This window comes from Impatiens glandulifera, chromosome 2 (genome assembly GCF_907164915.1).
Source record: "Impatiens glandulifera chromosome 2, dImpGla2.1, whole genome shotgun sequence".
NCBI lineage: Eukaryota > Viridiplantae > Streptophyta > Magnoliopsida > Ericales > Balsaminaceae > Impatiens > Impatiens glandulifera.
The window spans coordinates 21,095,535-21,167,623 of NC_061863.1; the positions used below are offsets into that span (position 1 = coordinate 21,095,535).

Consider the following 72,089-nt stretch of genomic DNA (forward strand, 5'->3'; position numbering starts at 1 on the left):
AAATTTCAGTAGTGAAAATGAAAATGAGATTCTCCCGAGCTTTGGAATTGGGCTAGACTTAGGATTTATCTCAAGTGATCTAGACATGAATTCTAAATGCATTATTCAGTCATGTTTATCCCAAATTCTAGTTCAATCTATCAATGTCTCAAATCAATAATAGTCGTAATAAGATAAGACGTCAATAGCAATGATAATCTTGAACATCATTCAAGAGTATTCAAAAAATGAAACATGTGAATCAACCAATACATCAACACATCAAAGCAAACGCAACACATCATCAATTAAGCTCAATAAATACGAGTCATCATACAATTCAAGTGAACAACTCATTTCAATTCGATCATTTAAACACTCTCACACTCATTATGCAATTTCAAGAAAGCACTTCAAGCATTTAACTCATTTAAATTCATCGTGATCTTCCACCAAGGCATTTCCTCACATAACCAAATACTCATGATCATCACATCAAAGCACTTAGTCACATTCATCATCACAAGCACATCTTCGAACATTTTTCAATCAATCCCAAATCACTTCAAAATCATTTCACTGAATCTTTCATAAGGCTCAAACACAAACCATTTCAAAGGAAAACAATTTCAAAAGAGGATAAATGTGGTTTTTCAACCTTAATCAAATTTTGAGAATCAAAATGTTTAAACCTTGTTTGAAATCAAAAGAAATCAAAAGAAATCAAAACGTTTTCTGGAAATTTATCAAATCAGTTTTATTTTCAAATTTCAAAATCATTTTTCTCACAGATGGCCCAAACAAGTGACCTCAAGAAAAATACCTAATTTTGGTGTCCTAACTATCCTTTGGCAAAAACAGCTCAAGAATAATAGATTTAATTAGTTTTGGACTTTTGCAAGTTTGGACAGCAAGGCTGCCCAGAAAACAGGGAAAGCAGGGAAGCCCATTCCGTTGGCCAGTTTTGCAAGCATTTGAGATATAATTGCTAAAATGATTTCCATTATCCAAAACCTAACAAATCAAGTTAAGACCCAAGTTCAATGAGAAATCATAACAAGATGCAAACCTGGATTTTCTATTTTTTGTTTTAAAAATGTCTTTCAAGTTAGAATTCCTCTAAACATTGACCATGCTATGAATTGACAATCCAATGTCCAAATATGTTCCCTAAACAAGTTGATGAAATCACTCAAAACATTTTAAAAAACAAATCTGGGCAGAAACAATTTCAGGAAATCCAGATCTGCACCTATTTGAGCCTGAAGATGAATTCACGCAAATTTTCTTTGAACACGAAAGTTCTTGAGAAAAGGTTTCTCGAAAACTTCAAAATAGATCAGAATTTTCAACTCTCAATTGTTTGGAATCTAGAACCAATTTATTACCATAAACAGATTCAGAATATTGAATTTCGGAATCCGTCACACTTTGCATTTTCATGAAATCACAATTAAATTCATCTAGACCTTGAGCAATTCACTTCACATAACTCTTGTCAACACATCTAACTCCATTCTGACAAATTTTCAAATTATTTGACCAAGCAAATCATTAAAACACTCAATCCAACTTCACATTCAAACACACAAACTGTATTATTAATCCCTTTCAAAGTTCTAATTAAATCAAGCATCATTCCTCCTAGATTCATCCCAACCAAAGACATTCAAATAGCAACAAGTCAGCAATTCATTTAATCAAAATCTCATTTCATTAAATCAAACTCAACGCCTATTACTATCTAAGCCATTAGAACAAGAACTCGAATCATCTAATCCATTCCAATCCTCATACTCGTTCTATCTAGCTATAATGCAGTAAATAGACCTGAATTTATTTGTAGAAGGTAATGAAAAGAGCCCTAGCTGAAGTGGAGGATCAGGAAGGAAGCGGGTTCCCCTATTCTGGTTGCAACGCAGAATCAATCAATGGAGGTGTTTTAGTTTCTGAAGTGTGTATAGATTAGGGCTTTTCCACCATTTTTGGCATCCTATAACATCTGTCTCCTTTCTTTTATTAGAAAACCAGAAGCTACAGCAGATTTCTAACGAGGAAGACAAAATTACTGAATCGTCAAGAAGGAGAAGACCTAGGTTTTGCAAGAGCGAGAGAAAGTCGGGAGAAGATTATTATTGAACCGAACGTAGATGATTGATTGGTGGAACTATTTTACACTTTTATTTCACTTTAAAGACAAATATATCCTCCTTTTTCTTAATATCTTACAAATCTACTATTCAAGATTAAAACAAATATTATTTTGATATTTCAAAATTTTTAAAATATTATACTTTTGCTTTATCAATAATTTTAATATCGATACTATACAACATACCTTACCAATTTTTTCAATATATTAAAAATATTAATATTTTCGATATTTTGTAATACGATAATTTTCTCTTATTACTCTTGCACTAAGGCCTTGTTCTTATTCAGATTTTTTAAATAACCCAACAAAATCAATTATCACATCACTCCTTTTTCATTCATCAAATCAATCAATTCATTAACCAAAATACTAAAATATTCTCTATTTTAAATAATTATTATTTATTTTATTTATATATATAAATACCCTTTAGGTCTTTTTACCCAAAAAAACATTATCATTTTCTAATATCATCATCCATAATCATTATTTTCTTCCTCCAGATTATTTAAATAACCTGAAACGAACAAGGCCTAATAAAAACTCTTTAATATTTTATTATAATTTTAGTCTTATTTTTTATAATAATATACAATTATAATATATTAAACTATATATATATTTAGATACAAAAGTTTTTTTTTCGGTTATCTTTCTCACTAAACTAAATAACTTAAACCCATATTTAATATAATCTTATCATAATGTTTTTTCTAAATGTAGTATAAAGGTTGTTCCATTGTGATCTTCCAAAATTGAATATATTAATAAAAAAATCATTTGAATTAGAATAAAAAGAAGATAGTAAGTTTACATTTGCCTTATTAGTATCCATGGCTTATCTCCCAAGCTTGGATTCAATATAGTAAGAAATAGTTAGATTCACTTTATATATAATTTTTAATTTTCACAAATAATTGCTTAATTTTATTTTTAAATTTTAAATATGTTAAAGAAAAATGTTTGTTTTACAAATCATTATATTATTTTCCTAATTTAATATATATTTTATAAAAATACTAAGTTTTTTTCAAAAACAAAAACTCCAAATATGTGAATTTCTCATAAAAATATTTCTTTTAATATGTTGTAAAATCAAATTTGCTATAATATAAAAGAAAAACAAAAATGAATATTTTCGAAATTTAAAGTCAAAAATATATTCTTTCTAAAAATATATATATATATATATATAATTAAATCATATTATTTTATAATATTAATACCAACTAGTTAAAAAATAATATTAATTTACTAAATTTAACTGAATCTATTTAATTAGTTAAATTTATATTAATCAGCTTCTCTACAAGCTAACTATTATCAATTAACCGAATACACATTAAATATTTTGTATTTACAAGATAAAGTTAAGTTTGTTATTTTCTTTGTCTTATTATATAATTTTTTGAAACCAAATTTCACTTATTTATATTTGGCAAAACATTGTCTTATTTTAGTTTTAAATTAATTATATAATTATTTAGATAAGCTAGTAAAGTAGATTTATTATAATTGACCGAACTAGTTTCAAAAGTCTTTCAACTTATTTGTTAAATTATATTACCTTCATATATATAATTAAATTCTCTCCTAATTAATTTATATATATATATTATATATATATTCTTTTAACATTATTTTTTATATTTATATATAATTATTACATCTCTTTTAAATATATATATATATATATTAATCATTTTTATATTTATATAAATAATATTATATCTCTGTTTATAAAAAATTCCTCATTTATTTCTTAATAAAATTATTATATCTCGTACCCTAATTAAAAAAATCTCACGCTTCATTTATTTCTCAATATATAATATAAATTTAATAAAAAAAAATTATCTATTTTTTGAATATATAATATATATATATATATATATTAATCATTTTTATATTTATATAAATAATTTTATATCTCTGTTTATAAAAGTTTCCTCATTTATTTCTTAATATATAATATAAATATATATAATAAAATTATTATATCTCATACCCTAATTAAAAAAATCTCAACCTTCATTTATTTCTCAATATATAATATAAATTTAATAAAAAAATATCTATTTATTTAATATATAATATATATATATAAATATTCCACTGGTGAAAAATGGGTCAAAACCGAGAGTTAAAACTCTCGGTTTTGACCCTATAACTTTCGGTGAAGACACCTTACCGAAGGTTTTAGTTACACTCGTCATCCCTCGGTATTGACACTCTCGGGACTTCCATAAAGAGAAAAACCGAGAGTTATATGAAAACTTTCGGGTTTTTCTCTTTGTGGAAAAACCGAGGGTTTTACAAGACCTTTCGGTTTTTCTCTTTGTGGAAAAATCGAGGGTTTTACAAAGACCTTTCGGTTTTCCTCTTTTGTGGAAAAACCGAGGGTTTTACAAAGACCTTTCGGTTTTCCTCTTTTTACAAATAACTTTCGGTTTTTCTCTGTGTGGAAAAACCGAGGGTTTTGCAAAGAACTTTCGGTTTTTCTCTTTGTGGGAAAACCGAGAGTTATTTACAAAACTTTCGGTTTTCCTCTTCGGGTAAAAACCGAATGTTTTGTAAATAACTCTCGGTTTTCCTCTTCGGGTAAAAACCGAGAGTTTTCCAATAACTCTCGGTTTTCTCCTTTTCAAGAACACCGAAAGTTATATGAAAACTCTCGGTTTTTACCCGAAGAGGAAAACCGAGAGTTATTTACAAAACTTTCGGTTTTCCTCTTTTGGATAAAAACCGAGGGTTTGTCATATAACTCTCGGTTTTCTCTTTGGCTAAAAACCGAGAGTTTTCTAATATCTCTCGTTTTTTCCAAAAAGAGAAAAACCGAGAGATTTCAATATTACTTTCGGTTTTTTCCCCTAAATTTTGAAAAATGTGCGGATTATTTTGCTCGCAACCAATACCTGTTCAGCCAAACCAATATATTAATGATAAAAGAAATGCAGCATACATTAAACGATCACATTAATTGATCATGAACATTACAAAATTCGAAACCAAACTAATATTCCGAACAATCTGTTATAAATTCAACCTATAATGAAAACATGTTTTGAATCGAAACAACCTTAGCTTGTGGGGGGAGGAGGTGGTTGTTGCCTCATATATAATTCGATTCTCTCCATTCTTGCGTTCATCTCTGACTTCTCCCTCTCCATTTTTTCGGTAATCTCTAACTTCTCCCTCTCCATTCTTTCCACAATTTCTTGCTTTTCTGATTGCAATTCTTCCATTTTGCGCCTTCTTTTCTTCATATCTCTTCTCCAGTTCCTCCAGCTTGAGCTTCATTATTTGATTCTCTTCTAACAATCGCTCATTGTTTCGCTGTGAACTGTTTCCACTACGACGATCCTCACGAAAGTGTGTGGGCCGGACGCCTGATCCCATTCCGAACACTACCCCGTGTTTTTGTTGTCCGAACACCCTCTCCGTCAATTCAAAATCCAATATTCCCGGTTCGTTACTAACAACCTCTTCCATCTCAGCCTGCACAATTCAAATAAAATATCATTTCTATAATAAAACTAGGCATATTCAATTCACTTACAATTTTCTCTTGCACGTGTTCGTCTGGGACGGGTGTTGGGTTTTCTTGTGTCGGTTTTGGTGTACGGGTCTTCTTGAATACTTCAATTACAGACGGTGGCCGTCCCATTTCAATCGCCTGTTGAAATAAATGATTTATATAATTAATAACAATCTTTATATTAAGTTATTACAAATAATGAACTTACCAACTCGTCTTCAATTTGTGCAAACGGTCTACTTCCCGTTCGATGCGGGAATTTCAGATTCTTCCGGTTCTTCATATTTGTAGAACTGTGTCTCTGTATTTGAAATAACAAATGAAGTTAGATTAATTAATATCAACTTTTATTTGAATTATGAAACCGTACCTTAAACGTTTCTGTGAAGAAATGGTTGCGACACACAAACTCCCAATCATCTCGATCGTAGTCCGGTGGAGGATTAGCCAGTACCGCCGCCTCGTCTCCTTTGTGGACGCGGATATAATTCTTGTTCAAATCCGACCGCCATCTATCCCATATTTGATTGGCGTGTCCCAACCCCGTCTTTCGAAAATACTCAATGTCACCATTAGTTGCTTCGAACGGATCCTGAAAAAAATAACATTCAAATGTGAAAAATAATTATTTAATGACGTAATGTATAATCAAGTAATAATTACTAACCTTGATAGCAGTCCACAGTGAATCCAATTGGTCTGCACTTAAAGCCTTCCACTTAAGAAGACGGTGTGAGACGGCTGCGGGGTCCCGGATAATCGACCCCACATGTCTAGACCACCGTGTCCTTCCCACGTCTGTACCGCCTGGCCTCCCATCCTTCTCTCTAAACGTTAGAGGGATCCTCGTCCCCGCTAGCCTCTTAGACAGCGCAATATTCTTGTTCTTCCCCCGTCTCTTGCGGGCAGAAGATTCTTCAAAATTATCAAAATCTTAATTAAATATGTCAATCAATTGAAACACTAACTAATTTGTAAACGAAATACCTGTCGATGATGGGTCGGGAGTGGTCCCGTGCTCCTCCTCGTCATCCTGCTCCTCGATAGGCTCCTCAAGACCCTCGTCTTCAGCCTCATCGCTAGGCAGGTTATCAGCGAATGTGCTCTCTATAAACTCTGCGAGGTCATCATCGTCTTCAGTCTCGTATGTTCGGGGAGGCGCAGTAGCTATCGGGACCACAGGAATCAGTGGTTGGTCTGTAGAAGACGATCCTCGTCGCTTTAACGACTCGGATTGGGCAAGTAGGTTTTGGTAACTCTTATCCAATTTCTTGGGTGTCTTCCTCATACTCTTCCAAGTTGTTTTAGGACCTTCAGACATTCTTAATTCACACCATTAATAAAAATGAGTGAATAATTGAAATAAAGTAGTAATAAAAATGAATATAAAGTTAAAAACATAATTAAATCTACCTAATTAATTAATCTGAACTATATGTTTGTAAACCGCGGTTTTATTTTTGTCACAATCTTCCAACCGGGTCGGGCTGACATATCAGGGGCGTAGAATACTTGTTTTGCTTGACTCGCCAATATATACGGGTCTTGACTTTGGGTTTTCAAAATTCGGTTTACATTTACACTTACGAAGCCATATTTATCCACTTTCACTCCTAGTTCCCCCGAGTGTGTATCAAACCACTTACACTTGAATAAAACAACTCGTTTGTGAGAATAGTATTGTACTTCGATTATATCCGTCAAAACTCCGTAGTATGACATAGTTTCAGATCCGTTGTACCCCTCAACAACAACCCCACTATTTTGAGTTGTCAAACCTTCGTCGTGTTTTTCTGTACAGAATTTGAATCCGTTTACTTTACACCAAACATACATAGACGAGTACATACTTGGACCTTCTCCTAAGATCTTGAGGTCTCTTGATATGTCGTTAATTTCTGCTAAATGGGCGACCTATATGTATCCGAAATGAAGTTGTTAATATGAATAAAAAGAGTTAGGATATATGGTTTGTAATTTACTCACTCGATGCTTGAAATATGCGGCAAACGTTTCTCCACTGGACTCGTTGTTATAATCTCTGCAAATAGATCGAATATTAAATAGCACACTCTTTAATGCTAATTAGTAACAGCAACATTGAATCTTACATGTAAAAAGGTTCTGCTTCAGGACAATTTTTCAAAATGTAAGAATGAGCTGTCACTCGATCGATATAATCCAAGTTGTATACTTTTCCGTTGGATAGGTCTTCCAATGATGCAAATATTGAAATCCCCGAGATTTCATGTTGTGCATTTTCTTGATCTTGTTCCTCCATATACCTGGTACATAAACTAATACTTTCGTTAACAAGATAGCTCTCGCTTATAGAGGCTTCGGGGTGGTTATTATTCCGCAAATATCTTTTCATTGTACCCATGTAATGTTCAAAGGGATACATCCATCGATACTGAACAGGTCCTCCAAGCAAAGCCTCAAATGACAAGTGAACCGGGAGATGCATCATGATATCGAAGATTGACGGCGGAAAAATCATTTCAAATTTGCAAAGTGTCAATGTAATATCCATGTACAATTGTTCCAGGTCCTCTTGAATCAACTCTTTGAAGCACAACAACCGAAAGAAACGAGACAAATTTACTAACGCATCATACACATACTCTGGAAGCAATCCACGAGTTGCTAAAAGAATTAAATATTCCAACAAAATGTGACAATCATGACTCTTTAATCCCGAAAACTTTTTCTCTTCCAAATTTACACAACCCCCGATATTTGAGCAAAACCCATCAGGCAACTTGAGATCTTTCAAGAAGTTACAAAGACGTATTTTATTATCGGATGTCAAAGTGAAAGGCGCTTCTGGATAATGAACAACTCCTTCATCATTTATAGGATGTAACCATGATTTTATGCCTAACAGTTCTAAGTCTTTACGGGCTTTAGGACCATCCTTAGTCTTCTCTTTCACATTCATTATTGTTCCCAACACGCTATCACAGATATTTTTCTCAATATGCATCACATCCAAATTATGTCTCAATAATAGCGATTTCCAATAAGGCAGACGGAAGAAAATGCTAAGTTTGTTCCAATTGTCTCCTCGTGTTTCATGATATATCTTGGTTCTCTTGCTCATATCCGAACTAAGAATGATGTCTTCTAGGTCTCGTGCTTGCTCATAACTTTCTTACCCCGTTAACAATCTAGGGGGATCTCTATAATCAGTTCGACCATCAAACGACTCTTTATCCCTTCTGTATTTGTGCTTCGGTGGAAGGAAGCGTCTATGACCCAAGTAACATTGTTTGGAACCATGAACCAATCGAAGAGATACTGTGTCGTTGTTACAACAAGGACAAGCGAATTTACCTTTCGTACTCCAGCCTGATAAATTCGCGTATGCGGGAAAGTCGTTAATGGTCCACAACAACGCAGCTCGCATGTTAAAGTATTGCGAGGTGTGCATCAAACGTTCTCACTCCTGTTTGCCACAGTTCATGCAACTCATCGATCAATGACTGGAGAAATATGTCAATTGCATCTCCCGGACTCTTTGGACCCGGAATTAACATAGATAAAATGAAATTGCTAGAATCCATGCAAGTCGTGGGTGACACATTATAAGGGACGAGAATTACCGGCCAAACACTGTATGATTTTTTCCCATTTGCAAATGGTTGAAATCCATCGCTTGATAAACCAAGTCTTATGTTTCGGGATTCTGAAACAAAATCTGTATAATTTTCATCAAACGTCTTCCAAGTTAAGGAATCAGCGGGGTGTCTCAACGTATCACTGTCAACTCTTCCTTCTTTATGCCATCTCATCATTGGAGCCGTTTTTGAGGACATGTATTGTCTTTGCAGTCTTGGTATTAAAGGGAAATATCTCAACACCTTTTTTGGAATGAATTTCCCGTTTTGTTTCTCCCTAACTGTCCCACTTGTTTGGTCGACTTTCCATCTTGAAAGACCGCAAACTCTACAAGAATCTTCATTTATGTCGTCCTTCCAAAATAGCATACAGTTGTTCTTACATGCGTCTATCTTGTCATATTTAAGCCCGATATCAGTAATGAATTTTTTACTTTCGTAGTATGAGTTTGGCAATTGAGCGTCAATCGGTAATATGTAGTCTTTAAGCAGACGCAGCAACATATCGAACGAAGAATTCGTCCATTGACATACATTTTTTATGTGAAGTAGTTTCAGTAGTGCCGATGATTTCGTTATTCGAGCACCTTCATACAATGGCCGTTTGGAATCATCAAGCAATTTATAAAATCTTTGCGCATCTTCGACTGGTTCATCGTTGCTCGGGACGTCATTAACGTTTGGAAACATATCGTTTATAAATTCGTGCATATATCGTTCTTCGTTGACCTGTTCATTAACTGTATTATTCATCTCCGGTCTCGGATCGTTGAATTCCGGCACGGCATCCTCCGACTGATCATTGTCGTCATCATCATCGTAGTCATCGGCATCTTCATCGACATCTTCATTAACCACTTGAGTAGTGCGTCTCTTTTCTCTATGAAAATACCAATACTCATAATGAATATTTATTCCATAAACGATGAGGTGAGTCTTCACTTCGTCTATTTCCATAAACGGCGTGTTCAAGCATTTCACGCAGGGACATTTCACGGTTTGTCGGGATGTATTCCTAACAGCATACTCGAGGAATTTGTCAACACCTTCCTCGTAATCTGGATGATCTCGACGTAAGGTCATCCAGCTTTTATCGGGTACTTCCATATTTCTAATAAAATGGAAAACAACCCGCATTATTAATTACTTAAATTTGTCTAAATTAATTAGGCTTACATAATGTTAACATAATTTCTAACTAATCTATCATTATCCAACCAAAATTCAACATACATATCATCTAGAATTATATCATTCATACACCTTTCGAAGCAATCAATTATAATCCAACATAATTTTATTCATACATAATTCATTGCATTTAACAATTCTAACCTACAATCAATTCTAATTCAAACCCAATCTAATCAAACATAAATCTAATCGAACATAAATCAAACTTAAATCAGACATGATACCTAATCTAACATAAATCTAATCGAACATAAATCAAACTTAAATCTAACATGAAGAACTAACCTTGCACAAAAAGAGCAACGAAGAAGAGCAGCGGATGTAGATTGACGGGCGGGCAGGGGGCGGCTGAAATTCGTAATCCAAACCTAAAAACAATAAATGACACCCAAATCACAATCAACCCTAAACCCTAAACCAAAACCTAAATGAAACAACATATAACACAAATCAAACCAATCACAATCAAAACAAAATCAAACTAAAACCTAAATGAAACAACATATAACACAAATCAAACCAATCACAATCAAAACAAAATCAAACTAAAACCTAAATGAAACAACATCTAACACAAATCAAACCAATCACAACCTAAATCAAAATCAAACCCAAATCATACCAACCACAATCAAACCTAAATCAAAATCAAACCCAAATCATACCAACCACAATCAAACCTAAATCAAAATCAAACCCAAATCATACCAACCACAATCACAACCTAAATCAAAATCAAACCCAAATCATACCAACCACAATCAAACCTAAATCAAAATCAAACCCAAATCATACCAACCACAATCAAACCTAAATCAAAATTAAACCCAAATCATACCAACCTCAATCACAATCTAAATCAAAATTAAACCCAAATCATACCAACCACAATCAAACCTAAATCAAAATTAAACCCAAATCATACTAACAATAACCTAATCTTAAACTTATAACCTAATTTAACAATAATATATACATAATCTAACAATAATCTAACCTAATTGCAAAAATCTAACAATAATCTAACCTAATTTCAAAAATCTAACAATAATCTAACCTAATCTGAAAAATCTAACAAGAATCTAAAATTAATCTAACCTAATTGCAACAATCTAACAATAATCTAACCTAATTGCAAAATAAATAATAAACTAACCTTGCAGGGCGGCGGCGGCAGAGATTCTTCACGTTTCGGCGGCGGCAGAGGGCGATTCTTCAAAAGAATCGGTGGTCTTCGGCAGGGCGGCGGCGCAAGGTCTTCGGCACGGCGGCGGCGCAAGGTATTCGGCAGGGAGTACGCGCGGCGGCTTGTTCGTCGGGGAAAGAGTTGAGTGCGGCGGAGATGAGAGGAGAAGAGAGAAATGAAATCGGGAAAAAGAAGAGAAAGAGGCGCCCGTTTTTAATTTTATGATGTTATTTCCGAGAGTTGTATATAAAACTCTCGGTTTTACCCTTATTAAAACCCGAGAGTTGTATATATAACTCTCGGTTTTACCCTTATTAAAACCCGAGAGTTGTATATACAACTCTCGGTTTTGACCCTTATTAAAACCCTAGAGTTTTATATACAACTCTCGGTTTTGACTTAAAACCCGAGAGTTTTATATACAACTCTCGGTTTTCACCCTTATTAAAAACCAAGAGATTTATATACAACTCTCGGTTTAGAGGGGTATTTCCGAAGGTTAAATATATAACTTTCGGGATTATCACTTCCAAATTTGTTAAATTCTTTTGTTTCTCACCTACTAATGACCTTTAACAACATTGATTAAACACATTTGTTATCCTTACAATATTGCACAATCCATATGATCAAACATTACACATATTCTTTACATAATCATACATAAACATTCAAATACACTTCTCTATAATAATAAAACACAATCATAAACATTTCAACATAAAACACAATATAAATTTTTAAAATATAACTCACACTTGATTATATTAGTTAGGAGTCTATATTGGAAAGAAAAAATACTCTAATTTAAAAAATTGAAAATGTAAAAACCGAAAGTTATATAATTAACCTTCGCAAATACACATAAAAAACGAAAGTTGTATATATAACTTTCGGTCTTGAGAAGTATAAAACCCGAAAGTTTTATATAGAACTTTCGGTTTAGATGGATATTTCCGAAGGTTAAATATTTAACTTTCGGTTTTATCACTTCCAAATTTGTTAAATTCTTTTGTTTCTCACCTTCTAATGACCTTAAACAACATCGATTTAACACATTTGTTATCCTTACAATATTGCACAATCCATATGATCAAACATTACATATATTCTTTACATAATCATACATAAACATTCAAATACACTTCTCTATAATAATAAAACACAATCATAAACATTTCAACATAAAACACAATATAAATTTTTAAAATATAACTCACACTTGATTATATTAGTTAGGAGTTAAGATTAGTGGCTTAAAAACAAAATAATTTAACAAATTAGGAATTGTCAAAACCGAAAGTTATAACATTAACTTTCGTTTTTTATGTGTATTTGCGAAGGATTTACATATAACTCTCGGTCCTGACCATAAACAGAATGTTTTTGGGAAGGGTTAAAACCGAAGGTTTATTTGAAAACCTTCGGTTTTTACCCTTCCCCATACTTAGAAAAAAATCTGATTTTTTTAATGTAAGGTCAAAACCGAAGGTTTATTTGAAAACCTTCGGTTTTTACCCTTCCCCATACTTAGAAAAAAATCTGATTTTTTTAATGTTAGGTCAAAACCGAAGGTTTATTTGAAAACCTTCGGTTTTTACCCTTCCCCATACTTAGAAAAAAAATCTGATTTTTTAAATATAAGGTCAAAACCGAAGGTTTATTTGAAAACCTTCGGTTTTTACCCTTCCCCATACTTAGAAAAAAATCTGATTTTTTTAATGCTAGGTCAAAACCGAAGGTTTATTTGAAAACCTTCGGTTTTTACACTTCCCCATACTTAGAAAAAAATCTGATTTTGTTAATGTAAGGTCAAAACCGAAGGTTTATTTGAAAACCTTCGGTTTTTACCCTTCCCCATACTTAGAAAAAAATCTGATTTTTTTAATGTAAGGTCAAAACCGAAGGTTTATTTGAAAACCTTCGGTTTTTACCCTTCCCCATACTTAGAAAAAAATCTGATTTTTTTAATGCTAGGTCAAAACCGAAGATTTATTTGAAAACCTTCGGTTTTTACCCTTCCCCATACTTAGAAAAAAATCTGATTTTTTAAATGTAAGGTCAAAACCGAAGATTTATTTGAAAACCTTCGGTTTTTACCCTTCCCCATACTTAGAAAAAAATCTGATTTTTTTAATGCTAGGTTAAAACCGAAGGTTTATTTGAAAACCTTCGGTTTTTACACTTCCCCATACTTAGAAAAAAATCTGATTTTTTTAATGCTAGGTCAAAACCGAAGGTTTATTTGAAAACCTTCGGTTTTTACCCTTCCCCATACTTAGAAAAAAATCTGATTTTTTTAATGTAAGGTCAAAACCGAAGGTTTATTTGAAAACCTTCGGTTTTTACCCTTCCCCATACTTACAAAAAAATCTTATTTTTTAAATGTAAGGTCAAAACCGAAGGTTTATTTAAAAACCTTTGGTTTTTACCTCAATATTTTAAAAAAAATTGGTCAAAACCGAAGGTTTTCAAATAAACCCTCGGTTTTGGCGATGCGGTTTCTTTTTTAAAAAAACGTGAAAAGTCAACAAAACATAATTATTTAAAACATATTTAACCAAACCAAACAAACATAATAACAATAATTCATAAATATTAAAACATAACGCATAAAATTAAATATTAATTGTCATAAACCCATAATAAATCCATAATAAATTTAGAAATTAATTATTAGATGGGGTGGAAGGAGGGGGTGGTTGATTCAGTCGACTCCTCAACAAGACAAGTTCCTGTTCGAGATTCTCTAATCTCTGAGACATTTCGGCTCGGTCCGCTTTGATTTCACTGAGCAAACGACCTCTTTCGGCATCCCTTAATCGGATTTGTTCCATTTCCAGCGTCATCTTTCTGACCTCTTCCTCACGTGCCGCAATTTTTGATTGTGTTATCAGATTCTGGTAACACGGATGCAGTTTCTCCGGTGTACCCCGAAGTCTCTTCCATGTCGTCGAATCACCCATATCCTAAATGCATTTCAGATATATGTATATATATATATATTAATCAAACAAAAAAAACGTAAACTAACATAAATCTAGATCTATTATATATATATAAACTTAAGAAATCTAAATCTTACAATAAACAAAACAAAAAAAAACAAATCAAACAAATAATTACCTGAAGAGAGGAGAAGAACCCGCGGCTTGGAGGAGGCAGGCGGCGGCGGAAGAGAGAGAAAGGAGAGATGAGTGGAATAAAAAAGAAAAGGGTTAGGGTTTGTATTTATAGAGGTTGAGGCCGAAGGTTTTCATAAAACTTTCGGTTTTGATATTAGTCAAAACGAGGGTTTATTAAAAAACCTTCGGAAAAAACAATTTCAAAAATAAGAATTTTTTTTTAATGAGCAAAACCGAAGGTTCTTTGTAAAACTTTCGGAAATGAAATTTTCAAAAAAGGCAAAACCGAAGGTTCTTTGAATAACCTTCGTAATTAAAAAACCAAGGGATTTAAAAACCGAAGGTTTTGACAAAAACCTTCGCAATTAACCCACATCCAACACTTAGAATTTTTTTGGGTTTTTTGGGAAGGTAAAAACCGAAAGTTCTTTGTAGAACTTTCGGTAATGATGAATAAACCCGAAGGTTTTACACCCCACTCGGAATCTATTTTTAATCCCGAAGGATTTGTTCCTCTCGGGAGTATTTAGGAGAGGTTTACAAAACTTTCGGGAAAAACCGTCGCTAAAGGTACTTTTTTTACTAGTGTTCCCTACTCCTAATATATATAAATATAATGTTATTTAATTTTTATTTGACAAATCAAAAGCTATAGTTAATTTGAATATATATGTGAGAGAAAATGAGTTGGATATGAGGTTAACCTGCCCATAAATTTGAAACGGTTAAATTTAAAAATAATATATACATATAAGTCTTCAAAAATTTAAAACCTAGCAATATAATTAATCCTTAAACTAATAAGAGTATCTTTTAAAATCAATATAAAATTTTGTAAGCACTACATTATATTTGAACATTTTACCCAACTAAGCTTATAAAGTTTTATATTTTAAGTCAACAAAAAGTTTGATAAATAGACGACTTTGCGTTTATATAATTTTAATTTTTTTTAATAATTTCTTATATAATAATTTTAAGACTTAAACTATATTTTATAAATTAAATAACACATTATTTTATATTCATAATATATATATATTTTTTTTTAATTTTGAGTGTTAAATTACTTACTTTTGTTTTGAATATTCATTTAGTATAAATTAATATGAATATCATATTGGTCAATATACTAAATATATATATATATATAATTATAAAATAAATTTAACAATCACAAGTGGTATATCGATTAAAGTGTTCATATACTTGAAATTGTGGTACAATGATGGTAGAATATGTTATTGCAAATTTGAGGAATAAAAGCATCTCTATCAATAACCAATTTTTTGGTCATAATCATAGTCAAGATTATGAAAAGAGTTTTATGACCAATATTTTGGTCATAATGCTTATCCATGACCAAAAAAATCTTAATCATGAATTAAAATATATTATTTTTATTTTTATTTTTAAATTAAAAAAATAATAAATAATTTTTAAATAAAATAATAATATTTATTTTTTATACATAATAATGTTTTTTAATTGTTAAAAATAATAATTAATTTTTAAATGATAATAAACACGGAATTAAAATACATTGTTAACATAGCGAAAATTACAAACTAAATATAGTAGAAATTAAAACAGACGACGATAATTAAGAGAACAACACCAACAACCATATTTCACATATCAGTCGCTCCATATAATTGCCATATGTTTTCGACTAAGTCCGATTTCAGTAGCAGGTGCGTGTTTTTATCTACAACATCGTCCTTGTTGGCCAAATACGTATTGATATCCACAATACGTTCACTCGAGAACTCAAAATCACCGTCTTGTTCAACATATAGCCTGTTTAACTTCTTCCTTCTACCGGTCTTACTTGCACGCCTCTACGATTTGTTTGCGGAATTATCTTCCACGAATTCTTACGGGTTATCATAACCATCATATGTGTCTCTTTCATCTTCAACTATCATGTTGTGCATAATGATACAAGCCATCATGATTTTGCTAATAACGTCTCGATTCCATGCGAGCGATGGCTTACGAATTATTGCAAATCGAGCTTGAAGCACCCCAAATGCACGTTCAACGTCTTTTCTAGCAGCCTCTTGGTGTTTTGCAAACAATTTTTCTTTTGGTGTCTGGGAAGGGTTATTGACTGGATGAATGAAGCCCGTTGTGGATAGATACCATCTGTGAGATAATATACCTTATCATAATTATTACCATTCACCACAAAGTTGGAATCTGGTACTCGACCTTCCAGAACATCATCGAACGCCGATGATTTATGAAGGATGTTAATGTCGTTATATGATCCTGACATGCCAAAAAAAACATGCCAAATGCACAAGTCTTCAGATGCAACCGCTTCTAATATTAGTGTTGCCTTCCCACTTTGACCTTGATATTGGCCTTTCTAAGCAGTCAGACAATTTTTCCATTCCCATTGCATGCAATCAATACTCTCAATCATGCCTGGAAATCCACGCCGCTCCCCTTTGCGCAATAGTTCTTCTAAATCCAATCGAGTAGGCCTGCGTAAATATTGCCTTCCAAAGGTGTCAATGACAGCTTTGGTGAATTTTTGAAGAGAAATCATTGTCGTTCTTTTTCTCATTCTTAAATATTCATCGACACTATCCGCGCATGTGTCATACGCTAGAATATGCATTACTGCCATGCATTTCTGCAAAGCTAACACACCCAACCGACCTGTGGAATCTTTATTTTGATGGAAGAATTCATCATGCACCTCAACTGCATTCACTAGTCGAAGAAATACGTTTTTGCACATTCTAAACCTCCGTCGAAACATATAATCTGGATAGGTCAGATTTTCTCCAAAGTAGTCCCTCATGAGGGATTTGTGATCGACTTCTCGTTCTCGTTCATAGTACTCTCTTCCCTTACTGCGATTTCGGATGTGTTTTTGTGGATAATTTTTCGGAACATATTCATGGACAATATAATTCACCGCTTCATCAATCAATTCATTGACTTCATCGTCATCCGAAGAACTTGGTGGAGGGGATGAAGAATAACAATAGTACATCGACATATTAGCGGATGAAGAATAGTAGTTTTCATATTGTGACATGTTTTCGTGAGAGTAGTGTTGCAGGAGGCTTTATCTTTTGAGATATATTTGTTGTGTGTGTTATAAGCTAAATAATCCTAAGTTATATATAGGGATATAACATTGGATTCTTTTGCTACTCCTTTTATTACTAACATTGGATACTACTTTACTACACTTGGCATTATTAACATCGGATACTATTATAATGGGTTGGTGTTGTCAATTCATTTTCCAACTTTTCAGATTCGTAATCATTGAATATTAGTGTTGTCAATTCATTTTCTTACTTTTCAGATTCGTAGTAATGGTGTTGGTGTTGTCAATTCATTTTCTTACTTTTTCAGATTCGTCATAATTGTGAAAATATTTTTGAAATAAATCAACATTACTGAAATAAACACGGAAATACAACACAAAGTGAAAATTAGAACACATTACACATAACACATTACAGCAGAAAATTACAATATTAAAGAGAAGATTACAACACATTAGACACTGCAGAAATTACATAACATTGCGGAAATTGAAAACCATAATCCAACACTTAGCACGGAAACAAACTAATTAAAGATAATCACCAACTTCACACATGAGTTTATCCTTGAGTTTTTCTTCCGGGGGGGTCAAATTGGACTTGGCAATAAGCTGATAAAGAGTAGTCAATTTCATCTTCTTCTTGTCTCACTCAAGCTTCTCTTGTTCTAGTTGGAAGTATTGTGCTCTCTCTTCTTGCCTCTTCCTTTCCTTTTCCATCTCAAACTCTAGTATTTGTTGTCTCATCTCCTCCCGTTTAGTTGCAGCTTCGTCATGTAGTTGAAGTCTGGTGGCAAAGTTTGTAATGTTTGGATCTTTCTTAAGCTTTCCTCTAGCCAGTTCTTTGGATTTCTTAATACCAATTGGACGGCTTCTAGCACCACCAAAGACGTCATCATCAGTAGCGGGTGTCTCTGGCGTCGCACAACCACCATCGATATTTTTTCACTTTCCGCTACCACTAGAAGGTTGTTCACTTTCAGTGTTTTTTTCTCTAGGATTGACTAGTTCTTCCCATTTGTTGAAATTCCGCAAAAGACGCCATGCATGATCAAAATCCCAAGAACTATGCTGGTGTTCATATATCTTTATAGCGTTTTTTAGGACATCAGCCTCATTCTGACCACTACTCATTCTCTTAGTCGCAACATCATATGCAGGAACCCACTTGGTCACTACTGTAGCAATTCTTCTCCACCGACTTCGAAGCGTGTTCCCATTTCGTACGTGGATTTTGTACGGTCGTTGTCTCTAAGCCTCCTCAAACGACTTATGCACCTTACTCCATAGTTGGGTAGCCTTTTGGTTAGTCGATGCAATAGCATTGGTGTTGTGTTTCATGAACGAAGCGATGAGCACTTCATCTTCCATTTTCTCTTATGGAATTTTTTCCTTGCCGATAGCTTCTTTGCCCGTGTTTTTCTTTTTCACTACAACTTTCTTTCCTCGACCAACACCAACGTTAAAGGCATCGTCTTTTACGTCATATTGGTCGTACGAATTTTGTGTCTCTAGGACTATGGTGTATGATTGGAAATAGCTATCTTCGAAATTCTGGTAATTTTGTGGGTAGGTATCGAAATTTTGTTGGGAGTTTTGATAGAAGTTTTCGGGCAAATTCTGAGATATACCGTAATTATCTCCCGGCGACATCATATTTTGCCACCCGGTTGGATTATTACGCTTGAACTATCGAAAACTTTCATATTCGAGATCAAAATCAGCGGAAGTGTTTGGATTATTGTTTTAGTTATCCATAATAATTTAGTATTAATTATGGATAATTGTAAATAAAGGAGGATAATTAGTAAGAAATGGAGAAAATGATGATTTATTTTGTACTCCGAAATATAGCAAGAGTGGTCTCTATTTATAGATCTCGAAAAATTATGAATTTTGGTATATTTTATTTATTTTTTAAAATTATAAATAATGCTAAAATCGAGTTTTAAACCTAAGAGATAAAAAAAAGTCTGGGCAACCAATTAAAGGTTGACAAATGACAGCATTTTATTGGATGGGTTTGGTTATGATTTTTGTCAAAAATTGACAAAAAGCAAGACGTAATTAATTTATTGTGGTTTTGGTCATTGAATAACCAACCAATTGGTCATGATAAACCCACACAATCAACGACAACCGGCATCATGACCCATTTTTGGGTCATGGATAGCCATGCTCTAAAGAAATTAGATTTAAATTGAGAGTGAGTGTTAATAAAACATTTTTGAAAGAGTGTATGGTGGTATATGTGGATGCGAATTTGAAAAAATATTATTTTGAATTGAAGCTTGCTCAGACCTTATACAATAAATATTATATGTGGTTGCGATTTTGAAAAATGAAAGAGTTATATGTGCATGTGGGTGTCGAAACTTAAGTCCAAACTCAATATGTGGTAATTTGAATTTTAACGACAATCCTCGATTGAGATCTAACACAATATTTCATTTATATTTTTTTCTATACGATTTATAAATCAAATTACAATCACGATCTAACCAAATTCTGTAAAAATAAATAATTTGATGAGACATATAAATATGAATATTTTATTATATGTAACTTGTTAGAGATGTAGAATTATAAATATTAATAATAATAATAATAATGATTTCATATCATTATTAAATAAAATTGGATGGATTAAACAAATATTATTCTTAATAATAAACATTTACATATTGATTATAATTGTAATCCCGAAAACCTTTGTCCTGAAAAAGTTTGAGGTTCGAAAATTTTAACATCGGTTCATATGTCAAGAAATATTTTTAAATAAAACATTATTTTAAAAGATTTATAAATATGTGCTAACCTTTCGAAATTATTTATACAATAATTAATTTATGATCAAATTTTAAATAATATTTTAAATCTGATTTTTAGAAATATGTATTAAAATTAATTAAAAGTAATTAATTAAAATTTTGATAAAGAGTTGTCAAATAAATTTTATTTTAAAAAAAATAAAAAGTATAGGTATACAAACATATTTTTAACTAAAGTTTCTTTTTGGTTTGTAGTTTGGAGAAACTCAGAAAAAGCTTCGCACTGTATCCTTCGCACCTGTTAAAAAACGGTCTCTAATTTATAAAATCTTGGCTTTTGAAGAATTGATGTATAATATTTTATTTAACCAATTATTCTTCAAATTCTAGACATGCACATGTTTTTGTGTATTTAAAATTGTAACACCAATATTTAAATGCTGGAACCTATAGTTGATGGCGATGATTGAAGATAAATGTACACGAAGAACATTAGTTTTAAAGGCATTATTGTTTCAAAATAAATCTCAAACAAGCCTTTATCAAAATATTTTTTATGAAAATATTCTAAAACTATTTTGAAATCATTTTCTAATTTTTCAAATTTTTAGAAAATGGTTTGAATTTCTAAAATTATAAAAATAATTTTGTAAATTAAAAATTGGAACCAAACTGGCCTTAGGACCGATATTATCGGTCCTAGGTGCGAATTTCATTGGTCTGGGGCTAAAACCCCTAGTCATGGGTTGGAACCTCTCGGTCGAGGTGCGAGGATGCTCGGTTGGGGTGCCAAAGTCCTCGATCGAGGTGCTGAGGTTCCTCGGTCAGTTGTAGTAATCATCGGTCGGGTGCGGGAATCCTCAGTCGAGTTCGGAGATTCTCAGTTGGGGTGCTGAAATCTTCAGTGGGACTCCTTCGGTCATAGCTCAGAGATTCTCGATCGGGTGCGGGAATCCTCGGTTGGACTCCCTAGGTCTAGGTTAAACTTGGGTTAGGTTTTTCGGTCCTCTAAAACACCAAACTTTATGTTTGGTGAATTCACAAAGTTCCCACGATCATTTTAAACATCATCTTGATATGTCATTTGATCGGGAATAGATTCCATATAAACCAAACAGTTTTATGGTCAAAAATAGGTTTATGGTTTTTGGGCTTTAATGAAGCGTAAGGAGCTTGTCAATAACTTCCTTATGCTCTATATGGTTGAATGAAACCAAAATATGAACACTATTTGTTCGTTTTGACCAATTCAAGAAATTAAAATTTTATTTTCTTATAAATTTTTTTGTTTTTGATCAAACATGATCAGAATGGATTAAAACTAGTCATCGTTCTCCGTGTCAGAATAAGCCCAATAGCTCCCACCGTCATCGGCTAGTAATGCCTTTTGAATTTCTTTGCCTTCACCGGATTGTTGATGCTCACCTCTTTGGTTGTTGTCAGCCGGTCTTCGGTCATCCAGTCTTCGGTCATCTCTCCTTGGTCTTCTGCACTCCGACCTGTAGTGACTTAAAGTACTACAATTATAACATCCAACGTTATATTTATCACCATAGTTATAGTTGAAGTTGTTCGATGGTTGACTCTTCTTTATGAATCTTTCGAATTTTCTTGCAAGCATGGCCATCACATCTTCGGTAAACTGTTCAACGGTTTTGATTGGTGCCGGAATGGTTGGCTCCATAGATGTCACCAAAGCTTTGGTTGCGGTTGACGTTGATCCTCAAACACATCATGTAGTTTCATTTGCCCGAGACAGTTAGATACTCGCATCACCATTGTTTTTATGTCCTAAGCACTGGGAAGATTAGAACCGTTCTTAACACTACGCAGTTGTCACAAAATCTTGAACCGAGTTCAATGGAGGAAATGTATGTTTCAACCTGAAGCAACACACACAGTTCGGTTAAGGAATGTAGTATGGAGAAATTGGTTGGAATGAAGTAAAGTCGGTTGGGTTGGTAAAGTAATGATTCGGTTCGGTTGGAGTATATATAGTGATTCAGTTTGGTTGATGAGGTAACCGTAAATAAAGAAAAACGCAAGATAGATTTTGTGGATGTTCAGAGATAAAACTCCTATGATACCCTTTCTTCTTAAACAGTGAGAAGGATATTCACTAATGGAATATTCAACAACACAATACACAATACGATCGAGTCTTATTTACTACTCGTCGTTTTCTTTATAGAACTCACACAGTGATGTAATACACTTTACAGAGAATGTAAATACTTAGAACTTTTTGATCAAAAGAGTTATTTGAATCCCGTATGTTTCTTCAATACTTTGGCTTCCTTTTATATGGGAAATATGACAACCGTCATATTTATCTCTCTTAAGTTGATTGGTCACAAGGAGTCGTGCCGGTTCGGATTATGTGGCGTGCATGCTTTGTCTTTTGTACACATGGCAACAGTGCATTAGGCGGTCGCCTGTTCCTTGGAGGTTGCTTATGAACTTAGATAACATCAGTAATCATTAGCTTGTCGCATTCCTTGTTTCAGATCCTTCTTCTGCATATTCCCAAGGAGTATTTGTTTATGTCACCTTCAAAGTATCCATAACTTTGAATAATCTTCCCGTTGGCTTTAGGATCTTCAATACGTTGAGCCAGCCGGACATTATCAGTTTGCAACTTAAGCCGGGTCTGAAGTTAAACCGATCCAGGTTTCTGCGGATGTGATTGAGCTGATTTGGTTTAACCGAGAGGATAGATCAATTTAGGAATTCGGTTTGGCCGGTCTGGTTGAGGATGTGCCTACACATATAGTTGAAATTGATTAAGTTCTTTGGATAGTTAATTTACTTAAATAAATTAACTATCTTAATTTTTCTAACAACAACTCATTCACCACATTTGTGAACCGATCACTAAACTCCTTCATGGTTTCACCCAATTTTATCTTAATATTCTCAAACTTTTGAGTTGCCACCAGTATCTTGTTTTCTTTTGTTCTTTCATTTCCCTCATGAAGCGGAATCACGGTTTCCCAAGCTTCCTTTGCATTTTTGTAGTCTCTGACTTTACCGAAAGTGTTTTGGTCCATAGATTTGAAAATATGTCTCATGCAATGGTTGTCTAGGTTATTCCTTCTCCTATCTTCGGTTGTTCGTGCATTTTTCTCTTTCTCAATCTTTACCGGACCTTCTATAAGAATGGTCATCATCTCATCGTCCATGGTAATCAGATGTAGATACATATGAACCTTCCAATCAGCAAACGCCTCACTTTTTAGCATTGGGGGTTTCTCATTGTAAGTCATATTTGCTAGCTTTATGTTGCTTGAGTGTTGAGACTAGCTGTTCTGATACCACTTGTTAGGATCGGGATCGCCGATACGGGACCGGGGTCCGGCTAAGGGAGACCTCTTACAATAACACACACACACCAATTGGCCCTAATCCGGTTAGAGATTAGAACCAGTCTTAACACTACACAGGCTGTCACAAACTCTTGAACTGAGTTCAAGGGCGGAAATGTTTGTTTCAGCCTGAAGCAACACACACGGATCGGTTGGAAATGAGAGTGGAGAGAAGTCGGTTAGAATGAGGGAAACCGGTTCGGTTGGTTTGGTGGCCAAAAATAAATGAATAACACAGAACACAAATTTTATGGATGTTCGGAGATATAGCTCCTACGTCACCCCTTCTTCTCAAACAATGAGAAGGATATTCACTAAGGAATATTCAACCACAAATTACAATACACAATCGAGTCTTATTTACTGCTCGATGATCACTTTACAATACTCACACAGTATTGTAATACACTTTTACAAATATGTAAGAATACAAATTTCTTCTGTTGATTCTTATCACTCAATGGCTTTGCAGATTTATCAGAATTTATTCGCAAGGTTAAGAGTCCAAGGCTTATATGATGAGTGCAAGAATCAGGTTCAAGAAGAGCAAGTTTTCACGCGGAGAGCTTAGACTAAACCAGAGAGCTTTTCTTCAGCCTTTGTGCTTTCTTTTATATTGGAAATATGACAACGGTCATATTTCTCTCTCTTCAAGGTGATTGGTCAGAAGGAGCCGTGCCGGTCCGGATTAGGTGACTTGCACGCTTTATCTTTTATACACATGGCAGTTGTACATTTGGCGGCCGCCTGCCCCTTAAAGGTTGCTTGTGGACTTATGCAAAGTCAGGTAATCATTTGCCTGTATTTTTCCTTGTTTCAGAACCTTCTTCTGCATATTCCCAAGGAATATTTTGTTTTTCTTAACACATTATCTTCCAACATATCTCAGATAATCTTTGAATAATATGTCCGTTGGAAATATATGGTGGCTTTAAGATCTTCAAGATATTGAATTAGCCGGACAATTTCGGTTTGCAATTCAACCGGTTCTGGGGTTGAGCCAGTCCGGATTTCTAAAGAGATAAATTCATTTAGGAATTCTGGCTTTGAGCTTTTTCAGTGAAATCGGTTTGACCGGTCTGGTTGAAGATATGCACCTACACATAAAGTTGAATTTGGTTAAATTCTTTTAGATAGTTAATTACTTATTAATTAACTATCTAGTTTTTCTAACAAAAGTATTTAAAATGTTATAACATAGTTAATTTGTTAAAAAAATGCAATATATGTGGCATATTCAATTTTTTTTATGGCTTACTACAAGAAAAACTCACATTCTCTTCATAGATTTCATCTATTTCATTCTCAAACATCCACGCACATGCTCTACTCAGGGCCGGCCCGAAGTTTGGGGCTTATGCAAAAAAAAAATTGTTTTTAATTTTTATTTAATTTTCTTATATTTTATGTTATATTGAAAAGATCAATACAGTTAAATCATAATAGTTTTTAAGAGGTCTTAGGTTGAACCTTGGAGCCTAAGATGGAGGGGGCCTAGGCGTTGTCTTAGTTACCTTACCTTAGGGCCGGCCTTAGCTCTACTCCATTTTCAGACAACGATGTTATAAACTAATATGGGTTGTTGTAGACCCGTCGATTCAAACATATTACGAGTTCTTATCACATTTCGCTATTCGTTACACCATAGCGTAACGAAACAGTGAAATACGACAAAACCCAATTCAAAATTCATTTTCTCAATGAAATCAATATACACATAGTTCTCCTTAATTAAAAAAAACAAGTACAAAAAACAATGAAATATGACGAACCCGCAGTATATCTTGAATCGTCCGGTCTACAACAACCACGTCATTTTAATTTACAGTAAATGAAACAGTACAATTACATCATCGTTTGAGAATAAAACTGAATAAATAATTTGAAGATAAATGAAAGAAATTTTTTTTGTTTGCAATAATCCTTCCAAATCTGAGTCACTCTCTTATGTCACAATAGTCCTCTAAATTAAATCGATATAGAACTATAAAAATTGCACTCCCTACATTTTTAATTTAATTGAAGTTCTCACCATTGTTTCTATTTACATTCTCTTCTCTTCTCTCAACAAATCATAATCATTTCAGTCCAATTCTTACATATAGACGCCAGCCCTTTGCCTTGAATTGTCAGCGGGGCATTAATGGAAGAAAACACACAAACGCACAAGCCACTTGAGTTTCCCATTAACCACCACCGCCGCCATCGCCATCGCAAACATCGACCCGTCTTTCCGATTGAAAAATTAATCCCAACAACTTCGGCTTAATTTTATCATTCCATATCCGTTGGCTCGGTCCAACATCACTTTCTCTTCTCCGAATCTCAACCACAACCAGATCCCTATTAAGCCGCCGTATCTCCACCGCCGCTACAAAATTACCATTCTGTCCTTCCATCTTCAATCCCCAACCATCCTTAATCGTAACTCCAACCCCTTCCCCCTTCGCCACCTCCTCCATTTTCGAAACAATCGTTTCCGGTTCCTCCCCCGATACAAATCTCTCTTTCGAAACTGAATACGCCTTGTTGAAAAGCCCAGTTAGATCAATCCCAGATGAGAATGAAATCAGATCAAAAGCATTTAAGTATTCTCTTTCATTATGACCAATCAAATCAAATTCAATGGAATTAATAATATTAGTTTCCTCAATATACCCAGTTCTAAACCATGGATCGAGAATTATCTCATCAATAGTAATCCTAGTTTGAGGATTCGGATCAAGAAGACGATGAAGAAATCTCTTTGTATCAGATGATATCCATTTCGGGCAACGAAATTCAGCTTTATAGATCTTCGAATACATAACCATCAAATTCCTATCATTAAATGGAAGATACCCAGCACTGAGTACAAAAAGTATAACTCCACACGACCAAACATCAACCTTTGCACCATCGTATCCTTTCTTCGCTAAAATCTCCGGTGCAACATAAGCCGGAGTTCCACACAACGTATGAAGAAGACCATCTGAATGAACTTGATCTCTAACAGCACTTAAACCAAAATCCGTAACCTTAAGCTCCCAATTATCATCAAGAAGAAGATTCTCCGGTTTCAAATCTCGATGATACACACCATTTGAATGACAAAATCCAACAGCGGATATCAACTGTTGAAAATATCTACGACTTAGATCTTCGCTAAATCGTCCTTTAGCAACTTTAGCAAATAACTCACCTCCTTTAGCAAATTCCATCGCGAAATAGATCGTCGTCTTCGTTGCAAGAACTTCAAACAAACGCACGATATGACGGTGACATAATCGTCTCATGATAGTAATCTCTCTCTTAACATTAGCCATTAGAGATAAACCTCCTTTGATCAATTTCCTCTTACATATAACCTTAATCGCCACGCTTTGTCCTGTCTCGATGTTACGAGCGTGGTATACCTTGGCGAAAGCTCCATGTCCTAATAACCTTCCAATCTCGTATTTCCCGAAGAGAATCACCGTTTCAGATCCGTCCTTAATCCCGGCGGCGGACGGAGTTGTATTTGCGTGATTATCATCCATGGTCGCCTGCATTTATATCTAATTGAAACTGAAACAGATTTTCTCCTGGCATAGGTAGCAAAATTTCATCCACAGATGAAGAACAAGAAGAAGAAGATCCGATAACAATGGTGGTGGGGTAATGGAAGAAGAAGAAGATTCATATGATCAGGGAAGGATTCAGGTCAAATGAAAGAAGAGAGAGAAACAATTATATATATATATATTGTAAACCAATGAAGAGACTCCACGTAAATATTAATTTATTTTTGCTTGGATGTTCATAGTGATAAATAATGGACGGACGTGATGAGAGTATAATTCCTGTCATATATATTGAATATTCTATTTATTCTTATCTCTTCATATTTGGGATATGTTTATTTAGATTATAGATAGATATCTCATTAATTATATTATTTAAATACTATTTTTTTATTTTTCTAAAAAAAATCAATTAAAAATGTAGATTATATAATCTAGATGAGTAAGTTTAAATGTAAAAAGAATAAAAATTGTTAATTTCTTATTTGGATGAATGTAGACACCTTAGGGTATAATGGACTTTACCCTTTAAAACAAATATATTATAGGACAATCATAATTACCAACTAATTATTGATAATGAATAATTGAATGTTAGAAATGGGAAAATATCTAATTTAATATTAAAGTGAGATCTGGTTAATTGAATTTTAAAATGGAATGATAATTATTAAAAAAATATTAATTTATTTAACAAGATATATACTTTTTATATTGATATTTTAAAAGTATTAATTATTTTTATAAATATAATAAAAGAAATATACCGATATATATTTATATTTAAATTTAAAATAGAAATATATTTATTTTATTTAATCTATTTTAAATAGTTATTAAGTTAATTTCTAGTGTATTGTAGTTGTTGAATCAAATAATAAATACTTTAAAGAATAGAAAATTACAAAAATTAATAAATAAAAAACTATAAATTGTCTCTTATAAATATAAATATATATTGTTGTAAGATAGAAAATTATTCAAAATGAGTATTTCTATAATCACTTTTAAAAAATTGTAAAGTAAAAGTTAAAAGTGATTTTATTAGATGTGATTAAATTAGATTAAAAAATAATAATAATGTGAAGAATGGATGATTTATTTTTATAATTTTAAATTAAATTATAAAAAAAAAATTGATCAATTCTTTATAAGAAATATGTTTGGTTTTAATTTTTGATAAAATGATTTTTTTTAGCAAATAATCTTCTTTTTTTTACAATTAATGATATTGTTCTTTGATCTCTAATATAGTATATTATTGTAACGATGTTTTCCCTTTTTTATTTAGTTAAGATTTCAAATATTTATCTAAAACTATTTAATTCAAATTTTTTTTAATCCCAAAAAAAGTTAGTTGGAATTATAAACTTTTTTTAAATAATAATTTTTATTTAATTTCTTTTTTATTTGTAGTGAAGGTTTATGAAGATTAATCTTCAATTGAAATTGGGAAGAAATACGGGTTTGATTTAGTATAATTGAGAAATTAGTTACTTTTTTTTTTGATTATTATTACCATATCATAGACAAATTTTATTAATCATTACTTAATAAAAAATAATATTTTATAGAATGAATAAATTAATATTTTTATTAATTGCCACGATTACAAACATTTTATTATAAAATAGATTTTAATATTAATGACATAATCTCATAGTAATTAATTCTTATTAAAAATTAGATAAATTCTATATTAATACTATTAATATTATCTATATTAAGCGAATAATAATTAAAAATTGAGTTTATTTTATTTTTTATGTTTTTTTCTCAAATTTTCAAATTTTGTACATTAGAAAAATAATATTTTAAAACTGATAATCAATTGATAAATATTTAAATGTTTAAATAATTTAAAGATAAAAAGAATTAGATAGCATGAATATATATAATAACACTTAACTATAAATTATCGGGTTGTCGCACCACAACGTATAACTCGTTATATGAGTATAACGGATCGGGTTATTGGTTTGCGGATTGACCATACTGTACTCCAAAAAAAAAATCATTTTGTATAGATTTACGTGTAAAAAATTTTCTTTTTAAAATAAAATATTATTTTTCTAAAAATTTATTGATTCCTGGATTTGGGATTGTAATCAAATCACAATTTGATTTTTAGAAATTTTTTATTTTAAATTAATTAAACATAATTAATTTAAAAAATTATTTATTTTAAATCAAATTCATCGATTAATATTTTTGAAAATAAATAAAAGTTGACATACATATACAACTTATTGGCCAGAGTTTCTTTTAATTCGTAGTTCGATGATATCCGAGAAATGACTTTCGCGCTTCATCCACCGTACTCGTTATAAAACGGTCTCCACTTATAAAGTTGATTTTTGAAAATCAATTATATAATGTTTGAGTTTTAACCGATTATTATTCTAGTCCTAGTCATGTTTTTAGATTTTAACGTTATTTAAAATATTGAAACAATAATATTTAAAATGTTGGTACTTGTTGTTGATGATAACTAGGGAGAATTATACCTAAAGAACATTAGTCATTTTAAGGGTAGGGTTTAAAAATAAAATCAAATAGACCTTAAAAATATTTTAAAATCATTTTCTAATTTTTCAGGATTTTAGAAAATAGTTTGAGATCCCAAAATTACAAAAATAATTTTGAATTTTTGAAAAGTGGATTCTCGGTCTTGGGTTTAAGGATTCTCAGTTTTGGATCTAGATTCCTCGGTCCTAGGTTCTGGAATCATCAGTCATAGGTTGGAATTCTCGATCCTAGGTGAAAATTTTCGGTCGGATTTCTCGATCCTAGCTTAAGAACATCGGTTGGACCGCTTGGTCCAGTTAAAATTCTCGGTCTTAAGTTTCGGTCCCAAGTTTGAATTTCTCAAATTTAGGTTTTTGTCCAGACCAAAAATCCTCGGTCGAATATCTCGGTCCTAGGCTAAGCTTAACAAGCCTAGATCCTCCATGACACCTAAGGGCATGATAGGACTTTACCCTTTAAAACATTTATATAATAGGAGAATCATAATTACCAACTGCATGATAGGACTTTACCCTTTAAAACATTTATATAATAGGAGAATCATAATTACCAACTAATTATTGATAACGAATAATTGAAGGTTAGAAATAGGAAAATATCTAATTTAATATTAAAGTGAGATCATGGTTAATCGAATTTTAAAGTAGAATAATAATTATAAAAAAAATATTAAATTATTTAACAAGATATATACTATTTATATTGATATTTTAAAAGTATTAATTATTTTTATAATATATAAAAATATAATAAAAGAAATATACCGATATATATTTATATTTAAAATATAAATACATTTATTTTATTTAATCTATTTTATATAGTTATTAAGTTAATTTTAGTGTATAGTAGTTGTTAAATCAAATAATAAATACTTTAAATAATAGAAAATTACAAAAATTAATAAAAAAAAAACTATGAATTGTCTCTTATAAATATAAATATATATTGTTTAAGATAGATAATTATTAAAAATGAGTATTTCTATAATCACTATTAAAAAAATTCTAAAGTAAAAGTTAAAAGTGATTTTATTTTTCTTTAATATAAAAATGTTATTGAATTAAATAAAAAAAAAATATGTGAAGAGTTGATGAAAAATAATATTTTATAAATTTTAAAATTAAATTATAAAAAAAAGAATTGATCAACTCTTTATAAGAAATATGTTTGGCTTTAATTTTTGACAAAATGAATTTTGTTTTTAGCAAATAAACTTTTTTTTGAACAATTAATTATAGTTGTTCTTTGAACTCTAATATAGTTTATTTTCCCTTTTTTATTCTAATTAAGATTTCAATATCTAAAACTATTCAAATTATTTGTAATCTTAAAATTAGTTAGTTGGAATTATACAATTTTAGAATTACTTTTAAAAAATAGTAATTTTTATTAAGTTCTTTTTTTATTTGCAGTGAAGGTTTATCTTCAATTGAAATTGGGAAGAAATACGGGTTTGATTTAATATAATTGATAAATTAGTTACTTTTTACTGTTACCAATATAGTAGACGGATTTTATTAATCATTATTTAATAAAAAAAAAATATTTTATAGAATAAATAAATTAATATTTTTTTATTAATTTCCACGATTACAAATATTTTATTATATATAATAGATTTTAATATTGATGACATCATCTCATAGTAATTAATTCTTGTTAAAAAAATAGATAAATTATATATTAATACTAATATTAATATGATCTGTATAAACAAATACTAATTAAAAATTGAGTTTTTTTTTTCAAATTTTGTACATTAGAAAAATAATATTTTAAAATTGATAATCAATTGATAAATGTTTAAATGATTTAAGGTTGAAAAAAATTAGATTACACGAATATATAATAACACTCAATTATAAATTGGGTTAATAATTTGTAGATTGACTATACATAAAATCTAGAGATGAGTATTTTAATTGTGAGTTTAGTGGTTATTTTGAATTGTTAATCCTTTAAATTATATATATATACACAAAATTATAAATATAAATAAAGAATTTTAAGTGTTCTTTGAATATTTGAATGGTACAATGTACAACATTTTTAATTGTGAGTTTAGTGGTTATTTTGAATTGTTAATCCTTTAAATTATATATATATACACAAAATTATAAATATAAATAAAGAATTTTAAGTGTTCTTTGAATATTTGAATGGTACAATGTACAACTTTGAAACCATGGTAAGTAAGACGTAGTTGGTTTACCGTTTGATAATAATAAGACAATTTGGTACAAAATTTTCAAAACTGGGTCATGAAATTAATATCCAGAGGTTGATTGTGGAACAAAGATATTAAATTTCAACATGTAAATGATATAGTTGGTCACAATTAAATAGCTTAAGTTAAATCACAATATTAATGAGTCCTAACTTATTATGGGTGGCGGAAAAAAATAAATATTAAGGGTTAATGAATATTAAATTTGTCATTATTTTTTTTAAGATAAAAATTTAATTATTTTTTTATTTAATCATTATTAATATTACTTTTTCATACCATTATAACTAATTTATAATAAAATTTTAATAAGGATATTAGCATTTTAAATTAATTATTTAATAAATATTTAAATAAAAAACTAATATATTCTAATTAATATTTTGATATATTTTAAATTGTTGATAAATATTTATTATTTTAATTTATAGTTTTTATATATGTATATTTGAGTTCACAAAATTTACTAGAAAATGGTTAAGGTGAGATTATAAGATTAATAAATTTATAAAATGACCCTAAAGGCTATTAGTTTTGTTATTAAGTTTTTAAAAATGAAAATTATTAATATTATTTTTTCATAATATCATAAGATATTTATAATAAAATTAAATTTTAAATTAATTATTTAATAAATATTAAAAAAAATTAATATATTTTATATTATTAAATTGTGGATAAATATTTGTTAATTTAACTTATAATATTATTACAAAGGTATACTTTTACATAAAATATTATAATAAAAAGTTATTATTAAATAAAAATAACAATTCACATTATTTTTTAACAATAAATGATAATTATATATTTTTTAAATTATATTATTAAATAAAAAGATTGAAATAAAATAAAATAATAAAAAAAAAGTTTTATTAAAATAAATAAAAATACTTAAAGACAAATTAATATGTCATATTTAAAAAAAAATAAAAACATATTTAAATCAAGATATTAATTTAAAAATAAAGGTGGTTGATAAATATACAAAGACTTATTTGTTATTAAAAAACAAAATTATTGGAAAAGCAATTTTAGAATGATGTAAAATTTAGATAAAAATAAAAGATCAAATAATATATACATATATTCATTCGGCGGAATATGTCATAATAATTGAACACAAGACACCTAATAAAATTGAATTTAAATTTATATATGAAAAAACGCTATCAACCCTAATAAACAAGTCTACAACTCTTTTAAACTAAAAAATTAAAATGGGAATGAAATGAGAAGTTAACAGAAGGGAGAAGGAAGAAAACAAATAGTTACAACACGTGGCGCATGATCACATGAGTTGATCACATGACGCATGTGTAGGTAGTTGACACAACAGTTTCAACACGTGGCGCATGAGTAGTTGACACACATCAGTTACATTTTTACTTAATATTATTTTTAATGGGGAAATAGGTAGAGTTTTTTTTTTTTGAAGAAACATAGATGAAAGAAAAAAATTAATGATCTTAAATGATTTTATATTGAGTAAATAATAATTATTTTTAAATTTTTTTTTGAAGGATATTATTGATATATAAAAATAAAATAAAAAATAATAATTTAAAATATGATCTTTTGGTTAATGAAATGAGTGATGTGATTATTAAAAAGTAATTTTGTTTGAATTATTTAAAAAACCTAAATAGAACAAGGCCTGAAATAAAATAAATTATATATATATATATATATTTATATATATATTGAATCAACTATTTAAATATTTAAAATTATTAAAAATATTATAATCATTAATTTGTATGGAAAATAACACAAATTCTTCTTGTATGTGACATATTTATTTTTTTTTCTAAATTTTACTAAGGGCAAATGTTTCACATATGTCTTTATATAACTTCCTTAGTGCTATTTTCAAAATGACGACGCAGCTCATTTACCGACAATGATGTTATGAACTAAGACAATGATAAAGTGTTGCTAATCCGTCTATCCATGTTTATATTTTCTTTGTTTGTGTTGTGCTAAAAAATATTTAGCAAAACAATAAAAAAATATTGAAGTTGAAGGAGAGAAAGATGTTTGATAGTCATATAGTTATCGCATTAGAAAATACTGTTAGGTATCAATTTTTACTTATTTAGTCTTCTCATATTCTTTAATAAAATGGAAAAAGATCTCCCCCAACTTCAAGAAATAATTTGGCTTTTTAAGTGCTACAAAATTAAAAATGTAGGTTAAGTATTAACAACTCTTCTTCTATGGTCAAAATTTCAACCATTTTAATTAATTTAAAATCATCAATCACTCAACATTTCAAGTTTCAACTAGGTTGCATTTATGAGATTTTGGTTATGCTTTATTTCGACTAACAAACTCGCTTCGTCTTAAAATCAAATTGCATTCATTCACACTTCTTATTCATTCTCACTAAGGGGATATACGTCATTTTGTGTCATTCTTGTCCAATCGGCAAATTCAATACATGTGGGTTTCATATGATGTTATATTTTCGTAATCTCTAATAATTAAATTTTAATTATATTTATCAGAAATTTCCTCTTTTTTAACATCAATATTTTTTATTGTTTAAAAACGATTCTGAGAGAACAATACAAACAAACAATATCTAAATTTGGAAGAGACGAATTAGCTACATTTCGTCGTCATCTTAGTTACAACATCATTGTCTAGAAATGAAGTGAAACAGATGCATCGTCGTTTGTAAATGGAGTTAAAGAAGTTATTTAAAGATGAAGCTGGGAACTTTATCGATAGTAAAACTTAGAAAAATAAAAAAATGAATATGCTATTGAAGAATATATGCTTATTTTCAATATAAATTAACGGGTTTACAATATTTTAAATAATTTTGGATATTTATGGACTAAATTTAAATAAAAATAAATATACTGTTATAACGGATGTGAGAACAATGATAATAATAATAGTAAAAGACAAAATGAAAGCGACACCCGATTTAACGTGATATCCAACAAAAGTGCTGACTAATCCACGGGCAGAGCCACTGAAAAATATTCCACTATAATCGTTAACACGGATTACAGATAATCAATAGTTCAAGAGAAAAACTAACACCTAAGCCTTTTATTTATAGGGCCAGGTCAAGATATTTTTCTTGCTCACTTCCTATGTGGGACAAACACCCAAAAAAGAATATTCTAGGCAAAGAAACCAACAAATCTCCACCTTGACTTGAATATTTTCCCAGATAGTCAGATGCACCAGATGTACTTTAAATACCAGATGTGCCAGATGTATTATACTAAATGCCCAGATAAACAAAACAGATGCATTACACCGAATGCCCAGATGTGACCTGCTCTGTCTCAGGCCTTGCCCCTTCAAGGGCAATCAACAACTTCTAACATTGAGCAAGTTTAAACAGTGTTGAAACTTGCTCTGCGGAACCGGCTTGGTAAACATATCAGATGGATTGTCTGCAGTCCCCACTTTGTTTACCTTGATCCTCTTCTCACTTCTCAAAAAATGGTACCTCACATCAATGTGTTTTGTTCTTTCATGGTGAACTTGATCCTTGGTTAAGCATATTGCACTCAAACTGTCGCAGTACACTGAAGCCTGATCGTGGTGTAGACCCAAGTCACTAACCAATCCTTTCAACCAGATTCCCTCCTTAGCAGCTTCTGTCAAAGCCATATATTCTGCCTCTGTAGTAGACAAAGTTACTGTCGAGTGTAGAGTAGCATTCCAACTCACAACAGAACCACCAAGCTTGAATACATAACCGGTCATTGATCTTCTACTGTCTACATCTCCAACATAGTCAGAATCTGAGTAACCAGATACTAAACACTGACTAACACCACCATAACTGAGACCAATATCAGATGTACCCATGAGATAGCGGAAAATCCTCTTCACTACTTGCCAGTGTTCCTTACCAGGGTCTCCCATGAACCTACTGACAACACTAACAGCATGTGCAAGATCTGGTCTAGTGCAGACCATATCATACATTAAGCTTCCCACTGCACTAGCATAAGGAACATGTGACATGTATTCCTTCTCCTGAGATGATTTGGGTGCAAATACTACAGACAAATGTGAATTTGAAGCACTAGGAGTATCAATGGGCTTAGCAGTAGCCATTCTAAACCTCGATAGAACTTTCTGAATATATCCCTTTTGTGACAAGAATAGCTTCTTATGACTTCTATCTCTGTAGATCTTCATTCCCAGAATTTTCTTAGCAGCACCTAAATCCTTCATTTCGAATTCTATACTGAGTAGTCCTTTCAACTTTTGAATGTCAGACTTCTTCTCAACAACTAGCAACATATCATATACATACAATACCAAATAGATGAAGGAACCATCTTTGAGCTTGTTGTAGTAGACACAATTGTCATACAGACTCCTTGAATAGCCAATCTTAAACATGTAGCTATCGAACCGCTTATACCATTGCCTCGAAGACTGTTTCAGTCCATATAAGGACTTCTTCAACTTGCAAACATATTCCTCTTTTCCAGGTTCCTGAAAACCATCTGGCTGAGTCATGTATATCTCTTCTTCCAACTCTCCATGTAAGAAAGCTGTCTTCACGTCTAGTTGTTCGAGTTCCAGGTCCTGATGTGCAACTATAGCAAGTAGCACCCTGATGGAAGTACGTTTAACTACTGGTGAGAATATCTCATTATAGTTCACTCCCTCTTTCTGACTGAACCCTCTAGCAACTAACCTAGCTTTATACTTGACCCCCTCAGCTGGTGACAACCCTTCCTTCTTCTTGAACAACCATTTACAAGTGACAACCTTTCTCCCTGGTGGTCTTCTAGCTAATTCCCAAGTCTGATTCTTTTGAAGTGACGCCATCTCATCTCCCATGGCAGCAAGCCATTGGACAGACTTAGTACCCGTAACAACTTCCTTGTAGGTGGATGGCTCATGAGGATCCACTTCCTCTGCAACCTGTAAAGCATAAGAAACCATGTCCTCATAGCCATACATTATAGGAGGTACACCAAAATTAGCTCTTCTAGGCGATTAAGAGCTAGATTTTGATGTTCTACAGATGATGATGGAGCAACTGAAAAATTCTGCTGCTGAAAGTGGTTGAGAAAAACTCTCCTCTGCTTCACAACTAGCCTTAGTCTTTTCCCGCTCCACCTGTTTCTCGACACCACAATTTACCGGAATGGTGAACTTCATAGTTGGGTTAAGCATGGAATTTTCATCAAAGACAACATTCCTACTCAGAATAACCCTCTTCTCAGAAGGGGACCAGATCCTATATCCTTTCACACCATTCCCATAGCCTATAAATACTCCCTTCTATGCTCTTGGCTCCAACTTCCCCTCATTGACATGATAGTAGACCGTGCAACCAAAAGTTCTCAAAATAGAGTAATCAGTAAGCTTCCCAGACCACAGTTCATAAGGAGTTTTCAGATTTATACATGTGTGAGGTTCACGATTAATCAGATAGCATGCTGTGTTAACTGCTTCAGCCCAAAACATTCTTGTTAACCCAACATTTGAGAGCATACACCTAGCTCTCTCCAGTAGTGTCTGATTCATACGTTCTGCTACACCATTCTGCTGAGGTGTATTCCTAACCGTATGATGTCTGACAATCCACTCAGTCTTGCAAAACTCATTAAACTCAGACCAACAAAATTCTAAACCATTATCAGTTTGTAACCTCTTGACCTTCTTCCCAGTTTGATTCTCCACTAATGCCTTCCACTGCTTGATGTTCTTGAAAGCATCCCTCTTATGCTTCATTATGAATATCCAGGTCATCCTTGAATAATCATCAATCAACGACAAAAAATACCTGTGAACCCCCAAAGACTCTACACGTGACGGCCCCCAACAATCAGAGTGGATGTAATCAAGTGTGCATTTTGTTCTATGAATCGTTTTGGGGAACTTGCTGCGATGTAGTTTCCCAAAAATACAATGTTTACAAAAACCAAGATTCTTTATCTTATGCCCACATAGAAGATCATCTTTAGCCAGAATTTGCATCCCCCTCTCACTCATATGCCCAAGCCTCATGTGCCACAACTTCGTCATGTCTCCTTGGTCAATCTCGGAGAAAGCAACAACAGTAGAATCAGATATCATAGTACCTTGTAGAAAATACAAAGTGCCCCGCTTCACACCTTTTAGAATCACACCTGAACCCTTGTAAACATGTAAGGCTCCACTTTCACCTTTGAAACTAAACCCCTTCTTGTCCAAAAGACTTAGAGATATTAGATTCTTCGTCATGTGTGGAACATGTCTAACTTCGTTCAGTGTACAAAATTTTCCATCATGAGTCCTAATATTGATCGAGCCCATCCCAACCACTTTGCAGGTAGAGCTATTGGCCATAGAAATATTTCCACCATCCACCTGCTCATAGGTTGAAAACCATTCCCTCCTAAGACAAATATGGTAAGATGCTCCAAAATCCAGAACCCACACATCAGTGTAATGTGTGTGACCATCAGCAACTAAGGCAATATCCTCTTCGGAGTTTGTACCATCTTCAGCAACTACAATAGTACCTGATGCTTTCTCATGTTGACTTTGTCTCTTCTTTGGACATTCATTCTTCCAATGTCCCTTTTCCTTACAGTAATTGCACACATCTGTTGGTTTCGAACCCCTACTAACTGGTTTCTTAGAAAACTTCTTTTTCCCCGGTTTACCATATCCCTGATGGTTATTTGCAACTAGCCCAACAGCATGACCATCCGAAATAGTGCCACTGCAGCTATGTCGCAATTCTCTACTGTGAAGGGCAGATCTAACTTCTTCTAAAGCCAATGAATCTTTACCATTAATGAAAGACTCCCTAAAGTTTTCATATGATATTGGTAAAGAAACTAACAGAATCAAGGCAGCATCCTCATCATCTATCTTAATATCAATATTACGCAAATTTAATAATATTGCATTTAATTGATCTAGATGGTCTCTAAGAGGTGTACCTTCCTACATACGCAGATTGAACAGATGTTGCTTCAAAAGCAACTTGTTGGTTAAGCTCTTCTTCATGTATAAAGTCTCCATCTTAGACCACAAACTAGCAGCGGTTTCCTCCTCAGCCACCTCAGTAATGATATCGTATGCAAGAGCCAAGAGCAATGTTGAGTGTGCCTTTTCTTCCAAAGACTCCATATCAACAGGTGGTGGGACAGGTGCAGGCTTCATCAAGGGAGCCCATAGGCCGTGTTGTTTCAACAATGCCCGGACTTTGATCTGCCACAGACTGAAACTATTCCTCCCAGTAAACTTGTCGGCTTTCAAACTTTTACCTTCAACCATCGTTCTTGCCTGAGCAGGTCTGAACAACCCTACTCTAATACCAATTTGTTATAACGGATGCGAGAACAATGATAATAATAATAGTAAAAGACAGAATGAAAGTGACACCCGATTTAACGTGGTATCCAACAAAAATGCTGACTAATCCACGGGCAGAGCCACTGAAAAATATTCCACTATAATCGTTAACACAGATTACAGATACTCAATAGTTCAAGAGAAAACTAACACCCAAGCCCTTTATTTATAGGGCCAGGTCAAGATATTTTTCTTGCTCACTTCCTATGTGGGACAAACACCCAAAAAAGAATATTTTAGGCAAAGAAACCAACCTATACAATTTCAAAGAAAATCATGTATAAAGAGATTTCAAACTCATTAGACCTATTATACTTTTTTTAATCAATGAATCAATTTAAATTTTATTTGTGCATTATTGTTTCTGAAACATATATATTGAACTTTAAACACAACGTTGTTAAACTCGTGAGGCAACTCGTAAAATATTCTGAGTTTTCGATTCAAGATAAGGAAATCGAGTCACGAGTGATAAAAAATCACAGTAGTGTAAAATCGTCGTTAACTTGCGAGTTGATTCGATCAACTCGCTAAAATCGTTGAAATCGAACTAAACCTAAAATTTTGATTATTTATAAAAAATAAATAAATCAAATATCGAAATTTAAACTGATTTACTTCAACTTCTTTAAAATTATTTCATATTCATGGTTTAAAATATAATAGATTTGCACACTTTTATAACTTTTTGGACGGACTTTCATGATTTTCTTAATTGAAAAAATAAAAAAATTTACTTTCTCTCTAGAACTCTCCAACAATAACATCCATCAAAGAAATTCCTTCAATGTCTACCTAACTTCAAAATATTCATTTTCTCTCTTTAAACTCATTAATTAACCTATTAATTATACATAAATTCCTCTTTTTAAACTTAATAATTATTACATTTTATAAATATAAAATATATATATATATATATATAATGATGTTTAATTTTTAATGAATACGAATTGCCGGGTCGGAGTTGTGGTTGATTTAAATATATATGTGAGAGTAAATAAATACTAGGGTCGGATTGTGGATTGACCCGCCCATAAACTTAAAACGGTTAAAAATAAAATAAAAAATGCTATAGATATATTTTGAACTTGCAACATAACAAAACAAGTACAAACCTTTAATCAATTAGGCTAATAAGACTTTATATTTTAAATTCAACACCAAATTAGATAAACGCTAGAAATTTTAACAATATAAGTTTAACTTTTTAACTAACTAATATATATATATATATATAATGATGTTTAATTTTTAAAGTATTCGGATTGCCGGATCGAGAGCTGTGGTTAATTTAGATTGTATGTGAGAGTAAATAGATACTTGAGTCGGATTGTGTGTTAACCCGCCCATAAACTTAAAATGGATAATTGGGATGTGGTTTGTCAATGGATAATATGCCGATATCAATTGAAAGTGGTTAAAAATATATGAATCAAATATTTGATTGACCAAAGTGTGAGGTACGATGTCAAATATAAAAAATTATGAATCAAATATTTGATTAACAAAAGTGAAAGTGTAAAGTCACGAGATAAGAGGTTAATTCAGAAAAAATATGCGATGAGATATGTGAAAAGATATGTTGTTTTACCGAAGTGAAATAAATATGGAATGAGAGCGTTCTATTTTTATTTTAATATATTATACATAATTTGTTAAGAATTTTAAACATTGAATACATATTATTATTATTATTATTTATTAAATTTATTTTATTTATATTTTTATCTGTGTGCATCGCACGAGAATCTGTTTAAAGTTAATAAGATACCACAATAATCCACATCATCAATATTCTTTCTTAATAAAATTTTTCTCTCTCCTAATAAAATTAATTAAAAATTTTTAAATAGTCTAGCGTTTAAAAAGTTTAAGATTAAGGTTTGATATTTTATCTTATATTTTTCTATTAATTAAAAATTTTTAAATAGTCTAGCGTTTAAAAAGTTTAAGATTAAGGTTTGATATTTTATCTTATATTTTTTCTTTCCTAATTATTTTCTCTCTCAATAATTATATATATATATATATATATATATATATATATATATATATATATATATATATATATATATATATATATATATATATATATATATATATATATATATATATATATAGAGCTGCAAATGAGCCAAGCCGAGCTCCAGCTTGCTGAAGCTCGAGCTCGAATCGATTAAGTATTTATTAGCTCGACTCGAGCTCGACCTGATTAAATATTTATTAGCTCGACTCGAGCTCGGCTTGACTCGAAAGCTTGAACAAAAATTGAATTCAAACTCAAATTCGAATCAAATTTATTTGTAAAATTAAAATATCAAACTTTCATACATATTAAACATTTAAAACATTTAAAACATGATATTTCAAAATTAAAATATGAATAATCCAAAACATGATAATTCAAAACATTAAATCACCATTACTAATCAAAATTCTAAAATATAATATTTAAAAATCAAAGAACAAAATTATATAAATTGTTTGAACATTCAATATATTAATATTTTTTTAACTAATGTTCTTCAATTATAGCACACGTACAACTACCTGCATTCAATAATATGATGTTGAGTTAAAATTTTTAATTGATTTAAAATAACTTAACAATTTTGATTTGGTGATTGATGAAATGATTTTTGATAATAAATGAATAAAACTAAGTTCAATAGTTGTTAGTCATATCAAATATATAAATATATATTTAAATATCATCATCGTTTGTGGTGTAGTGGTAAGTACACTTGTCTATCATGCGGGTGCACCAAATGCGTAATTAATAATACAAAAGCTGAAGATCTCTCTTTCTAATTGAATCACCAGATTTAACAGTGTGTTGTAAGTTGAACAAATGTTGTTTTGTTCAATAGAGAGTTAGCTAGATCAGTGAATTGTATTCGATTCAAAGTATCTAGTGTTATCCTTTCGGTTATTAGAAGAAGGGGTGACGTAAGAGGGTTTGCTCCGAACATCCATAAACAACTCGCTGTGTTCTTTACTTTTCTGCCATTCATTTTTCATTAGTTCAAAACTTCAAATCCGACGAACATTTCCGCACTTGAATATGTTTCAAGAGTTCGAAGGATTTGCGAAGAATAGAACCAGATTTTAACTTCAAACAGAGTTAAAATCGAACTGAAGTATATAAACTGTTATCAATAGTTAAACCCTAGTCTTTATTGGTAACACCGATCCTATCATATGAAATGTTTAATCTTAAAAATAATTAATACATACACCATAATTCGTTTGCATTGTACTACCACGATCTCAATAATCTTTTCATACTGTACTACCAGTACCTCATGGATAGTACATTCAACGGAAAGAGGACATGTGTTCAAAAGGAGGATTAGACCGTTGAAGCTTTTCAAGAATAAATTGTTGCCTAAAGAAAACAGACAAATTGATGGCTGAAAATATAAGACAAAAGCTGAAGATCTCTCTTTCTAATTGAATCACCAGATTTCTACAAGCTTGATTTCTTGAATCAACTTATTCTCTCTCTAGATATTTTATTCTCAAGTGTATTTTGTTAATCACTACGTGAAGTTGAAAGATAAGTTACTGGACTATTTAATAGTCATTAATAGTGTGTTGTAAGTTGAACAAATGTTGTTTTGTTCAATAGAGAGTTAGCTAGATCAGTGAATTGTATTCGATTCAAAGTATTTAGTGTTATCCTTTCAGTTATTGGAAGAAGGGGTGACGTAAGAGGGTTTGCTCCGAACATCCATAAACAACTCGCTGTGTTCTTTACTTTTCTGCCATTCATTTTTCATTAGTTCAAAACTTCAAATCCGACGAACATTTCCGCACTTGAATATGTTTCAAGAGTTCGAAGGATTTGCGAAGAATAGAAACAGATTTTAACTTCAAACAGAGTTAAAATCGAACTGAAGTATATAAACTGTTATCAATAGTTAAACCCTAGTCTTTATTGGTAACACCGATCCTATCATATGAAATGTTTAATCTTAAAAATAATTAATATAAAAATTAAATGTTAAAACAAATAACTAAAATTTAATTTACTTTAAGAGGAGGTAGATACCGGTAACAAAATTTCTTGGTATGTCTTTTCTTTCTGAAAAAGTGAAAAAATCAATTAAATAAGTGATAAAATTCAGTATTTAACATAATAATTTAATAATGAAAACTTACTTTAATCTTTTTTTTTTCATTCCATTTATATGTCGAAGCCAATCACCCCGCAAAGTAAAAAATTTACACTTTATTCGTAGATATAAGCTAATTAACAAATAATGTTTTCGGTTTATTAACTCGATATGTTTTCTATTAGATATTATTATATATATATTTGAATTATTTGGGTGCAAGTGTAACAAAATTCTAATATTATAAGAAAAATCTAACTTATAACAAAAATTTATTAATTGTTTTATATATTATAATATATATTATTAATCTTATAAATTATTTTTTTCTCAAAACATATTATATATATATATATTTATATATCTTTTTTTTCTCTCCATATTATATATAATAAATATATTAATTTTTTTTCTCTTTATATATTATATATATTATACTTTTATTATATAAAATATATTAATATTTTTTTTATCTTTCAGTATTATATATAATAAACTTTTAATATATTAATCATTTTTATCCTTAATATATTATAATAATTAATTATTATATCCATAATATTTATTTTTATTATATATAATATATTAACCTTTTTTTTATCTCTTTCAAATATTAGTATAATATACTTTTATTATAAATAATAAATTAATCATTTTTATTTCTTTTTATACTAAACTAACTGTTATATCCTTAATATTACTTTTATTATATATAATATATTAACCTTTTTTTTATCTCTTTCAATATTATATATAATATATTTTATTATATATAATTTATTAAACTTGTTTTTTTATCTCTTTCTATATATTCATCAAACCTAATAATCAAAGCATAAATTTCTCCTAATACATAAAAAAAGATATATAAGCATTTATTTCTTTTAATACATGAAAACATAATGAACAACACTTACCTTATCAATGAGTTAACCAATAGAATGTTGAGTTAACCAATAGAATAGTTTTTTTTTTCTTTCTTTGTTGCTGGATTGCCTTAAGGTAATTAAGGTAAGAAGAAATCAAAGTTAAATAAGAAGCAAAAATAATAGTTATTATAAAAGTGAAAATAAATTTTAATTACTTGTAAGGCTCTTCTGAATTATATCGATGTGAATACAGAAAATGAATAGATGAAGAGTGAAAAAATTGTGAAGACTAAAGAAGAAGAGATTAAGAGTTAAAAAAATGATGTAGAATGAATGAAGAAAAAGATGAAGAGTGAAAGAAATGGTGAAGGTGGAAGAGAAAATGAAGGAAGAATGAAAGAATTGAAGAAGAGACACGTAGATCAAATGAAGAATATTAGGTTAGATGAGAGTCAATATGTTAGGAATTAGAGTTTTATTTATAGATTGTGGGCCTTCATATGGGCCTTGAAGAGAAAGGAAGGAAAAAAAATATATTATTTGAATTTTGAGTTTTAATATACTATGAGGCTCGAAAAAGCTCGACAAGCCATTGAGCAAGCATTATATGAGCTCAAGCTCGACTCGAATATTAAACAAGCCGGCTCGAGCTCGATCAAAATCAAGCTCGAGCCAAGCTTTGACCGAGCGGCTTGTGAGTGGCTCACGAGTAGCTTGACTCATTTGCAGTCCTATATATATATATATATTCACACTAATCATATAAAATATATATCAATAATTTATATATATAATATATATGCACTTACCTTATATTTTATATTATTTTTTATCATTAATTTTATATAAATACATTTTATCTTTTATTATACATTTTTTCTCTTCATATATATATATATATAATATTTTCTTTGGTAATAAATATTAAATACAAAATATATATATACATACACAAAAAAATAAAATTATTTCAATAATCTCAAGTGATTTAGCGGTTAAAGTGTTCATATTTCATTCTTAAGATTAGGGTTCGAATCCCAAAATATGCAAATTTAGATTTTCAAAAATGTATTCTTGACTATAATATATGGTGACATCTAAAAGTGTGAGGTCAGAATTAGTGGTTGGTTTGGCGAGCATTTGAAAGTGTAAGGTCACGAGATGGAGTTCGGGTGGTGGGTGGTTTGTCGAGTGTGAGGTTGGAATTAGTTGTTGATTTGACGAGTATTTGAAAGTGTGAGGTCACGAGATGGAGGTCGGATGGTGAGTGGTTTGTTGAGTGTGAGGTCGGAATTAGTGGTTGGTTTGCTGAGCATTTGAAAGTGTGAAGTCACGTGATGGAGGTCGGGTGGTGGGTGGTTTGTCGAGTGTGATATCAGAATTAGTGATTGGTTTGACGAATATTTGAAAGAGTGAGGTCATGAAATGGAGGTCGGGTCGTGGGTGGTTTGTTAAGTGTGAGGTCATAATTAGTGGTTAGTTTGACAAATATTTGAAAGTGTGAGGCAACGAGATGAAGTTTGGGTGGTGGTTAGAGGTCTCTTATCAATTGAGATTGGTTGTTGATTTGTTGAAGTTGGAGTAAAAGAGAGGTCGACTAACATTTTGGTGAGTGATTTGTCGAGGGATAAAAAAGTATATGAACAAATGTGAGTCACAAGATTATGGTCAGTGGGTGGTTTGTCGAAGGGATAAAGAGGCATATGAAAAAGTGTGAGTCACAATATGAGGGTCAATTGGGAGGTTAGTGGTTGAGTTTGACGAGAGATAAGAAATATGTCATCAATTATGGTCGACTAAGATTTGTGGATAGTTTGCCGATGGGATAAAAAAGACACATAAAAAAGTGTGAGTCACAAGATAATGGTCAATTAAAGGGTGCCAAGTGAATAAAATATATGTTAACATTAAGTTTAAGATTAAACTTAATTTTTACCAACTAAAACCAATTTTAAATTAATTAGATTTTAATAATATTAATTTTATTTCAATTATTTATAGATAAATAATATTTTGTATATATCTTTATGCACGAGATTTATGTTAGTTAAAATTAATAATACTTAATTTATTAATTAAAATAAAATTTTATATTATATATAAGAGCCTATTTAAGGGAATGGAAGATGACTAAAAAAATCAAATATTAAATTTAAACAGATTACTTCGATAACTTTTTTATAATAATTTCATATTCATTATTTGAAAATATATACAGCCTTATTCAGTTTTGGTCCAAAATAAATCAAATATCATTTCACTCCCTCTCATTCATCAAATCACTCAATTCATTAATCAAAATACTAAAATAACTATTATTTTAAATTATTATTTTATTTATAAATATTAATACCCTTTAAGTATTTTTAAAAAAAAATATCATCACATTTTAAAAATTATCACCAATCATTATTTATTTCTCACTTTTAAGTTATTTAAAAATTCATCCCGAACAAGCCATTAGAGCATCAGCAGCCACGCGACCATTAGAGCATCAGCAGCGCACGCGACCTCTGCCATCTTATTTTGTGAAATCAATATTCCACATCAGCATAAAGCGGGCACATATTGTACTTGGCCAAAACACTCCAATGCTTCTGCCATCTTATTTAAATAATAAATTTTATTTATATTATTTTAAATAAATAACTAATTTATACTATTATAACTAATGTTTCTATATTATAGGAAAATTTGAGTTTTTAAACTCTTAAAACGTGTTAATATAATTAATAAAAAAAATATATTAATTTATTTAAAATATTAATTTATTAATTAAATATATAAATAATATTCCTGTATTATATATATTATAGGAAAATTTGAAAATTTCATCTTGAAACAAACATGTTAATATAATTAATAGAAAAATATATTAATTTATTTAAAATATATATTTATTAATTAAATATATATATATATATAAACTAATATTAAATAAATTAAAATATAAAATATTTTTATAATTTAAAATATATTATAATATTAAAAACATTAACATAAATTTGAGAATATATAACATATATTCCTATATTATAGAAAAATTTGAGAATATATAATTAATATTTCTATATTATAATAAAATATAAAATATTTTTATAATTTAAAATATATTATAATATTTTAATAATTAAATATATAATTAATATTCCTCTATTATTCTAAAATTTTAGAATATATATTTATTTAATATTATTATAATGTTACTTAAAAATATTATAATTAAATATATAACTAATAATCCTATATTATAGTATATTATATAATTATGAAAATGTCAGAAGGGCATGACCGGGCACTGCCCTCTTTTTGCTTTTATCTACAATGCAAAAAATGAAAAAAAGCAATGACGATGTACGATGCGGGCACAGGTCATGCGCTGGAGATGCTCTTCCATACTTTACAACTTTTTGGACCGACTTTCACGATGTTCTTGGTTGAAAAATAGAGAAAATTACATTCTCTTCATGCCTACATAAAACCTATCTCGCCCGGTTCTATGTAATAAAGCAAATACACCATTTTTGTTTAAATTTTAACACTAATTAAACGTCAGTGAACCTATTTCTCTTTATTTTTGTTCTCTCTCTTTCACTCAACCCAACCCCCAACCCCGACTTCATCAGTTCTCATTCTATGCAGTAGAGGAGGCGAGCACAATAGAGGAGGCGAGCACAATAGAGAAGGCGAGCACAATAGAGAACTACATGATAGTTAGGGTTCCACAAACATCGATTCAAGGAGCAATACTGGATCCTATTATGATATTTATTTGTTGAACATGAATTCAATTAATCTTTAGCTGCCTATCAATTTAGATCGGTATGCAGCCCAAGAGGCCATAAGAAGATGAATGGATTATAGCTCCATGAAGGTTGTTAGCTTGAAGATGATATAGATAAATTATAAGATTGATTTATGATGTGTGTGTGGGAGAACTGATGAAGTCGAGGATTGAGGATTGAGGATTGGGTTGAGTGAGAGAGAGAAAATAAGGAGAAATGAGTTTAGGGTTGAGTTAATTCACGTACATTTAATTAAAAATGTCAATTTTATTTATAAAGTTGGACGAAAATGACAAATTTATTATTATAATTGTAAATTTTTATCTATATATAAACTTTACAAAAAAATATCAAATTTTTTTTTTTTAAGGTAGCGTTTGTTTTATAGTATTAGTTATATATGTATTAATTGTAGGGATTATAAATTGTAAAGGGTATTAAGAGGTATAAGTTATATATGTTATTTGTATTTGGTTGAAAATATAAGAGGGTTATAAATTATATAGATTTTATAATTTTGTGTTTGGTTGGTAGTATAAAAATGTTTTACAAAATGTAAAAGACATTTTTATCCTTTATATTTATATAAATTTAATTTAATTATTCAATTAATATTTACTTAGTTTTTTTTTATTTTTCTTTATTCATGTATATTTTTTTTATTATTACTTGTAATTTGTGAACATATTTTGTGTTATGTTATAAAATGATGTTTAAAATTTGTGAACACATGATTGTGTTATTTTAAAATGATATTAACAAAGATAGTTCTTTGTTCATATTAAATATTGACATTTTGTTTCTCAACTATAATTTTTTTTACTCATTTATTCATAGAGAAATCTTAAACTCTTTAGATTTTATTCAAGAAGTTTCTTATCACCATATTAAATCATGACTATAGTAATATATAAATTTTTTTTTATCTCATTTAAGAATATATCTAATTTTTTTATTTTAAAAAAATAATATAATTTAACAAGTTTTTAGAGAGTAAATAAAAGAAAATAAAAACCTTAGCATTAATATCCAAAAAGAGGTACATGATAAATAAACTTTTAATAATCCACAGATGGATATAGATCCAGCATCTAGGGGTGAGCATTGGGTGGATTAATCCGAAATTCAATCCGAATCCTAAATACTAATTCAGATTGGATATTTTGGATTGGATTGAGATTGGATTGAATTAAATCGGATTGGATTATGATTATTCAAATTATCCAAACTATCTAAATAAAAATATATTTTTTAATTTATTTTTCTTTAAATTAAATTTCATCTCAATATAATATATATTTACTTATCATCACTTTGAGAACGATATTTATTTTTATTTTTTTTTTATTATTTTTTTTATTATTCTTTTCAGATTCAAATTTAATAATAATAAAAAAATCGAATTTAAAAAAAATAAAAATTTGTTGACTAATTTCAAGTTGATATATATAAATATTTTTTAGTTTGGATTATCCAAACCATTTTCAATCCAATCCGTATCCGATCCGTATTAATTAGTAAAATGGTTTGGATTACGGATTTGATAAACTTAGTTTGGATTTAATACGGATCGGACAAAACGAATTGGTTTTACCCATTTGCTCACCCCTACAAACATCAACCCTTTCTGAAGTTTCATCCAAGAGCGTGATAAGTTTCCCTGTTGGCTTCGACAAGAGATTAGTGTGTTTTGAAACGAAGATAGTGAAAATCGTGTTTCCTTCCAGAATTCGGGGGTCAGGAAGCCATATAAGTCTTAAGTAGACAATCAAATCTAGCCTTCACAAAATTACCGAGGGTCTTGGTAGATACACGTGAGCAAGTGAAACTATCTTCAATACCAGCAAACTACAACACCTTCTTTGGAATCCTAGCAGCAATAATACCAGCACCACGAGGAGCCGGAACTATTTTACTAGTGACCTTACATGGTACAGAGTGACCTTACATGGTATAGAGTGAGGTTTCTCAATCTTGTTACCCCAATAACCCCTTCTAACACATGAATGACAAATAATTTAGCAAGGATTATAGCACCACGAATTGCAGTGGCAACTTCTTTGTTGCACTTTACACCGAGACCGACGTGACCATTGTTGTCTCCAACGACAACGAAGGCATGCATGATCTTCATAACTTCATCCTTGAGAGAATGACCGATCAATGTATCGATTATCAGATGTTAATTGATCGGAAAAGAATGGAGATAAATCTATTTTCCCTCTTTAACCAATCGTCCAAGCTTAGTGACGGGAATCCATTTCTCTCCCTCCTCACGACGAGGTCCACGATGCTTACCTCTTCCACTGCGACCAAATCCACATCCTAAACATCATCACTCTCCACCTGAAAAGAATATAATAAAAATATAAGGGAAAACATGGAATTTTTTTTATACTGCTTTGTAACTAGTATGACTAGGTACAAGTTTGTACCTAGAATGATATATAAATTATATAATATTTTAACACTATTTATATAAAATATTTCAAACAAACATTTACTCAAATTTACTGTTAGTATTGTTATCCTATATCTACAAGTTAATCCTAACTAACAAACACAGCAAAACAAAATTATTTAACACTGTTGGAGTTAATATGAAAGAAGGCAAGATCGGTAAGTAATCCAAGCTCGTCCGGTAGATAACCGGCAATGTAACCATGGTTGAGATTGATTCTGGTGACTGTTATATGGAAGGATTGTCCGGAGGTAGTGCATTATACATCAGTGTAAGTTGTGTAACTATAGATGTTAGATCCAATCCAGTTAGCTGTGAGATTGAGAGGATCTAAGAGGATGGAGATTAAAAGCTGGAACCTGGTTTCAGAACCACCGTGCATGGTGGAAAACAAAGAGCGTGAAGATGGTTAAAATTTTAATTTAGTTTTATTTTATGAGTAAATTTGAAAGAGGAATGATACAAAGTGTGATTTGGGGACAACGACTGGCCCAACGATGCCTATGTGGAGCTACGTGGGTGTGATTTGGGGACAACGACTGGCCCAACGATGCCTATGTGGAGCTACTTGGATGACAACGTAAAAAAAACTAAAAACTCTAACAACTTTCATTCTACTTCCTTCCCTCTCACTAAAAAATCAGGATTCTTATACTTTTTTCTTTCTTCTTCTTCATCCTCATAATCTCTTCTTCTGCAGCAACTGCATGTCATCGATGTCTACATAACTCGAAGGTCACCTACTTCTCCAGTGCATCTGCCATTTCTCGTAAGAATTCATCTTCTTCATCATCATAAACTTCACAGGTTTGATGTTTTCCCCCATTTTCATCATTTGCGGGTTAGATTTCACTCCGAACAGCTCTGCTGAAAACGAATAGCATTTCTGAATAATACAAGTTAAAGTCATATAAAGATTTTCTTTTTGGTTATGAATTTGAAAAACAAAAAACAGGGTATCTTAATCATCTTACAGAATATATGGATGATTTAAGGAGAGAAGCGTAGGCGGGATCGAAGATGTTCATTGATTCGAATTGGTTCTTCAAGAGTAAATCATCGGCGCCGTCACAATAGATGGTGCCATTGGGACAGAATGTTAGAGAAACATTTGGCGTAAAAGGGGTAGCTTCAAGGAGAAGAAAAACATGTTTTTTTAACCCATCTCATGATTCATAAACTAAGAATGAAGAAAACTTACTTGAATCTGTACATAGAGGAAGTGAGAACGAAGGAGAAACAAGTAAGAATAGCAGGGAAATGGATAACATGACGAAAAGATAAGTACTGGCCATTTGCTTCACCGGAGATGGTTTCCGATTTCTTCTCTCTCTACTCCATGAAAAATATAGATTCAGATGCTTCAGATGGTGAAATGGAGCTTACGTACGTTTGCGATGGAGAAAACGAAGCTTCAAATGTTTTAAATGGTTTAAGCGTGGAACGAAGCACAGAGCTTTCTGACGACGGAGAAAACAGAATAGAGCATGGAGTTTGTGGTCGACGGAGAAAACGAAACTTGCTGATGGAGAAAAGGGAGCAGAGCTACGATGATGAAAATGGGCGAGCTTGATGGAGAGCGCCTCTTTTTGAGGAAGTTGCCCTATTATTCTAAAAAAAAATATTTCCCGATGTCGCTCCACGTAGGCAGCTCCACGTAGGCATCGTTGGGCCATTCACTGTCCTAAGTCGCGCTATGTATCATTTTTCAATTTGAAAATGATGAATTTGTGTTATAAAAAATATATATAATAAAAATTGTTTAATAATTCTGTTAAGAATAATAAATTTGACATTTTTTTGTCAAGTTTATATACATATATAGAATTTTACAACTTTAATAATAAATTTGACATTTTTTGTTAAGTTTATATACATATATAGAATTTTACAACTTTAATACTAAATTTGACATCTTCGTCCAACTTTGTAAATAAAATTGGCATTCTTCACAACGTTTAATTGGTATAAAATATAAAAATAAACAATATCGTTTTATTACTTGGAACAGGGTGAGACATGTTTTAGGTAATAGAAGATCGCAACCCCTCTTTTGAACTCTCAAATGTCTCTCCATCGAAGGAGTTGGGATCGGTTGTCCCAGAATGTTGTACCATTTACTGCCTCATTTATCAAAACAACATCGTTTTGATAAATGAGACAAATAAATGAAACCCTACTATCACATTTGCTCTTTATTCTATTTCTCTTCAAATTTATCTTTTTGCTTCTACATCCGACTAATACTGCTCATCTTTGTTCTGTCGTCGCCGTCGTCGACCACCGACAACTCAATCATTTTTGCTTTGTCGAGAGCTTCTTTCTTTGAGCTCCTTCCCTTCACTGTTATTTTTTTCAACTGTTCAAATTAAGGTTTGTCTTAAGCTTTTTTCCCTCCATTGTTACTTTCATTTGACAGCTGATACATTAGTAATTGGAAAATTAAGAATGGACAGTAATATTAGTTTGACAGTAAAAGTTTTTATATTGTTTTGTTTTATGGTAAAATTAGGAGAAATTAGTTATTGTTTTGTTTGACAGAAATTTTTTATAAAATTAATTTTTGTTTTGTTTTGTTTGATAGTGAATTTGGGGAATTAGTTTATGTTTTGTTTGGTTTTGTTTGAGTAAAATTAAGTGAAATTTTTTTTTTGTTTTGTTTGATAGTAAAATTAGGGAAAATTAAATTTTGTTTTTTTATAGTAGAATTAATATTGTGAAAGTGAAATTTAGAATTAAATTTGCTTAAATTGACATAGTCAACTGTCTCTTTAATTAATGAAATAATATAGTTACTGGTAGAAAAAGGACATCAGTAAGGGTCAAAGCCGTTACAGAAGACCCTAAAAACCATTACTGATAACTTTCCGTTATCATTCGTTACAGAAATGAACGTTACTAATACTTATCTAGTATTAGTAACGACTCTCTAATACCGTTACTGATACTAGCATCAGTTGTGATACAATTACTAATATTAGTAACGGTAATACTATTGATAGAACCGTTACTGATACTAGCATATGTAACGGCTTTTTTTTATCAATATTGTTACAAATATTTAAATATATTTCGTATTTATTTAAATTATTAATATACTTGTAAACAATATTAAATATTTGATTGTAAAAAATATTTATATAATTCAAAAATATTAATCCAAATATCATAATTCAAAAATATTTAATCTATAAATCAAATAATCAATTCAATACACTAACCAATCAAGTAGAATGCTAAAGGACTTAGCCTAACAATCTCCGCAACAACTCCAGACCATCCATCAACCATTGTGTATGTTACGAAGAAATTTGCTCTTCTCGGGATTGATACACTTACAAATCAAACAAAGAAACCACTCTTATTTATACCATCATCTTTTAAATAAATTCTAACTTAATTAGATGGAGATTGGAAAGCTTGGAGCTTGGAACTTTCAAAAAGAATTGACTAAGTTAATTTAAGTAGGAAAAAAGAACAAAGTAATAATGATTTGATTGTCATTCTAGTTTTTGTTTTATCCAGCACTTACTTCATCGTTTGAAACTTCTTCATTCAGCACAGCATCATAAAAAGATTTATGTTTTTCCATATATTCTGTTAGGTCAACCTGAAACACAAGGCCTTTCCAACTCAGCAGCTCCAAAAAATTGTTCATAGAAATTTTTGTTGGAATTTTTAGGGTCACTTGTATAATAAATAATTGTGCATATGTCATATTTAATATAAGCCAAAATAATGTGATCTAATGTGAAATTAAGTTTATGGTTTATGGGTGTATTTGTCATAAATATAAAGTGAGGATACCTAAGTGACATTTCTAATTTTATGAAGGGGCTAAATTAGAAATTGTCAAACCATAATAACTAACTTATTGTTGGTTATATGTAATGGCCCCATTTAAAGTAAGATCAATTCTCCTTTGAGTCCCCATCAACAGAGAGAGAAAACTAGATAAAATATTGACTTACTCATCAAATGGAAGAACCATTCCACATAAAGAAAGTCTAAAGATAGAGAGATTAAAGACTTTTTTCTATTACAAGAAAAAAGTGAAGATTCATGCCATTAATTTAAGGTACGCTTCCGCAGCATTCAGATTTTAATTTCTCACACATTAAATTAAGATCTAATTAGGATAATTCTAACAATAATTAGGTGAGAAAATTATATCGGTATAGATATATGAATGAAATTTATATGCATGCAATTCATAATAAAAGCATGTTATTAGGAATATATATATATATATTAATTTGTGATAATTTCAAATAAATTTGGTATAAAGATATAAAAATTTATTCTAAATTTATGAATATTCGTTAAGTTTCTAGAACTATGGATATTTAGATTAAAGAGGAACGGTTATATATTAAGATTGTACGATATTATCATGAAGATTGATGCGAAGAGATGTTTGAATTATCTCATAAGATTCCACCTAGATTTAGGGATATTTAGATTCTCAGGAATCATAAATATATATATGCATGAATTTATATATAATTTCATGTTTTCGGATTATATATATTGATAATTTCAAACATAATATTAGGAATATATATTGATTTTGATAATTTCAATAAATTATGATAAACATAATATTAGGAATATATATTGATTTTGATAATTTCAATAAATTATGATGAGAATATATATATATTTGAAAATTTTAAATATATATATATATATATATATATATATATATATATATATATATATATATATTAAAGATTAAGGGATATTTGAATTTTACGATAGATAATTAAGATGATAAAATCCCTCAAAAATGAATATTTGAATTTTCTCTATTTCGGGGGAATATATGGATATATTGATTTTTGATAATATCGAATAATTGAATAAAATATATATATATATATATATATATATAAAGATTTATGATATTATTTAATAATGTTTATTAAATTTATGGATAGTTAAATTCTCGTTTAGATTTTCTCGTTAAAGGGTTTAGATTTTCTCGTTAAAAGAGAAATTCTCTGTTTTAAATTGACCGTTAATATTTGTTGTTAAGCGATTAAATAATATATAATATATATTATAAATCAAAAGAGAATTAAGGAATAATGTTTAAGGTTAAATATATATATATATATATATATATATATATATATATATATAAATCAATATATAATAAAATTTTAATTATATCTTTTATTTTAGGATTAAAAGATTAAGGTTAATGATTATTAATAAATTAATAATTGGATTTCGCCATAAAAGTATTTGAAATTTGATCAAATAAATCTTAAAGATTTATTATTTAATTAGATTAATATGATACATTACAAATTTCAAAATCAAGTAAGATTTGGCCGGTATAATTTTATTTTTTAAATTACATGTTTCTTGGAAAATTATATATTATTGATTTGGGTTATATACAATAATATGACATTTAAATTTAAAATAGTGATATTATTGTTCATTATTTGGATTGTATTGATTGATACAAATAATCACCAAAGTGACAATGTTTGTTGAAATGAATTCAAGACAATTTTGAATGGTAGTATTGTGTAATTAATGTGATTATATTATTTGGCCCAAATGCTGATAATTAATTGACAGAATTGCATTAATACTTGTGATGATAAATATGTAATAATTATAAAGTTTTATTCATGTGAATAATTAATCTATCCAAAGATAGATTGATTATTTGACATGTCTTATTATTATTATTAATGTTTGATCATTACACCAAAATACTATTAGCAATTAATATTACTGTCCAAAGACTTGATATTAATGTTGCATTAAGTATTTTGAGATGGGATAAATCATTATTTTAATTTAATTGTTACTTAAGTTTATAAATGTGAGCAACTATTTTATTAAATATTCTAAGTGATTAAGGGCTATAATTTTTTATTATGTCAAGATAAAAATAGTTTTTTTTAGACGAGACTACAATATTTTTTTGAGGATATTGAGTTTGAGGGGAGAAATGATTGTGTCTTTAAAAATGATTTAGATCAATAATTCTTATTGTAAAAGATTAGATTTATATCTCAAGTGTTTTTTGACATTGATAAGGTTTTTTATTGATATTTATTATAATGTTCAAAAATCAAGAGTAACAAGACAATATTGATCAAATTCATTAAGTACAAACTCAACAACCTCAAAATTTAGTGTCTTTATGACAATTCAGTTTAATTGAATTACTCTTTAAGGACAATTTATATTACTTGTTGCATATTTTGATATGGAGCTTCACCGTAATAGATGTTAAGGGGTTTTTCAATAGAGACATTGAAAAACAATTTAATGCAATGAGAAAACTTTGTGTCGAGAGACCAAATTAATATGGTTTGCAAATTAAAGACTTAAAGAAGCGTCTCGTTAGTGATACCATAAGTTTCACAAAATAACAATTCTCTCTTTTGGTTTTGAGGTGAATTTAATTGATTATTTGTGTATCACAAAAGTTCAGTGGGAGTAAACGTTTATTTATGGTTTTATATATGGGGTGACATTTTGTTTGTTATAAACTTTGCTTGACATTAAGTAGCCCAATTGTTATGAAATATTTGAAAAGAACTAAGAATTAAATGCTCACATATAGGAAGTCGGATAGTCTTGAGATCATTGAGTATTCTAACTTCGATATTACGGGATGCCAAAACAGTATTAAATTCACTTCGGGTTATATTTTTCGATAGTTGGTTTTGTCGTTTCTTAAAGAAGTGTCAAACAAACACTTATGGAATCATCCACTATTGCAGCGAAATTTATGACATGTTACTAGGCATCAAATTAAGTGATTTTGACATCAAGTTTATTTTATGAAAGAAATGATACAAAGTGGATAGATTTCTATAAAATATATATGTACAAACTCTATGGTTATGAACCTCATGGAAATAAGTTTATCATCTAATGTCTTTCATGAGGATATTGCTCGTATGAGTGTTATAGAGATCAACGATCTCTAACTTCAGGGGGAGTTTGTAATTTTGACATCTTCCAGTTTAATTATTTTATAGATATTTATAAAGTTTTATTCTAATCAGAACTTAAGTATTATTCAGTTCATTACACTTTGTATAATTATGTTTAAAGTATGATCTCACTAAAGTTAAGTAGGACCAGTTGAAAATTGACATGAAAATATCACCTTGCATGGAATTTTCATTCCTCACATTCATGATATGATTTGTCAATTAATTGTATTGATTTATGTGATCATTGTTGGGTCTAGTTGTGCTTAAATACAACGACGAGCTCTTTGGTCATATATTGATATGTTTAATTGATAAAATTGTTAATACAACATATGATTGAGATGACATAAAACTTCAGGCGCATTATGGTTGGTACATTTATTTTTGTACATACGTGACCCAGTGGGAGATTGTTGGAATTTTTAGGGTCACTTGTATAATAAATAATTGTGCATATGTCATATTTAATATAAGCCAAAATAATGTGATCTAATGTGAAATTAAGTTTATGGTTTATGGGTGTATTTGTCATGAATATAAAGTGAGGATACCTAAGTGACATTTCTAATTTTATGAAGGGGCTAAATTAGAAATTGTCAAACCATAATAACTAACTTATTGTTGGTTATATGTAATGGTAATGGTCCCCATTTGAAGTAAGGTCAATTCTCCTTTGCGTCCCCATCAACAGAGAGAGAAAACTATTGACTTACTCATCAAATGGAAGAACGATTCCACACAAAAAAAGTCTAAAGATAGAGAGATTAAAGACTTTTTTCTATTACAAGAAAAAAGAGAAGATTCATGCCATTAATTAAAGTACGCTTCTGCAGCATTCATATTTTAATTTCTCACACATTAAATTAGGATCTAATTAGGATAATTCTAACAATTTTCACACACCATTATAGAAGCAATTGAAAACATAAACAATAAATTGAAGAATAAAGAGCAATGCAAGCATAAAAATCTTTTAACCAATTGATGCCACATTGTTTATGTAGTCAAATTGTTAATGACAGTGTACACCAACCTTGAGCTTAGTCTCGGTCAATGAATTGGAACATGACTCTATGGTTACAATATCCTCCTCATTCTTAGCTAGCTCCTTCTTGTTTAAGGGTCTTTTTCGTACCTGCAATAGCAATTAGACTAATGTTACATTTGTTTAGCCATAATTGAAAGTGAGTTACAAATCAATCCTATATAAAGAAGAGTGATTAAAATGAAATTGAAATTTTGGCGACAAACATACCTCAACTTTAATTTTGGCAACATTACTTCCTTTGTCCCCGTACCGAGCAATATAGAGAGGGACATCATAAAAGCCCAACGAAGGCATCTGCAGATAAGCAAAATAAACAATATCATAAGATCAAAAGGAAGATGTGTATGAATAACGGAACTTCTTAGTAATTCTGAGAGTTTGGGATGAATGACTGTTCTAAGAATTAGAAAACATTGTGATAAATATGATTAAAACTTCTACTAAACCTACAAAGATGTGTGGATGTCATTTTCAAAGCAAGCCAAATATGGATAAAAATCATCAAATTCATTAACGATCCAGTTCTTACTTGAGATTTTGCACAATCAAACTAAAACACACATAATTCATTCAAAAACTGATTGAGTTTGACATGTTGAGATTTGAAAAATACAGATGAAAAATAGAACATAAAAGCCAATAAGGATTATATTTACTTTGAGGGAGCCTGAAACGGGACCTGCAATATATGCCAATACACATGTATACAATAACTAGAAGAAAAAAATGGGCAAATAAATATTAAGAAACAAGTTTACAAACCCTAAACAGTTAAAGAAATAACAATTTTTTTAATTCTTATACTAAGACAAAGCTATTTAGTTCAAGGAAAATAGTAAGGATTGAAAATAGACATGGTGAAAAGGACAGCTAAATATGGAACCTTAACTGATTCAGATTGGTAAAAACTAACAACTAGTTCAATTGAGTACATATTCAATTTCATATTATGTAAATCGTCTAGAAATTAAATGGGAAAAATACCAATTTTACACACCAAGTTGTAAAAAGGTGTCAAATTTATTTATTAAGTATCAAAATTCTATTTATATGTAGTAACTTGTCAAAAAGTGTCAAATATGTTTGAAATAATAGATATGTTAAACGGTGTTAAAATTTTGTCACATGTAGTATCCATTTATTTTTTATTTTTTTAAATTGACATTACTTAAATTATTTTTTATTCAAACAAAATATCAAAATCTTTTCTTATTTATTTTTCTCTCTCTTTATCCTCCTAACTTACCATTTTTTTTAAAAATTTTCTTTCTCATCTCTATCTATAATATTAATAATTTTATTATTAATAAGAATATTTAATTGATTAATTATAAAAAACTTTGTTTATAAAATATTAATTGTGGTGAGATGAAATATGTTCAAATATTTAAATGATTCATGGCTAAAAACCATTAATTATTGAAAAAAGTTTATTGAGACATACAAAAACAAAAAATATAAATTATAATTAATGAGGTCGTACAAAACCATAACAAAAAAAAAGATAAAACTATACCAGCAACAACATTTTATATATTTTCAAACACATAATTCTGTATTTTCATCCCAACCTAAAATAAAACCACAGTTCCTAAAATGAATCCACAATTCCTAAAATGATTTCATCCCAACCTAAAATGAAACCACAATCTCAATCTGCTCTCCATTTCTTTGCACAGAGATTCTGTAGATAAATCTTAAAATAAACCATAATCAACAAGAGGCCATGTACTGTAAGCAGTTCAATTTCTATCCAACCAAGCAGAATAACTTCAAAATAACCAAAAAAAAATCTGTTTATATGAAAATTATAACAGTTTCAACTAAAATGACATTATATGATTCAAAATATGATAACCAAATAAGTATATATCACCAAAAATGAATAGTCACAATAGTTTCATAATAAAATTGTCTCAAAAGTTTCTTCTTTGTTCCATAATTGCCTTCTTTGTTCCATAATAGCCTTTCCACATTAGGTTGGGAGACCTAATATCATTTTGTACCAACACAGGTCAACAATTAAACCTAGGAAAATAAATGACTTATAACATGAAAAATGTTACATATAATATTCTGAAGTAGGGCAGAGAATTCTTCTTGAGAATTTGTTATGGAAGATTGACCTTGTGAAGATATGACTTGTGATGATTGGTCTTGCATGTATATGGCTTACAATAAAAATACAGAATTAATATTTACATATTTATATATCAAATCTATATTTACACAATAAATAATACTTGCACTATCTCTTGGAGGAGCATTGACTATGCCACCACTATGATTTTTACATCTTTTTTGTTGTGACCTTCTTGTCCACATTTCTTACAATGCATTATTGAGACCCTCTTTGATCTCTTACCATGAGATTGCGGTTCATCAGGAGTTTTCCTTCTATTTTTCTTAGGTCTACCAGCTGACCTGAAGACGTCTTTTGGCGGTAAAACTTTTAAGTTAGAGTCACTATGCCAAGCTTCCGGTCCCCTTAAAGGATTTATATTAACATATATGACTTCAAATATGTATCTTTTTTATACCAATGAGAAACGTAATCCTCTAAGCTCCTTTCATTATCATGACATATTGCACAGACAGTATGTACACATGGGATGCCACTAATACTCCACAATTTACATGAGCATCTCTCCTTCAAGAGGTCAACTGTGTGTCTATGATTACCATATGTTACTTCATAACCACGACCACCACAAAAATTCACATGACATTTGTGATAATGAGATCTGCTCTCTTCAAGTAAACTTTTAGCATCGGGTGATATGTTGTGAGGCCACTTTCGTACTAAATTGCGATACTTAATTCTCTTTTTCATAACATTCGACTTTATCAATTCTAGCATGGTACAAATGTGTTTATCCCGAGCTCTAAGAATAGAAGAATTGAAACTCTCGCAAATGTTTCCACAATATCACATTTCGGGATCTCGAACTAAAATGCTTTTGTCCACATTTTTTGGGTGCTAAAACAACACTTTTGCAGCACCCTCCATTAATGTTTCTAACTTTGTAATATTCTCATCTAATTGTTCTAGATAAGATGATTTTGCACAAATCCAAAATTGGAATTTGAGGTCATTGCCTTTAAATTTTCTAGACCAATTGGCGTACCAATGTCTTGCACAAAATCTGTGTTCAGCTTTAGGAAAAATATCTTTCACAGCTCTTATGAGTCCCTACAATTGTAAGAAAAATCATAAATAAGTAATAAATAAATGAAGAATAATATCATTATCATAACCTAATAATGACCAATGATTAAAAAATATCTTTTGCATGTCGGACATTAGGGTCAAACCAACACCCTCAAAGAAATCCGTTCTAACATCGTTCGATAAAAGTTAAAAAAAAACAACGCCATGAGTCTGTACTTTCAGATTCTACCACAGCCCATGCGAGAGGGTACATTCGATTGTTTCCATCTTGACCAACAACAGATAAAAGTTGACCCTTATAAACGGTTTTTAAGAAACACCTGTCTAATCCAAGTATAGGTCTACAACCAGACAACCAACCTTTCTTCACAGCATCGAAGCACACATAAATTCTTTGAAAATGAATCTCATTTGTCTCATCATCTCTCGTAAGTTTTAACTCAACAGTTGATCCAGGATTTGTGGATTGTATTTCAGCAACATAGCCAAATAACTTTTGATACTCTATTGAAGCATTACCTTTCAATTTCTCCATAACAATGCGTTTAGCTCTGGCAACCATTGATTTTGTCACTTCAACATTCATCTCCGTTTTACATAACTCACATAGAACATTTAGGGTAATTGAAGGATCTATCTTTATTATTTCTTCAAATTTGGAGACAATGAACTTAGCAGTTACTAAACCAATTTTGTTAACTGTGTAACAAGTATGCTCCGATTGAATTCTCTTGATCATCCATGTATTATTTGTGTTGTCTTTGCTAATAAACATTGTCCAAGGACACTTCCCCTTACTGCATATTGCTTTTATTTTCCTATTATCAACAACACTTAATCTCAAAGAAAATTTGTGTGCACAGCTATACTATGTTATGGCCAATTTGGCGTCTTCTTTCGAATTGAAAGTCATACCAAATTTAAACAGTGTATTACCATTATCGTTGGGATTATAGGCATAACCTCGACTTGGTTTTCTCACTGGTTCATTATCTAAACTCTCAATATTCAAATTATCAAGATCCACTTCTACCCCATCTTCATTTGTGAAGCTCCATATATCAGAATTATCAAATGTCTTTTCACTAAAGGAATCACTTACTTCATTCTCATTTGAAACTAAATCAGATGGTAATTGCTCGTACGATGAATCTTCATCGCTGCCATTTTCTTCTTCTTCAACAGCTAATTCTCTCAAAGTGAGAGACAAATATACAAACTATCATTAAATAAAACTGTAATTTATCAATACTGTTATAGTTCAACTGTATTTATATAACATTTAAATGAAACTGTAATTTATCAATACTGTATTTATATAACACCATTTCTTAAAACTTTACTTAACAGTAACACTAATTATCTCTTTTTTAACATAATTTTCATAATCTTATTTACCATTCTAATTTTACAGTCATTTTTATCCCGCTAAAAATTTAACCTTTTTAGCTAAAGAAAGTTTTTAAGAACTTAAACAATGTTTTAACTAAAAGTTTTACAGTCAATTTTACTGTTAAATATTGCACACTACAAGCAGAATTTTGATCCACAATGAAACAATTCAAATTCTCAAACTATTGTTATAACAATAATATGAAACTTTAACAACCCGTTGTTATACCATTTCAGAGGAAACCTTAACTAACAAGAACAACAAACTAACAATCAAACTATCATGTTATAGTGCAACTAACATTTCTTCTCCAAGTCGATTCATATTATGAAAACTAACATTTCTTCTCCAAGTCGATTCATATTATGAGCTATCCAGAACAACAATTTAGGGTTTGGATAGGGAGACTTCGCCACAACGCTGGTGTTTTAGGATTCGACCAACAAAGACTTCACCCATGTCAAGAACAAGACTCCTTCCTTGACTAAGGGAGATTTTGGAGAGAACGTTGCCAACAGAAACTTCCACCAGCGGCGATGACGGTTTCAAGTTCAGTTAGGGACTTTGGGGGTTAATCAGAAGAAGAAAGAAGGTAAAATCTGATGAAACTTGGGGGTTAATCGGAAGAATGAAGAAAGTAAAATCTAATAAAATTTTGGGGTTAATCGGAAGAAGGTAAAATCTGATAAAACTTGGGTTAATCAGAAAAGGGGAAAGTTAGAAGAAAATGAAAGGTCATGTTGGGGTTAATCGGAAGAATGTAAAATCTGATAAAACTTGGATTAATCCAAAAATGAGAAAATTAGAAGAAAATGAAAGGTCATGGGAGAGAATGAGCAAAGAAAAATAAGTTTAGTTTGAATTGAAAAATAATTAAAAGTAACGTAAATTTAAAAAAATAAAAAATAAGTGGATATTACGTGGCAAAATTTTTAACGCCGTTTAACATATTTGTTATTTCAAACATATTTGACACTTTTTGACAAGTTAATACATATAAATAGAATTTTGATACTTAATAAGTAAATTTGACACCTTCTTACAACTTGGTGTGTAAAATTGACATTCTTCCCGAAATCAAATAGTTACACAAACAAAACGAATTGGTAATGATAACAATAAGAATTTGTTAGATGTATCAAATCGTTAAACGAAATTCTCGTGTAGAACTAACTATATGAAATATACCTCAATGCGAGAGTGAAGCATCCGACGGACATCGGATCGAACAGTGTCTTTGACGTCTTGGAAGACGACATGGTGCCACTACGGTTGACCTGGATCTCTACGAAATGATTGCGGAGCTAAATCCGATTGAAATTGAAGCAGACATAGCGTAAGGATAAAGAAATAGAATCTTAATAGCCAGATTGAAAAAGGTCTCATGACTCCGATTTGTCAAACAGATTCAACACCCAAACACTACAAATCGGGGGCGCTTTTTCAATTAATGTTGTAATCATCACATGTGTATGTATTATATCCCACCCATGGTTATACACTATGGTATAGAAGCCGGAGATGGTATAGAAGAATGAGAGAAAGAGAAACGGATGAATAGCACTTTTTTATAATTAGTTGCGGTTTTCTCAACTATATGTAGTATCGGTAACGGTTATACAAAGAACCCTTACTAATATATATATATCAGTAACGGTTCTTTGTATAACTGTTACTAATACTTTATTTTAAAAAAAACGAGGAGAAAAGGATGATATCTGTAATGGATTTTTTTTCTAATAGTCGTTACCAATACTATATATCAGTAACGGTACCATAACGCCGTTACAGATATTATTATATTTGTAACGGCGCTATAGTGCCATTACTGATATTAATATATCTGTAACGGTTTTATACAATCGTTATTGACTTTCGTTACAAAAAGTCTTTTTTCTATTAGTGTAATTAAAGCAAAAAAAAATTACTTTTCAAACTCACTAAATAAGAATACAGTAATTAAAGAAGATTTATATATTAAAAGTAAATCTTTATCTATATATTGATTATATGTATCTAACATCTTTAAAATTTAAAAATGATTATAAATTATTTGTCTATATATACACATTTCACACCATTTTGTTGTTGTTATTTTGATTTCAGGATCAATATAAAACAATGGAAGGTGAATTTATAACTTGTCGTCAATTAATTTTTGAAACAAATGAAGATTACCGAGAAGATTTGGGGAATACTGATTCATTTATTATAAAAGATGTACCATATACTGGTTTGGAAATTGAGAATGAAGAAGCTTCCTACAAATTTTATTTGTCATATGCTAGGTTGAGTTTGGCATAAGAAGATATAAAAGTCACATCGATAAATATGGTAAAATATTGGATAAAAAATTTTCTGTTTTTCTTAAGGTAAAAGGGAAAAAGATAAACGACGAGAGTTTAATGTGAAAAATAGTCGTCCTAAAACAAGACTTGGTGGTGAGGCTGAAATAAAGGTTTGTAGTCGAAGAAATGACAATTTTAGTGTGATTCAATTTGTAAAGAATCATAATCATTACCTTTCTAGTCCACACAAAACGCACCTCCATAGATGTCATAGAAATATATCTTCTTCTATCGCGATACAAATTGAGATGACAAATGCTCTTGAAATTCGACCAAAGGTATCTCATCATCTTATGGCGATACAAATAGGCGGGAGAGAGTTTTTGGGTTATATTCCTGAAGATTACAAAAACTATTTACGATCCAAAAGAACACGAAATATGATGGTTGGGGATACTAGAGGTGTATTGAAATACTTTCAAAAAATGTAGTTTAATTATTCTAGGTTTTTTATTCTATTCAAGTTGAATCAAGATGACTTGATAACTAATATTTTTTGGTCTGATGCTAAGATGAGAGTTGATTATGCCAATTTTGGAGACATTATTTCCTTTGACACAACCTACAGGAAGAACAATGAAGGTCGTCCAATTGCGTTGTTTATAGGTGTTAATCATCACAAACAATTCGTACTTGTTGGTGTAGCTTTATCATATTATGAAACTTCTTTGACGTTTGAATGATTGTTTGATATATTTACCAAAGCTATGGGTGAGAAAAAGTTAACAACTATTACTATAGATCAAGTTGCAGCAATGACAAAGGCTTTAGCTTCGATATGGCCTGAAATGCATCATTGGTTGTGCATTTAGCATATTTATCAGAATATCGCCATACATTTGAGTGAAGTTTTTTTCCTCAATTTAAAGAGTTTGCCAAAGATTTTTTCTCTTGTGTTTATGATTTTGATGAAGAATACAATTTTATTTTAGCATAAAATCTGATGTTGACCAAGTATGCATTAGAAGACAATTATTGGTTGAGGTGTCTATTTCAAATAAAGGAAAAATGGACTTTAGTATATGGACAACACATGTTTTACGCAGATATGACTACAGATCAAAGAAGTGAGAGTATGAACAATTTGTAGGTACGTCAACTATAAACACAAATTTTTAGACTTCTTCAATCATTTTGAAAAACTGCTCGATGATCGTCGATATTAAGAGTTAAAAGCAGATTTTTGGGTAAATACAAGTATTCCAAGTCTATTGTATCCAATTATAATTTTAAAGCAAGCAAGTAGTATTTGTACTCCTAAGGCATATAAGTGTAGTAAAATTGAATGATTCAAAATTCATGATTTTATTGTTGAAATTTGTGAGGATGTTGGATCACTTCAAAAATAAAAAATTACTTCTCACCTGAAAAGATATCATCATTCATCATGTGAAAATTTTGAATGTGGCTGTAAAAAAATTGAATTTGGTGGGATTTTGTTTTCTCATATTTTGTGAATATTTACGGTGACCAATATCATGAGTATCCCAAAAGAGTACATACTAAAAAGGTGGACGCGAGAAACTAATGTTGGATATTTTGAAGTTAATGATTCAAATGCTAACAAATCTAGTTTGAATCCCAAAGTACATCAACATATTCAATATAAAGAACTGTGTGAGTTGTATGTTCAATTGGTTACCAAGGAAGCTGAGAGGAAAGACAATTACAAAGTTGTTAAAGATGGTATTTTGGATAAGTTAAAATTGATAAATAAGAAGTTACAAGCTATTGAGATAGATGACACAAATATTTTAAATGATAAAATATATAAATTGGTGAAGGTAACTCTCTTGGAGTGAAAGGAATTAGAACAAGGAAGAACACATTTGCATATAGAAGGTTGAAACGTGGAATATAGAAGATTTCACGGAAAAAGAAGGCGTCGAAACAAACCAATCAAACTTCAAAAATTGATAAGGTGTCATCATTTTTCTTGTTCAATATGTTGCATATTTGAATTTATGTATCTTTTTACATTTGAAAATCATATATAATTAATACAATCACTTATTTATCCACATAATAGGGTATTGAAAAGCATTGTGAAATAATTTCAAACGTGTCCAACAGACAATGTGAACGAATGATAATTCAAGTTGAAGATCTTTTATCAACTCAACATTCTCATGTACACTTATAATTTTAGTTAAGAATATTTATTAATAAATCGAATCAATGTGAAAGTATTGTGTTTTATTTATTTCACAATTCTAAGCGGTCGATACAAGAAGTTCAAATCCACAAAATTAGACTGGAAGCTCACAACCTTTATATTGCTCAGCTTAAGATTATGTTGTAAACTTATGATATTGATGTAATATATAATAGTTAGTAGAATGAGAATAGTAAATATCTAAATATATATAATGATGCTTAATTATTTTGTTTCAGGGTGACCATCACGCGCTCACCTAAATGAATGAGTAGAAATATAGGATTTCGGGCTCTAAGAGAAACAGGTAAAAATATAGGATCTTACTCCCACCTTTTAACCTAGCCATTAGCATATTCTCTCTCCGCGCGACCATTCAAATCCATTACTGTTTACAAAAAGAGATCGAGCAAGCTCGGCCATGGCAGATGCTCGCAATGAAGTAATCTCTGTTCTACTACAACAAGGTGAACTATTTGTTTTGATCATTTCTCCTCAACTTCTGTTTCTTCAATGAAGTTTATAATGTTTTGCATTTTCTTATTTTGACCCATGGATGAGCCGGAGATGATGATCTTGATGATCGATTGTTAAACGATATCCCTGAACACCGCCTGTTTTGCCTGACGATTGCGACTCTTCATCATCGGTCATCGATGAAAGGGAAAGGAACGTCTCTACGATGTGGCTTCTTCGTCGGTCATCGATGAAATGGAAAGGAACGTCTGCGATGTGGCTTCTTCGTCGATCAGTAAGGATTTTTATTTCGATCTTAACCTCCCTCCATCCATGAATGAGCCCAGAGATGATGATCTTGACTCCACAACTCTTCGACTCTGATGATCGATCGATTAAAGAACCATTCTCTACAAAATCCACTAATAACAACACCATGTTTTTTCTTTTTTTGGTATTCTCTCCAGGTAGTGGACAAATTCCAACTTCTTCCTGAATTTCTAAAGGTACAATCTTTCACTACTTTTTTGTTTTACTAGAACTTGAAGTGACTTACAGTTGTAATGGGTATGATATTTCAAGTAATGGGTATGCTATTAGATTAAGAGATTTTCTTATTTGTGAGAAAGTAATATGTTGTCTTTGTTGGAGGTGATTACCATGGCATCGTTTCTTAACATTTAGTTTACACTAGTTAATAAAACTTGATACATTTTGGATTGTGAATGCTCTTGTGACTTGATGTTACCACTATAGGGAGAACAATGACCTACAGATTTTATCACCTTTTACATGCTTATGTAATTGCCTGAAAATTGGAGAATGATTAAATGGGTTAGGATTCCTATTAATTTTCCCAATGCGAGAGAATGATAAAAAAAATAGGAAGGGTAGGGAAAGAGAATTGATAATGTACATTATTCACTATTTAATGAAGTCTATTGTGATTGTAAAATATTCCCCATGGCCTGCTGAAATAAATGTGACAATGATTATGCATATGTTTGTTTGGATTTTCAGGAGAGAGGTTTGGTGAAGCAGCACTTGGATTCATATAACTACTTTGTCAAGATTGAATAAAAAAGATCATTCGTGCAAATGAGAAGATTGTGTTAAAAGTAGATCCTAATGTCTGTCTTAGGTAAGATTAGTATATATTCTTATGACATGGATTTAAGTCAATTCTTCTTACTTGGCCTCATGGTTGAGATTTGATGCAATCTCATGGTCTCATGTTCAAGACTTGGTAAAGAAGACTATTTAAGCAAATACACACATTTGTAATTTGTTTTTAAGTGCAGATTTGTGATTCATCATAGACCTTAACAATTGAAAAAGTGTCCTTGTAATGTATCATAACTTCTTATTGGTCCTTTCTCTGTATAGGTACAAAGATATATGGATTGGTGAACCTATTTTAAACTTCGATAGAGTGACAACTAAGCTTAGTCCACAAAATTGTCGACTTTCTGATATGACGTAAGTTTACCTTATTAGGGAGTTTTGTCAAATTGATAAGTGTCGACTTTCTGATATGACGTAAGTTTACCTGATGAAATAAATGTGACAATGATTATGCATATGTTTGTTTGGATTTTCAGGGGAGAGGTTTGGTGAAGCAGCACTTGGATTCATATAATTACTTTGTCAAGATTGAATAAAAAAGATCATTTGTGCAAATGAGAAGATTGTGTCAAAAGTAGATCCTAATGTCTGTCTTAGGTAAGATTAGTATATATTTTTATGACATGGATTTAAGTCAATTCTTCTTACTTGGCCTCATGGTTGAGATTTGATGCAATCTCATGGTCTCATGTTCAAGACTTGGTAAAGAAGACGATTTAAGCAAATACACACATTTGTAATTCGTTTTTAAGTGCAGATTTGTGATTCATCATAGACCTTAACAATTGAAAAGTGTCCTTGTAATGTATCCTAACTTCTTATTGGTCCTTTCTCTATATAGGTACAAAGATATCTGGATTGGTGAACCTACAAGCCATTCATTATATTAATTTTGTCTCCTAAATTTACTCTTAATTATTATATAGATTATCTTATCTCTCGTAACTAATTTATATATTTTTTTTTTATCTTTAATCATATTATATATATATATATATATCAAAAGTTTGAATATTTGAAGAATAATAATTATTTTTACAAGTCATTCATCATATTAATTTTGTCTCCTAAATTTACTCTTAATTATTATTATTATTATTATTATTATATATATATATATATATATTAAAAGTTTAAATATTTGAAGAATAGTGATTATTTTTATATTTAAAAATATGTTATTTTATTCTTACAAAAAAAATTACTTAACTAAACTAATTATGTTACCTCAAATGTTAAAAGTCGGGTTAAGACATCAATTACTAATTCATATTAAAATGGTACGTGAAATATAAATTTTAAGGTATTTGTAATGTTTTTAAGTATTTTTAATTGTTTTTTTTTTAAACTATTTATGAATAAGATAATTTTATAAATTTTATTTTTTATTTATTTTTTATTTATCTTTGTTGCATAACTATAACCGTGCAATGCATGGTATCTTACCTAGTTATTATAAGTATAATGAATACTCAGTTCTGTTTTATTTTTGTTTAATGATAAGAAAATATTTGTTCTTCTTTGCTTAATAAATGTAATAATGAATGTTTTATTTTTATAGAAACTGACTATGTTTTTTCATGCATAATAAATACTCATGCATGCTTTACTCTTATAAAAACAACACAATAAATACAAATTCAATATTGCTTTGCAAACTGTTCTATTTCTTTATAATGTAACCTTCAGCTTAATTGAGCTTATGAGTCATGATTCTTTACTTTTCGTTATTTAATTACAAGCTAATAGTAGAACTCAAATATAATAATAAATATAATTCATTTGAAAACATCTTCCAAAAATAGTTTCTTACTGTTTGGAAAAAAATTATATAAAATAACAAAAAAATATAAAATATGAAATATAATTCATACCTAGTACCTTTTTTAATTAATAAATTGTTAGGGGATGAATATTGTTGTACTAATTTTCACTTTAAATACGATTTTAATCATATTAAAGACTAAAATTATATTTCTATTTTTTTAACAAATCTTATTAACCTCTTGAACGGTTTCAACTGTGGAAAATGCTTGCGGGATTTGAAGCGGCAGATATAACGATGAATGAAACAGTAAACAGACAACACAAGATTTTATGGATGTTCGGAGATAAAACTCCTATGTCACCCCTTCTTCTGTTTTTAGAAGGATTCCACTAAAAGATTTTGATTTGTATAGCCTTTACACAAACTCACTCAGATCACAGGTCTTAACAATTGTTTATCTGAACTTCTAGCTATCTCACTCTCTTGTTGAATAGACAACGTTCTGTTCAACTTATATAAATCAACTATTTATGCAATAATACAAATGATTATCTCTTAACGTATATCGTAACGTGTATGCTTGATGTATTCGCTTGCGAAGAAAGAGCTAAAGAGAGAGTAATCAAGAGATTCAAGAACAGAGAGAACCGGAGAAATTCTCCAAATTCAAGAAGATTCGTTGTTGTCCTTTGATGCCTTTTTATATTTTCTACATGGCAACGGTCGAATCTATTTTGTTGACACATGGCAGCGGTACATTCGT

The 72,089-nt window shown here is 30.4% G+C and overlaps 4 protein-coding genes across 5 annotated transcripts in view; all 4 read right to left on the reverse strand.

Moving 5' to 3' along the window:
- Positions 1 to 2,134, reverse strand: part of LOC124924090 — a 6,226-nt gene extending 4,092 nt beyond the window's left edge. For both annotated transcript variants that reach the window (XM_047464144.1, XM_047464143.1), the window contains exon 1: positions 1,810 to 2,134. The gene's annotated coding sequence lies outside the window, so the exon portion shown is untranslated. The remainder of the gene's footprint in view (positions 1 to 1,809) is intronic.
- Positions 2,135 to 16,674: 14,540 nt separating this feature from the next.
- On the reverse strand, positions 16,675 to 17,813 carry LOC124924489. The gene is made up of 3 exons (XM_047464521.1): positions 17,231 to 17,813; positions 16,979 to 17,071; positions 16,675 to 16,910 (listed from the first exon to the last, which is right to left on the reverse strand). Exons 1-3 carry the CDS (start codon positions 17,811 to 17,813, stop codon positions 16,675 to 16,677), a joined length of 912 nt encoding a protein of 303 aa, XP_047320477.1.
- A 705-nt stretch (positions 17,814 to 18,518) lies between these two features.
- On the reverse strand, positions 18,519 to 19,004 carry LOC124924490. Its single transcript, XM_047464522.1, has 2 exons — positions 18,830 to 19,004; positions 18,519 to 18,784 (listed from the first exon to the last, which is right to left on the reverse strand). The coding sequence occupies exons 1-2, from the start codon at positions 19,002 to 19,004 to the stop codon at positions 18,519 to 18,521; spliced, it is 441 nt and encodes a 146-aa protein (XP_047320478.1).
- Positions 19,005 to 25,986: 6,982 nt separating this feature from the next.
- LOC124927958 (CBL-interacting serine/threonine-protein kinase 14-like) lies at positions 25,987 to 27,674 on the reverse strand. Its single transcript, XM_047468468.1, has one exon. The coding sequence runs from the start codon at positions 27,534 to 27,536 to the stop codon at positions 26,193 to 26,195; it is 1,344 nt and encodes a 447-aa protein (XP_047324424.1). The 5' UTR covers positions 27,537 to 27,674; the 3' UTR covers positions 25,987 to 26,192.
- Positions 27,675 to 72,089: the final 44,415 nt, after the last annotated feature.

Coding starts and splice junctions, on each gene's coding strand:
- LOC124924490 (XM_047464522.1), bottom strand. CDS start 19,004: ATGAGTAGTGGTCAGAATGAGGCTGATGTCCTAAAAAACGCTATAAAG. Junction 18,785..18,829: donor AAGTGAACAACCTTCTAGTG/GTAGCGGAAAGT, acceptor GTGCGACGCCAG/AGACACCCGCTACTGATGAT.
- LOC124924489 (XM_047464521.1), bottom strand. CDS start 17,813: ATGTCGATGTACTATTGTTATTCTTCATCCCCTCCACCAAGTTCTTCG. Junction 17,072..17,230: donor GGAGCGGCGTGGATTTCCAG/GCATGATTGAGA, acceptor TTGGCATGTCAG/GATCATATAACGACATTAAC. Junction 16,911..16,978: donor TTCCAACTTTGTGGTGAATG/GTAATAATTATG, acceptor TCATTCATCCAG/TCAATAACCCTTCCCAGACA.
- LOC124927958 (XM_047468468.1), bottom strand. CDS start 27,536: ATGCAGGCGACCATGGATGATAATCACGCAAATACAACTCCGTCCGCC.